At 37.4% G+C, this 72,089-nt stretch overlaps 1 protein-coding gene and 1 non-coding gene across 2 annotated transcripts; one reads left to right on the forward strand and one right to left on the reverse strand.

Annotated features, from left to right (window-relative positions):
* Positions 1–2,251: 2,251 nt before the first annotated feature.
* On the reverse strand, positions 2,252–3,026 carry LOC114256207 (3'-5' exonuclease-like). The gene is made up of 2 exons (XM_082889864.1): positions 2,945–3,026; positions 2,252–2,598 (listed from the first exon to the last, which is right to left on the reverse strand). The coding sequence occupies exons 1-2, from the start codon at positions 3,024–3,026 to the stop codon at positions 2,252–2,254; spliced, it is 429 nt and encodes a 142-aa protein (XP_082745990.1).
* An 11,196-nt stretch (positions 3,027–14,222) lies between these two features.
* On the forward strand, positions 14,223–27,447 carry LOC114300792 (uncharacterized). The gene is made up of 3 exons (XR_014341793.1): positions 14,223–14,347; positions 14,532–14,652; positions 27,055–27,447. It is a non-coding gene; the product is annotated as an uncharacterized LOC114300792 (transcript).
* Positions 27,448–72,089: the final 44,642 nt, after the last annotated feature.

Below are 72,089 nucleotides of genomic sequence, written 5' to 3' on the forward strand. Positions count from 1 at the left end.
TGCCTAATTCAAATATTCGACAATTTGATTAATAAACCTCATCCTATCATAAAAAATTATGACACCACAACACCAGTATTCTGCCACTAGTTCCACTACTTAATCACCATTACTGATGTCACACTCAATATTTTTAAAGGCTCAAGGCACACCAAGGCGCCAAAGGTCTCTTGGAGAGTAGGCGCAAAACGAGGTGCACGCTTCATTGAAGCAAGGCACCTTTTAAGTAAAAAAACAGATAAAAATTAATATAGCCTAATAATTAAAACTTCAACGTAAGCAAAAATAAAAGAATTCATCACCTGAGAAGTATGGACACTTCTAAGAAGGTGATGTATACGTGTCGTGTCCGTGTCAGATACCAACACTCTTTGGACACTTCCCCGACACATGTCCGACACTCTTTAAAACGTGTCTTATTTTTAATTTTTTTTTAAAGACCTGAACATTCTTTGGACACTTGAAGGACACATGTGTCTATTGCTTAAACACACGTGCCTATCGATTAGACATATGTGAAACTAATTAACAGTTTGAACAAAACAAAGATACAATAATAAAATAAAAATCATATAAATTTATACGAATTAGTGTCATATTATATTTTTTTTATTATCTTTGAATGTTATATTCATATATTTAATATATAATAAATATATAAAATTATATATTCAAGCGTGTCCCCTACGTGTTGTGTCCTCTATTTTTTGAAAATTGACATGTCGGCATGTCCGTATCGTATTCGTGTCGTGTCACATGTCTGTATCCATGCTTCTTTGGAATTCACAATTAATAACACTGAGACAAAGAAAAAAAAAAAGAAAAAATAAGGCATATTGTACAAGAATTTCCAAAGCCATAAAAGCCCATATCCTTGCAAATGCAAAATAATCAAGATTCACCAAAACACAAATTTCCCCCCCAAAAAAAAATCAGAAAAATAATCACACAGCAGCAAAGTTAGGAAAACTTCAGAAGAGAAGTAGACTAGAAGAAGCAACAAATTAGAAAGACGAATGAGAAGAAGAAGAAGATAAGAAAAATTAGAGCAAAGGAGATAAAAAAAAATAATAATAATAAAAGCAACAATGTGAAAAAGAAGTAGCCTAGCCACCAAAAAGAGAGAGAGAGAGAGAGAGAGAACCTAGAAGGTGTGGAAGAAGAAGAAGAAAAAAAGAAACATCCAAAAATAAGGGAGGAGAAAAAAAAAATAGATCCCAGATTTGTGAAGAAAAACAAGAAGAGTTTCAATCCTTTGTGGCAGCATATATAAGTCTAATATGTTTAAAAAAATAAAAATCAAAAGTTGATATTAAAAATGAAAAAGAAATGTAGAATCTTCAATGAAGCGTGCAACTAGTGTGCCTTGTTGCGGCTCATTGAATGGCCATTCGCCTCACCATGTATGAGCCATATGTGCAGCGCCTCATTGCGCCTTGAGCCTAGGCGTACCTTTTACAACACTGATCGCGCTCCACCACTATCTTCACATCCTCTCCCTCTGCTAGTCCCTCTCTTCACTCCCTCAAATTTGAGCCACCAATTCAATTATGCCTCTCATGACTATCATTTTGACAACATCCACTATGACCACCATAATGTTTCATACACATCACATGTCAAGAATTCATAACAAACACCTAACTAGGATCAGTGAGATACAAAAAACAAAGAAAAACAAATGTATAAGAATTGTAAATCACACGCATACACATGAACACAAGATTTACCCCAAAACTAGAGTTGCATCCACGGTCCTGCAGTTCTAATATGATATAGAGACAACCCCCACTGCTCTCAACTCTATATACATAAAATAAAAAATAAAAAATTGGGCAACAAGTGCAAAAATAGTAAAAATAATCGCTCCAAATTTGGGATCCACACTACCATCAATATATATTGTATGGCACGTGTTGCTATACAAATAATGTAGTAACTAAGCAAAACAATATATTCCCTAATTAAAGACATAAATAAGAAACCATTTATATGCTAGGGCAATGCAACTCAGGCATCAACAATCATGTATTTGCCCAACAAGATAGAAGTATAGAACATATCAATCAATCATCAAACATATCCAAATTGCAAATCATAATAAACTTCACCAACTAGTAAACAAAACCTACCATCCAAATCCATCAAACAGAGATCCCAATATAAACAAAACCATACCAAATCTCCATCAAACCCCAAAAAACAAGAAATTCCTAATTACAAATTCAAACCCATATTACTCCTAATAAATCTAAAACCCAGCTGCATTCAAACACCTTTCAATCTCAAAAGAAAGAAAAGCATCAATGCAAGCATACTGAACTTGTGCAGAGTAGAGCCACTCATTGTCCCATCTACTCATCGTAATCCTCTTGGGCTTCTCAATCTCCTTTCCCAGCACCTCTCTCACCAAGTTCTTCAACCCCGCATTGCGAAGCTCGATCATGCCGCACTCAGCCGCCAACGAACAAAGATCAACAGTGGTGGCCACAAACAACTCATAATCTTCAATCAACTTCTGGACATCGGTGTGAATATCCACACCCACAAAAGTGTAGATAGGGTTGTTGAGGAAGTCGAAGAGGGATACGACCGTGACTCTTTATTTGATCAAATTTGTCTTGAAAAAATTAAGGATGAATGTATTTTTAAAATAAACTAAATGCAATCAAATGAATAGGTTATATAAATTATCGGATCATCAAGACCAGTGGTGAGCTTACCAGCCAGGATAGGACTCTCCAATAATACATTGAAGACCAGCACAATCCAATAAATTTCTATTTTAAGTGGAAGGTTCTATTTAGAAAATAAAAATATTTTTTTATTAAAATTTTATCATTTTAAAATTATTAAAAAGTATCTAGAACTTAAAAAATTAAAAATTTTAACTTCTGTACTCTTAAAATTCTAATTTTTATAACTCCCACCCCTTCACCAGTACCTCTATCACCCACCACCATTATTGCCTCTTTCCACTGCCGTAACTGTTGGTGCCACTCTACAACCTTTCTCCGAGCCTCCATTATTTGGATCTAGGTATCCTGGGTCACTCTGTCAAGATGAACTCCCTGGCTTTTGTTTTTTACGGTCTTAATGGCCAACCAGCACCCTCCCTGCCATCCCCAACTCCTTCCTAACTCTTCTTAGCCACCAACAACTGTTTTTTTACCACTTCCTCACCATATCTCCCATTTACGTCACCACTTTCCTCCTTCTCATTTTTCTTCCTTAAACATTGTGCTTTATTGCTCTTTATTTTTTTCGCAATGGTAGGATTGGGAGAATAGGTCCTACTAGAGAGATTGTGGTGTCACAATAAGAAAAGTTGGAGAGAGGTTGTAATAGGAAAGGAAGTCGCTGATAGAAAAGAAGAGGCTAAGGTGGTAGTTGGAAGTAAAAGAGGAGGTGATAGTGATTGTGGAAAGCATCACATTGATGCAAGTGAGGACCTTCATTGTTGTAGTTATATTCCATTTTAGCATCCTTAAGCAACATTCTGAATATTAGATGATTTGTAATCATAGACCTTTGCCTCATCGAAAAAAATACCGCAAAGCTTAGATGGAGATTTCTCACAACCTCCAAGATCGGTCAACAATGCATCCAAATCTTAAGGAACAAATTCTTTTTCCCATTGCCTTTTACAATCTCCATCTTTTAATATTATTACATTAATTTTTAAGATGAAATTTTAATTATTTATTTAATGTCGGGCATAGCACGGGTGTAATGTTAGTGTATATATATATATATAAGAAATAAATAATAAGAAAAAAAATTAGTCGAATTGGGATTTTAGTAGAATCAAGATTGTAGTACAATTCCACTCGATTTTATAACTAGGATTGTAGTTACTTTAAGATTCTAGTGTAATCAAATTGTTTGGTCCAATTGAAATGAGAATCATAAAATTCTACTATCTAAATCAAGATTTTGATAATCATGATGAGAATTCTTAGTGATTGATTCAACTCCCTATCATCTTGATCACCATCCAGTATACCAAAAAGAAACTTTATGTGTATTTATATTTGGTAAATTCAAGAATCTAGTAAAATGGGTTGGGCTTTTAGCTCAAGGATCTAAAAATATATTGCAATAGATTTGTAAGAACTGTTTTACGTTGAGTTATTCAAATATGAAGTATGTTAATTTGAAAATCAAATTAAATTAATGGATGATGTTTAATGGAATAAAGTTTGTTGTGCTTAATTATGTTTGCAACCTCGTGAATGGACTCGTAGGTTAAATTGACTACCATTGAAAATTTGTACATCTCTCAAATGGAGAATCTGATGGAGATTTGGCTTGGGGAACTTCAAACTAAACTGAGAGAGATGGAAGTTCACAGGTGTTAAGGGCATGCAAAATCTTGAACTACTTGATGTACAATGGTGTCAATCTATTGGAGTAGCGTTTGACCTTAACTAGTCTTTAATGTCATCAATTCCAAAATTTGATTTCAGGTGATTTGCTAGATATGCTTTTCTTGATAAAGAAGTTGAAGAAATAGATGGCGGTCCAATTTATGCAGAAAGTAAGGTTACAGGGTGTCCTCATATGTATTATCTATGTGAAACTATTTAATTATTATGATTATGTTTTATCTGTTGTCCAAACTTGAATAAGCTGATAGCTCCTACAGTTTGTCCTGTAGGCTGTAGTGGTATTGCTCAATTTAAGTACTGTGTCTTCTCGTTGGATTGATTTATTTTATACATGTAGTGTGTTTTCTCGTGGGTTGAGTCGGTGGTCCTAGTATAGCCTTCTGTCTTGTAATATACAACTGGTCTGCCTTTACTATGAGCCATGTAATAAATTATGTGTGAATATAGAAACTGTACTTGTGAAATTGCTCCAATGTCATCATGAGTGATTGTCAATATTCTCAAGTAAATTTGTAGATTTTTTTTCTCTACATAGGTGGTTTGCCTATAAATAAGCTGGATTTAGATAAATGAGTGCTCTTTCAAATCTTGACGTGCGTTATTTTATTAGCACTCATAGCTGATATACTTTTCATTATTGTGTCTTTTTTATTTTTTCTTTAGAAAAGAGAAATATATTGATGAAAATTCTATGAGTACATCAATATATTAGATGTAAAAGAACAGTAGCAACATGCCCATCAAAAGAGGGTTAAAGAGCTTCGAGAAAAAGGCCAAGAATCAGAACCTTCAAAAGCAGAGCAAAATTAACTTCAATTAATCAGGCTTCAACAAGCTAATGACTTCAATATCTGTTAAAAATGAACAACTAGATAATGTTTTAGATCCCAATGTGCTTTTTGTCCAGAATCCCAGCCTAGCTTTAATTAGATCAATGAGGGTTTTTCCTCCCTCAAGTCCTGTTATTGAAATAAAATCATTCCGAGCTTTCCATACAAACCACAACACTGCCAAGAAGATTGGCTTTCAAATTGATTATTTTTCCAGACTATTGGATTGGTCCCTTTTTTAAATAAGTTAGACCTAACCACAAGCAATTAAAAATTTGATTGGTCACTTTTTTAAACATCTCGAGCTGACAGGCACAAGCAATCAAAAATTGGATTGATCACTTTTTTAAATAAATAGAGTCGATTGATTTAACACAAACAATCAAAAATTTGATTGGTCATTTTTTTAAATAACTCGTTGGATAGAGTAAACAAACCTAACCACAATCAATTAAAAATTTGATTGGTCACCTTTTTAAATAACTCGATGGATAGAATTCATAGATCTAATCACAAGACAAGATCAAGGCCTTTGCATGGTCATTTTTTTTTACCCTAGTTCTCCTTTGATCTGATTAGATATAAGACATTGAGGATGACATGTAATATAAGAAATGTTAAGAATTCATAATTTAAACTCCTAAATTTACTTGAGTTAAAAAAAAAAAAAAAAAAACTCCTAAATTTACTCATAACGACATGGCAATAAATAAAAAAAAAAACCTAATATGAGTCAAATTTTGAGAGCTTTTAAGAGTCTTAGAGCATCTCCAACGGTAGTAGGCATTTTACCTATCTAAATATTACTATAAAGTACATATTTTATTTTGCCTATTAATTGTTTTATGTTTTTACTCCAACCATGCTCTTTATTTTAGCTATTTATCCAAATACTATTAATTTTATAGAATGCCACGTCAACAACAAAGATGGAGGGAAATGGTCCTAATGATTGAATACATTTTGCCTAGCGTTGAAGGCTAGCTACATGTAGCTAGTGAATGTGAGCTGAGCCAAAATGCCTAATCATATGTCTAGTGCATTGGAGTTGAAAAATGTGAGTCACACTAGGCATTTTGACTAACAAGCATTATATGCCTAGTGGGTTAAAATGCATCTCCAACCCATTAGGCATATAATGCTTGTTAGTTAAAATGCCTAGTGTGATTCACTTTTTTTCAATTCCAATGCACTAGGCATATGATTAGACATTTTGGCTCAGCTCACATTCACTAGTTACATGTAGCTAGCCTTCAAGGTTAGGCAAAATGTATTTAATCATTAGGATTATTTCCCTCCATTTTTGTTGATGACGTGGCATTGTATAAAGTTAATAGTATTTGGATGAATAGCTAAAATATAGAGTATGGTTGGAGTAAAAACATGAAATAATTGATAGGCAAAATAAAATGTATACTTTATAGTAATGTTTAGATAGGTAAAATGCCTACTACCATTGGAGATGCTCTTAAACATTTGTTATATTGTATTTAGGGATATAAAATGTGATATAATATATTTATAGTAAGATATAGATTGTATATACAATGAGATTACATTTTCTATGTTTAATTAAAGTAGAATATACTATGAAATAAGAAGGCAGCGATTATTTTTGGTAGTTGAATGGAGCAAGAGACAAATTAAAATGTCAAAGAAATTTTTTTCTCTCTATGATGAGGGGCTCTATACTCTAGGGTGGATTTCTCTAGGTCAATCCCAGTCTCTGTTTAGCGTTGTAGCCTCCCTTCTTTCTCTTTTCTCTCTCCCATTATTCTAGAATATCATCTGAGCTTCCATTCTTTCTTTGAGTTGTGCTTTTCTTAGATGGCGACTGTCTCAGGCACTTCGTCAGATTTAGGTACCATCGAGTTGGAGGATGGGTTACTAGGCTCCAAAGAAATACCACACCGGTGCTTAGTGGGTATGATTCTGGCAAACAAGCAGCTCAATAAACAAGCGGTCTCGAACATCCTTCATTGTTCAGCAGTCTCGAACATCCTTCATTGTTCGTGGAAGGTTAGAAATTCTTGTACCATATCTTCTTGGAATGACAACTTTTCTTTTCAACTTCGAAAATGAGAAAGATCTCAAGTGGGTCCAACAGGTGGGCCCTTGGTCAATTATGTGGTATTTGCTTGTTCTCAACCCTCTTGTCTTGGGAGTCCCAGTCAACAACATGGATTTCTCTTGGTGCCCCTTTTGGGTCCAAGTGTAAGAATTTATTCTTAATTAGGCTGTCATTGACTATATTTTGTTTGGTTTGTGAAAAACGGATTGAACGTGATTCAGATAGATTGACTGGTATGAGCCCAAAATTATTATTGTGATCCATAAAGTTTGGGCCATGGTCATCTTAGTGTATATATTATTTTATATGTGGATATGTGATATGGAGGTGTAAGGCCTGTTTTAAGTTATTTGGGTTCCTTAATGGGAGGGCCCAGTAATTGTTTTATTTAGACCCAGTCCCCTCTCCTATCCTTATTAGGATTTACATATATCTATATATATGTAGATCAAAGGGTTGTCAGCCCCATTGAAAAGACAACAAAAAGATTAGGAGAAGGAGGGGAAGAGCTGGTGCTAAGGTTTTCCAATTGTGAATGCCATATTCTTTCAAGGAAGCAAAACTCAAGACAATAACGGAATCAAATGGTATGTATCTGAGTTTATATTTTAGTAGTTACTTATATTCATATTGTTTTGATTTCTAGTATATAGATCCTATAATCTTACATGTGGTATCAGAGCAAGTTTATACTAGAATCAAAATCATGGCAGATTATTTCAGTAAAATTATTTTATATAATGATAAGGAATAAATTAATATTTCTTTTACTAAATGATGTTTTTGCATCTCAAAATTGTGCTTTAGTAATTTCAAGCAAACTTTTTCAATGTAACGAGTACATACTGTTTGAGTATTGATAGTTTGCTTTCAATTGTATTATATAAAATAAAATTAAAAAAAAAGTAATTTAGATCTGGTAGTTTTACGAAAATTGTGAAGTATAGACATGTGTATATTGAATCTGTATTGATATATATATATATATATATATATATATTTCAAATCTTACCTAATCAAATATTTGCAAAACATATGAAACATATTCATTTTTATGACTTTTACATAAATATTAAGATTGTTTAAGAGTTCTATATCATGTATATCACTTTGGTGTATTTTTTGTAAATTCATATGCGAATTTTGGTTGGCTGTGAGCTATTATTTTTGAGTAACTGTTTAGTAGTGATTCGTAATATGATATTATATATGCTTTGATGGGTTATAGATTGCATTATTGTTAATAAATAAATAAAGTTTTAAAGGTGGACAAATATTTATTTTGTAGTCTCAGTTGGAAGATTTTTGAATCAATATGGGTGATACTGCCGAAGTGGTTAACTTATTGAGATTTAAAGTGATTTACCAATAAGGATTCTGGGAAGCTCTTCTAATATTATATCACTCAATTACCTACCCAAAAGGGGTTAATTGAGTGTATTAATTTTAGAGGTAGTGTGAGCCGCTAGTAAGGAAAATTTTATTGTTTTTGAAAGAACTTATCTACCCAAAGGAGATAATTTCTTGATAAATCATTCTTGCTAGTTGACTTGTTTATAGGTGTTAGAATGTGTCTTTTATATTTAGCCCAAAAGTATTTATATGATGATACATTCTGAAACATCTAACAAGATTGTTAAAGTGTATTTGCAGCCTATTGTTGTGAGATTATAATTATTGCCCATGTATAATTAATTAAGATTATATTAAAGTTTAAAGATGTTGATTGTATTCTATATATTCAACCCAAAGGTGTTTATATAGTGATACATTCTGGCACATCTGAGAATATTGCTAAAATTTATTCGCAGCATATTCTTGTGAGATTATACTAATTGCCTATGTATAATTGAAAGTTGGAGTTGTGAACATGCTTTCTATATATTCAGTTTAAGAGTGATATATTTTAAATATTTGAGAATATTAATTGTGATTATGAGATTATTATTGTCTATATATAATTGAATGATATTATATTGAATTGAAAGCAATGAAGAGAGATATTTTTATGAAAATTAAATTTACTCCATTAAAGTTTTGATTATGAATCGGTTAAAAGATATTGAGTTAGCTTTAAGACTAACTGATTTAGACATTGACATACTCGAGAATGTGTCTTCTTAACCATTTATATTAAGATCTCAATATAGTGTGAAAGATTGAAATTATATTCAATGTTAACTATTTAAGAAAGTCGAGTTTTAAAATATTCACTAGGTGATTCTTATAAGAAAATCTAAATTATACTCTACAATGCTCTATATAATACCTTCGACTTTTACAAATCGTTATCTCTCTTCAGTATTTTATGTTTTCCTTTTTAGAATATTCCGCAGATCTCTTTATATATTATTAACTCAAGTAAGAAAAATTCTTTAGAATTTTTTGTGAGCTATGACGCTCTTCCCACCTTCGGAATCTCCTTATTTATTTTTTAATCTGCTTTAAAAAAAAAAAAGCTTGTGTTAATCAAAATTTTATTTTATGGTCAAGTTATTTAAGTTATAGTTTAGTACTGATCTTATTTTAAAGAATGTTATTTTTATATTATCCATGAGATATAGTTCAATTTTAATGTCAACAAAATAAGCATTGTTATTATTTTTAATTTTGGTAATAAATAAAATAAAAATAATAATAATTGAAATAGATTTTCATTTATCATACGGTGTTTGGGAAAAATTATTTTATTAATTTCATAATTGAGTATTGATGTTATGCATTTGTCTAATCTCATTTATGTTGAAAAACACACTGATAAAGATTTTAAAATTATTAATTGAAGATCGATATTATAGTGAACATGATAATTTTGGTTAATATGCATAACCTCTTATTAATTTTTTTATAAAATTGTGGAATCAATTTAAACATATCATGCTTGTAACTTCGAAAGAAAGTTGAGTACTTGAGTGTCGTAATTGGACTCCAATAAAATGATGAGGTGTATGTTAACATGTTTAAATTATACAAGTTTTTGTGATAAAATATTTTTGATTGCTATGTATACTTATGTATACTTTATATATGGTACTAAGTTAAAAATATTTTTAAAACACTTTTGAATTACGAACTAATATAAAATTTAGTTAGAATAACTTTTGAGTTTGGGATTGTACAGAAGTAAAAAATTTTATGATATATTTTTTAAATCAAAATGGGACCTATAGCTATTTGTTGTTACTTTGTAAGTTGTCAATGGTTCTTTTATCTTGCTTCTGACATAAGAATCTTTTAAGCTTTTAAAATGTGAAGTTATTAGATTGGTGAACAATTTAAATATATAAATCCTCCTGTATACTTGTGCCTATTATAATAAATTGGTCCGTTCATTCTCACATAGAGAAAGTAAGAGTGCAAGTAGAATCTGAAGTGTCTATTCAGTCTATTGATAAAAGTTGAACATGTATAACATGGGCAACCTTCTAGACATTCTCATACAATTAAAAGATCCTTGCGATTATATTATTTTTCTAAATGAGCAATATCAAGATATTGAAGAGATGATTGTTACGTATGATGAAGATATTGGCAATTTGTAATATGGTAAATGAATTGGTACAAATTATTAATTAGATATGAGATCATGTTATACCTTTTTAAAAGTTTGAAATCTAATGAGTATTTTTTTTAAAAGATAAATAAATAAATACAATGCTATTGCAAGAGGTTGTGATTTGAAAAGAGTATTGTTCTTACCAATGTCATAAATATAGGTTTATAATTATTATAGTGGTATTGTGACATTTTTATCTTTTGCTTCGCCAAACAAAATAAATTTGATTTGTAAGTTAAACAAAATTATCTATGGTTTTAAACGAATTTCTGAGTAATGATATTTAAAGGCTCACCAAATATTATTACTTGGCTTTATAGATAATACTATTAATTTATGCATACATCTCAAGGTTAGTGGGAGCAATTTATTTTTCTTGATCCTTTATAGCGATGGAATTTTACTTATTAGTAATAATTTCGAATTAATACTTGATGTGAAGATATTGTTGTTAATAAATTTTTAGTATAAAATATCTTGATAAAGTATTTTATGTGTTTGGCATTGAGATACTTGAAAAATAACTTAGAGGATTATTTGTCTCATCTAAAAGAGCATACCTAGATCACATTTTTACTGAATTTAATATGCAAAATTGAAAGCTTTACGTTGCTCTTCTTAATGATCGAGATTAATTAAGTAACATTCAGTATTCATAAAATGATTTTGAGAAAAAGTTCATGAGGAATGTCTTGTATGCTAGTGTTGTGAGAGTTTAATGAATTATGAAGTTTGAATTAAACTTGGTGCATATGCAATTAGTTTGTTAGACAATTATTATTTTAATTTAAGCCTTGACCATTGGGTTGAAAGACATAAAGTGTCATGATATTTATAGAGAATTAAAGATTATACAATTAGCTATCGAAGAATTAATTATGTTAATATTATTGATTGTATAATGTCGACTTTGGAAGTTGCTCAAATGATATATAGTGTCTGTTACTGGTTACATTTTTTTATGTTTGCATGAGATGTTGTTTCATGAAAGAGTTTCATAAAATCTCTTATAATTTTTCACTATACAAACATGTTTTAGAGTTCGACTTGAGTTATGTAATTAAAGAATTTTATTTCAGAGTTTGGAATTGTTAATTTCATCTCCAAACCTATAAAGATGTATTATGATATATGGTTTTAATTTTCTCTATGAAGAATAACAAAAACTCTGATGGTGTTAAATACATAATTTTAAAGTATTTCAGAATTAGAGAGTTGTTAAAGATGATATTCTTTATGAGCACATGTTATAGAATACATACTAGTTGATCCTCTAAATATAGGGCTTAGGCCAAATTTTAGTTTGCTAAATATATTGAGCATATGGGTACTTTACAGTTTTTTATGTGCTTGGTTAAAGAAATTTTTTACCCATGAATATTATCTATGGTATATTTCAGTTAATAAAGTTTAATGTGTTTATTCACATTTTGTTTATAGTTATGTGTGTGTACGCATAAATGGTAATTGTCATATATGTATACCTCTTACATGAGCTCTTACAGTTATATTTTAATTTTGAGATATAAAGATTAACACTTTGGTTCAGAAGTATATATGGATCCATAAAGTATGATGCTTGGTTTAAAGCATGAAAGACCTCGATTTAGAGGAATAAAGGCTTCTTTTGGAAGTGTAAAATGGAATAAAATTCCTTGTAGGGTCTTGTCAAGACCATACAGAGGACTGAATGTGGAATTAGCATGTTATATAATTTTTGGATCAATTATGCTGAAATTCCACACTACACTTTATCACATATAGGAATCCATGTTGGTGAGATATTAGTGTTTGTAATTGTGGAAGGTGTTATATTGTTCAATAGCATAATTACCGCTACAGTTCGATATTAATATTTCTCATTGAACGGAATTCTGTACTGAGATATTTTTATTCTGAATCATGTTTATGTGGCCACTAAAGTTGTTTAACCCGAGAGTCATTTTTCTTAAATAAAATATTTCTTAAAGTAGTAGTCAATGTTGCCTAAGTGGGAGAATGTAAGAATTTATTCTTAATTAGACTGTCATTGACTATATTTTTTTTGGTTTGTGAAAAACGGGTTGAACGTGATTCAGATAGATTGACTGGTATGAGCCCAAAATTATTATTGTGATCCATAAAGTTTGGGCCATGGTCATCTTAGTGTATATATTATTTTATATGTGGATATGCGATATGGAGGTGTAAGGCCTGTTTTAAGTTATTTGGGTTCCTTAATGGGAGGGCCCAGTAATTGTTTTATTTAGGCCCAGTCCCCTATCCTATCCTTATTAGGGTTTACATATATCTATATATATGTAGATCAAAGGGTTGTTAGCCCCATTAAAAAGACAACAAAAAGATTAGGAGAAGGAGGGGAAGAGCTGGTGCTAAGGTTTTCCAATTGTAAATGCCATATTCTTTCAAGGAAGCAAAACTCAAGACAATAACGGAATCAAATGGTATGTATCTGAGTTTATATTTTAGTAGTTACTTATATTCATATTGTTTTGATTTCTACTATATAGATCCTATAATCTTACACCAAGTTCATGGTCTTCCTCTAGAAAAGCTAACCAAGAGGAATGGGGAGATTATCGGGGCTAAGATTGGTCGTCTTATCCATGTGGAAGCTCACTATGAGGGCCTTCTTCTTTATAATGGACAAGCACATATGTTGAGGGTGAAGTAGCCCCGTGGATCTCTTTCAGATACGAGAAGTTATCTGACTTTTGTTTCGATTGTGGGCGTTTTGGCCATGATAGAAATTCTTGTAAGTTTATGTCGAGAGAAGAAGAAAGTAAGTCAGGTTATGGGCCACATTTACGTATTGGGATAGCTCGTAAAACTGGTTTCCTAGTCGAGTATTATCGGAAGAAGGTGGATGAGTTGGAAAAAAAGTATGAGGCCTCTGTTGCGCCACTTCGGGCTACTGAAGTAGGGTTTGTTGGGAAAAATGGAGGACTCTAGGGATGCAAGTACGACTGAGACGCATGGGGCTTGTACTGAACCTGGGACAGTGGAGGCAACAACAAGTGCTTATGCACGTCCTAGTGTTTGTACTAAGAAGGTTTCAGCAGAGAGGGAAGGGACAACTAGGTCTGCAAGGTATAGCACAACAATCCAAAACCTTCACCTGGTGAGGTCGCATGCAGAAGTGGGGAACTGCCTGGTTAGGTGTGTAGGAGATCAATCTGATAGGCTATTGGTAGAGGAGATGGCCCATCAGGAGGTTTCAATTGGCCTAAAATTTGCAGGGGTGTCTCCTTCTAATGGGCCACGTTATTTTGTAACTGAACCATCTGATTACATCCAGGCCTTTTCTCATTCTAAGGCTTATGAAAATTAGTCAAATAGCCCACTGAATATTGAAGAGCTTAGTCCATCTACCAGCCCTGTTCGTTTGGATCTAAAAACCATAGTGATGGATGAGTGTATGTCCCAAGTTTTTCATGGTCTCTTCATCAAACATAAAGCTCAAGAGGAGGAGGAGGACAGACCTGTCACGAAACGCAAGGTACCTAAGTGTCTGGACAAGCCATTTGCCCCAATCAATGCTGTCTGTTCTGCTGGAGCTGCTTTTGCTCTGATTAACCTTCCTCCACGTCATATTTCTGCGAAATTATCAATGCTGCTTGTTCTACTATAGCTACTTTTGCTCTGATTAACCTTCATCCACGTCATGTTTTTGTGAAATTTAGGCCTTTACGTTGTGGGAGAGGGAAGAAGCAACTGGAGAGGGAAAATCAACATGAATTTCAAAATCTTTATGAAGTCTAGGTGGTTGCGAGCCAATCTTCGCCGCTGGAATCAACCTTTGAGGTTTGCCCCCTACGAATCCGCTTGATAATTGTTGTTCATAGGTCCGAAGCACATTTCCTATGGAGTTATCATATGCTGATGTTGATAGGGCTGTGATGGCTGGTCCCAAGCAGCCACAGCCCCTTTGCTGATTCTCAACTAGAACTGTCAGGGGCTGGGCCGACCCTTGACAGTCCGGATCCTCCGAGGGTTGGTGTCAACCCATCGGCCTATGGTGGTCTTCTTCATGGAGACAAAAAATTAAGCGGGTAGATTGGAGAGAATCAAAAGGAGTTTGCATTTTACAAATTTGAGTTATGTAGAACTAGTTGGCCTATCAAGAGGCCTGGCGCTTTGGTGTACAGATGATGTGCAAATTGATATTAGGTATAAATCTAAGAATTGGATTAGGGGTATCATTACTCCTCCAGATAAGTCTACTAGTTGGGCTGCTTCTTTTGTCTATGCCCCTCCTCAGTGAGTTCTTCGTAAGGCTTTCTGGTCTTTCTTTAAAAAGATGGTGAAAAATCTAGAAACCTCCTAAATGTTGATTTGTGATTATGTGTCAATTTTAAGCAGAATATAACAATCACAATCAAACAATCAAGATAAAGAGACACAACGATTTTACGTGAAAAAACCACAATTGGACACCTCCAACTGTGATTAAAAAACCACGGGCAACTGCTACAAGAACAATCCACTAAGAAGATTTAAAAGAATTACACAGGTATACTTTCAATTATCTAGCGAATCCACAACGCCTAATTGAACCAACCTCTATGTGCCTCTTCCAACCCCATATTCACCACAGAATTGTCTTTACGATGAGCCACTCCAGAATCCACCGAAGCTTCAGGCTCGAATTCTTCAGAGTCCACCGAAGAACAACTCTCTCTCTCTTGTGTATAACAAACAGACCTTTGATGTACTCTCTTTAAACCATGAGTTGAATACTCAATAAAACATCAAAGAAAACTAACAAAATATCCCTAGATATAAACCTTAAGAACCACAAAAAAAAATCTCGAGGAAAAATTAATGAATTACCTAGTTTTGGGAGAAAACCAACTTCTTAAAGAACTCCAAAGTAATCCTGGTTTTGGAAGAAAACCAACTTCTTAAAGAACTCCAAAGTAATCCTAGTTTGACCCAACATGTGAATTTAAAAAATTACAACCTTGGTTTTGATCCATGAAATTTGACAACAAATGATCCTAACAATCTCCCCCTTTGTCAAATCTCGGACAAAACCATGCTAAAACAGTTTTCCTAACAAAAACACTGAAAAATCTAGAAATCCCCTAGATGTTGATTTGTGATTATGTATCAATTTTAAGCAGAATATAACAATCCCAATCAAACAATCAAGACAAAGAGACACAACGATTTAACGTGGAAAAAATCACAATTGGACACCTCCAACTGTGATAAAAAAACCACGGGCAACAGCCACAAGAACAATCCACTAAGAAGATTTAAAGGAATTACACAGGTATACTCTCAATTACCTAGCGAATCCACAACGCCTAATTGAACCAACCTCTATGTGCCTCTTCCAACCCCATCTTCACCACGGAATTGTCTTTCTGATGAGCCACTCCGGATTCCACCAAAGCTTCAGGCTCGAATTCTTCAGAATACACAACTGAAGAACAACACTCTCTTTTGTATATATCAAACAAACCTTTGATGTACTCTCTTTAAATCATGAGTTGAAGACTCAATAAAAACATCAAAGAAAACAAACAAAATATCCCCAGATATAAACTTTAAGAACCAAAAAGAAGATCTGGAGGACTTCAATCAATAACCTAGTTTTGGGAGAAAACCAAGTATTTATAGAGAACTAAAAGTAATCCTAGATTTGGAAGAAAACAAACTTCTTGAGAAATCCGGATTCTGAGATTCGCTCGAGCGAAGCTTTTCTGGCTCGAGCGAGCAGTGTATTTTTCATGATTTCTACTAGTGCCTTGGCTCGAGCGACGGATCCTTGGCTCGAGCGAGGAATACACTCTTTCAGGTTTTTGTATGGACGCAATCCTTGGCTCGAGCGCGCATTCCTTGGCTCGAGCGAGCAAGCCCTAGCTCGAGCGAGAATTCCTTGGCTCGAGCGAGCAACGACGGACATGCAATTTTGAATGCAATTTTGCATTTTGCTTCGGCCGCGAGCTGACCGGGCAGCTCGACCCCTGTAATAATCAGCGAAGTGGCAATCTTGAAAGCATTAACATCACAAACTTCTCTGCATGGTTCGATTCGGGTTTGGATTCGCATCTAATAAACTCATAGCCTCACTGAAATAAAAAGTGCGAAAATAAATACATCTGAAAGGAGTTTTGTCAAACGGGGTTGCCAAGAATAAAAACCTAACAAACACTAAAACAATTTTCTAATCAAAACAAGAACAACACCACCAACTAGGAACCGGCACTTATAACCAAATCTCTTTACAAACTTATTTCTCAAGGTCATAATCTACAAAACAACTATTAGTGCCACAATCTCGAAAACAACTATTAGTCCCACAAGAGTATATGAAAAAGCAATAAACATATGACAAGATTATCTTGAAGTATGAGATGAAAAACATGAATAGATGCAACTTGGAGATTTTAAGAACATGTAGCCGGAAAACATGAACAACAAAAATAAGATCATAAACCACACAGCATGAAAACATGAACAACAAAAGCAAGATCATAAACCACACAAGTATGATATGATGATGTAAATATCAGGAGCATGCAAGAAGGAATAATAAGCAAACATAGCAATATGCAAAACAACGATAGACAATCTCCCTTACCAAACAAATCAAAGTGGTCATGCTTAAAAACACTTGTAATGATAAACCAAACTCCCCCTTACTGAAAAACAATGGACAAGAAGAAAAACAACAAAAAATAATATGGTGGAGCACGTAAGGAATTTCAGAGTTGTACCTTAAAACACACAAGATTATCCAAGAAGCACAATTACTTGAAAACACAATGTGCACAGCCTGTAGAAGATTTCTCATAAAAGAAAGTGATGCAATATGTGACAAGCATAGATCCCATGATAAAAGTGTGTGCGTGACTCTTGGAGTTCGACAAACACTAGATTCAAATCCTAGTAGTGATATGAAAGCTGGACCTCTAACAAGAGAATCTGAGCACAACTAAGGAAAGTCAAACCACTAGGAATCAAAGGGTATTTAGTGAGTTAAGGCGGAGGCTCCCCCTCAATCAATGAATCCTTTATTTTTCCTCTATTTTTTTTTCACATCTTTTTCTTTTCATTCTTTTGCACATTTTTTTCTTTCTTTTGCACTTTTTTCTTTTGCACATTTTTTCTTTCTTTTGCACATTCATTGGTGGCTGACACGCTTAAGAGTATGGAAACCGAACCAGAGAAGCATGGATATAATAAGGATGGCTTGGTTGGTAACTCTGAGGTAGCCTTTTCCTCATGCCTGGACTACAAAGAATAGAGGGGAAAGCCATGGAGATGCAAAAAGATGGAAGGTGGTTAAGAGACTCAACATCACCTATAATATGCTAGTATAGGTCAATTCCTCTAGAAAGACAAAAGATCAATGACAGAAGTCCATAGAGAAAAAATAATCACTAAGACGGAAGACTCCAATATTTGCTAATCCAAGAGTGTGTACAGAATGAGACATACTAATCAAAGAACACACACTCCAAAATGAGTAATGACCATAGAAAGCACACACATATTAACATGTAATGATTATTCTCATCAATTCCAATATGCACCAAGGACTACTCAAAAATTTTAAGCTTGCAAAATCATACTAAGAAAATCTTTTTAGATTTATTTATTTTTTCTTAACCAAAGCAAGACAAAAAAAAAACAAACAAGAACACATTTTTTTTTCATTAAAAAAACACACAGAAACCCAAAACTAAAACAAATAAACAAATTAACACAAGTCAACCTTTCTCACCCAAACCGCTTTAATATGAACAAAGTTGTGAGCATTGCGGTTCTTGGGTAGTGTCTTGACGTTGTGGCTCCCTTTGCTTTCAATGAGAACCCGTCTTGACATGGTTTCTAACTTTTTATTCCTAGGTCTAGGAAAACACAGCCTCTGTTCATGTTTGGTCTCAAGTAAATCAAAATAGCAAGGTTTATTATGACCCTTAACCTTCTTATGACCAATGAAGTGTCTCATACCCCATGAGATGTTAGAATTTCTTCCATCTCTATGAGACACTCTCCCCATGCAACTTATAACAAAAAGGGCGAATATGACCATGCATACCACAATGATGACAAATAAAAACAGGGTGTACCTTCTTTCCTTTTACCTTACCAACTCTAGGGAGTTTGAGAAGTCTTTCCTCATGTTGAATTTTTTGTTCTCCCTTTCCTTGAGTTCTTGTATCGTGAGATGTGGAAGCACTCTGTTTTGGCTCTCTCTTATCTCCAAAGCCAATGCCACTCTTGTCTGAACAAATTTGTTGAGAACCAATGATATTGTCCAAAGTCTTTGATCCTTTGTTCCAAAGACTAATGGTAGCCATAGCACACTTGAGTTCTTCCTCTTTCTTGATGATTAGCTCCTCCAAGGCAACTTGAGACATCTCGAGACTTTCAATCTTTCCTTCATATGTTGCAAAGATTTGTTGTAGCTCATCCTTCTCTGTCTCACAAGTCAAGAGTTTCGCACAAAGGACTTGTCGATCATTAGATATCTTAATGGCATCAATCCTAGCCTCAGAAATCTCCTCCTTTAGTTTGACATTCTCACTTTCACATGCTTTGAGTTTCGTTGTGAGTTTGTTATTTAATTTCAATAACTTAAGAGATTCCTTATACAACTTTTCATAAACTTGCTCAAGCTCTTCATCCTCACGAATTGAATCCATTATCACAAATCAAACAAGATCTCGTTCTAAAAGAATTTTTTTTTTTTTTTTAAATAGAGCGTTCTAAAAGAATTTTTTTTAAAAAAAAAAAAATAGAACGACCCGCTCTGATACCAATTGAAAAATCTAGAAACCTCCTAGATGTTGATTTGTGATTATGTGTCAATTTTAAGCAGAATATAACAATCCCAATCAAACAATCAAGACAAAGAGACACAACGATTTTACGTGGAAAAACCACAATTGGACACCTCCAACTGTGATTAAAAAACCACGGACAACTGCCACAAGAACAATCCACTAAGAAGATTTAAAGGAATTACACAGGTATACTCTCAATTATCTAGCGAATCCATAACGCCTAATTGAACCAATCTCTATGTGCCTCTTCCAACCCCATCTTCACCACAGAATTGTCTTTACGATGAGCCACTCCAGAATCCACCGAAGCTTCAGGCTCGAATTCTTCAGAGTCCACCGAAGAACAACTCTCTCTCTCTTGTGTATAACAAACAAACCTTTGATGTATTCTCTTTAAACCATGAGTCGAATACTCAATAAAACATCAAAGAAAACTAACAAAATATCCCCAGATATAAACCTTAAGAACCACAAAAAAAAAAATCTGGAGGAAAAATTAATGAATTACCTAGTTTTGGGAGAAAACCAACTATTTATAGAGACCCAAAGTAATCCTGTTTTTGGAAGAAAACCAACTTCTTAAAGAACTCCAAAGTAATCCTGGTTTTGGAAGAAAACCAACTTCTTAAAGAACTCCAAAGTAATCCTAGTTTGACCCAACATGCGAATTTAAAAAATTACAACCTTGGTTTTGATTCATGGAATTTGACAACAAATGGTCCTAACAGATGGCCTCTAAATCTCATTATCCTTGGTTATGCATTGGAGATCTCAATGAGATTGGGGCCATGTTAGAGAAACAAGGCAGTGTGGATTGTCGTGTGAGTCAACTACAATCCTTTCAAGAGCTTCTATCTGATTGTGGTCTTATGGATCTAGAGTTTAAGGGTCCACCTTATACATGGTCCAATAATTAGGAGGGTACAGGTAATATCTGTGAAAGATTGGATTGAGCTTTAGCCACGGTGGGTTGGAGATCCTTGTATCCCTGTGCCCAAGTCTTTCATGAAGTTCAGTTTGGCTCTGATCATTGTCCCCTTCTTCTCAATTGTAGTGTTATGCTCAAGAAGGTTCCTAGAATTTTCAAATTTGAAAATATGTGGACAACAAATCCGGCTTGTGAGGATGTTATTCGGTCAAAATGGGATTGTCAACACTATGGCTCTCCAATGTTTCAGCTAGTCTCTAAGTTGAAATCTTGCAAGGAGGGACTCAAGGTGTGGAGTAAAGAGGCTTTTGGAAATAATCAGCTCCAAGTTTTGAATCTAAAATCCCAACTAGGATCTCTTCAATCGCATCCCTTTTTGGAGGATAATGCACTCTTGCAATGCCACTTGAAGGTGGATTTAGAGGATGCTTTAACCCACGAGGAGATGTATTTCCATCAACAGTCATGGATTAGATGGTTGAGTTATGTTGACAGGAATTCCCACTTCTTCCATGCCTTGATGATTCAATGTCGTCAACGAAATCGGATTTTGAGACTTCAGAATGAGGCGGGAGTTTGGCTCTAAACAGAACAGGACATCAATAATCATCTCTCGGGCTATTTCTTAAATATGTTTCAAAGTGTTGGGCCAAGGAATGTGGAGGATGTTTTATTTATTGTGACTCCAGTTATTTCTAAGCCAATGAATCAACTGCTGATGAGACCCATTAGCGACCGGGAAGTAGAGTCTGCAGTGTTTCAATTGGGTGCAGTTAAGTCCCGATGGTTTTCTAGGGTGTTTCTATCAAAAGTACTTGGCTGAGGTTGGGCCTCAAGGATGTACCGCAGTTTGAAGTTTCTTTCTAGGCGGTTATCTACTCAAAGAACTAAACCACACAAATTTGGTGCTTATCCCAAAAGTGAGTCACCTTGGGAAGTTATCCCAGTTCAGGCCTATTAGCTCGTGTAATTTCACTTTGAAGATCATCACTAAGGTCCTTGCAAGCTGGTTGAAACGAATTTTGAAACCTCTAATCTCTCCCAATTAATTGGCTTTTGTGTTGGGAAGAATGATTCAAGACAACTCTATTGTAGCACATGAGGCTTTTCACTTTTTAAAGCATAAGAGAAAGGGGAGTGATGGGTTTATGGCCATTAAACTTGATTTCAACAAAGCTTACGATCGGGTTGAATGGGATTTTTTATTGGAGCTTATGCAAAGAATGGGTTTTGATCCGAAGTGGATTCAGTGGGTTTCTGAGTGTGTCACTACGGTCAACTTTTCTGTTTTTTTCAATGGTGAAAAGAGGGCTGCCTTCACTCCATCTAGAGGGTTACGGCAAGGAGACCCTCTCTCTTCATATCTCTTTATTCTAGTTGCGGATGTTCTATCCAAGTTGATCACTCACAATCCTCACATGGGACACATTTCGGGTTTCAAAATCAATAGACACTGTCCTACTCTTTCTCAATTGCTCTTTGCGGATGACGTTTTATTATTCCTCAAAGAAAATCAGTCTGAATGTTTGAAGATCTTGGATATCTTGGGTTCCTATTGTGAGGCAACGGTCAATTGGTAAACTTTGAGAAGTCTAGTGTTCAATTCTCGTTAAATGTCCCTTTCCCTCTTTGAAGTAGCATTAGAAATCTCTCAAGGCTTCGAGAAACTCTGGTTGATACAAAGTATCTAGGCCTTCCAAGTTTTTGGGGGAGGTCAAATGAGAAGGCTTGTCGTTTCATTATTGAGCGAGTACCAGCCAAATTGCAGGGTTGGAAACTCAAACTGTTATCTCATGCGGGGCGTGCAACTTTAATTAAATCAATGGTGCAAGCTATTCCAGCTTACGCCATGATGTGTTTTATCTTCCCCAAGAAATTTTGTGCAAAGCTAAATTCTCTCATAAGCAAATTCTGGTGGAGTGGAGACCCGGAGAGTAAGGGCATTCATTGGGTGAATTGGGCTCAGTTGGCTCTAGCAAAGTTTGAAGGGGGGTTGGGCTTTAGGAATTTGCATGATTTCAATCTAGCCTTGGTAGCCAAGCAAGGGTGGTGACTGGTAAAGTATCCTAATTCTTTTTGTGCTAGAATGCTTAAGGGGATCTACTTTCCTCATTCAAATTTCATGGAAGCCTCTCGAGGTCAGTGTGCCTCATGGGCTTGGGAAAGTTTGACTCAAAGTAGGAAAATCCTGCGCAACGGTGTCTGTTGGCAAGTGTATAATGGAGCTTCCATCAAATTTTGGAATGATATATGGATTCCTTCTCTCCCAGGTTTTAAAATTTCCTCCCCAAAACCAACCATCTGCCTTGTTAATACGGTGGTGGACACGATTAATGCTGCTCATAGGCGTGGGAAAGTTGAAGATTTGAGGGGTCTTGTCTCGGTTAATGAAGTTAAAGCAACCTGTTCAATTCTCATCTCTTTGGCTCACCAAGAGGATACACAGATTTGGCATTATGAGAGAAAGGGAGATTACACAGTCAAATCGGGTTATCACATTGTGGGTAAGATGGAGGATAATCCAAAAGCACAGCTTCCCTCTACCTCTTTTCAGCTTCCAAGGGATTTTTGGAACTTTGTATGGTCTCTCAAGGTTCCTGATAAGATTCTCCATTTTTGGTGGCGAGTGTGCAAGAACGCTTTGGCAACAAATGAGAATTTATTTCAAAGGAAATGCAGCCCATCTAATATGTGTCCTATTTGCCTGAAGGCAGTGGAATCTACGAAGCATTTGCTGTTTGGCTGTGGATGGGTCAGGGCTGTTTGGTTTGGGTGTGACCTGAATTACAAAGTGGACTGGAATTCTATCTCATCGGTTCTTCATTGGGTATGTGTAGTAAGAGTCTTTCAACAAGGAGGTTTGTAACAATTTTTTTAGCTCAGTTGCTTGGATTGGCTGGTTTGTTTGGAAGGAGCGCAATTCTTGTGTTTAATTCCTTACTAGCAGATCCTTTATACACCATTCAGCGAGCTCAATGGGCTAGGGATGAGTTTTTGCAGGTTACAGCGGGCTCTAACCTCATGCAGCACCAGTCATTAAACCATAGCTCCCTAAGTTCTGAGTGGAATCACCCTCCTAGTGGGAGATTTAAGATTAACTGTGATGTGGCTCCTCTCAAGGGATCTAATCAAGCTTCCATTGCAGCTGTTTTATGTGATTCACAGGGGAAAATTCTTGATGAATTAACTCAGAAGGTTTCTATAGTTTCTGTGCTTCAAGGCGCTTAGCTTGTTAGATTGCCTACTCCCGAAACCTCTCAGGAGTTGAGATTGCCGGCGACAACAAATCCTTAATTCAACTCAGTGTCTCAGAATTTGTCCCTCTGTGGGAATGTGCAGCTGTGGTTGCTGATATAAAACTGATGGCACAATTAGGTGATTTCTCCTTTTGTGGTGACCACGGACAGCCAACAAAGTGGCACATTGGGTGGCTCATCACCATCTTCAGAACAACCTCCCTCTTGATTGGGTTACGAACCCACCTCCTGGGCTTGTGGCATGTCTTGCTTCTGTTTGGTTTGTTCTGCTGTATTGTTTTTGTATTGTCCTCTGTTCAAAAAGAAAAAAAAAAAAAAAGAAAAAAGAAAGAAAGAAGAAGAATGGAGCAAGAGACAAGCACCCCCATCAAAAGCAAAGTAGTACCAACACCTTCTGCTTTTTTCCTTTTTTTTTTTCAAAATCGGAGAAAAAAAATCAAAAAGTCGTGCTCATATTTGGTTGTGGAAATAAACACAGCAAACAATATCGTGGATTGGCAGAGTGGATGATGAACTTCTTGGAAAATGGAAAAGCATATATATTTTATTTTCCCTCAATGGTTGAATGGCTTCTCTAGGTGCTTTCTACGCACATGACTGAGATTCCTAGAAGTCAAACCATCATGGTTTGGTCATTCACAACATCATCTATACATATGATAGAATTATATATTTTTTTTAAAGAAGAGAGAAAAAATTCTTCTGTGTGATGATGTTGGTAGTGTTACCTTGGCATTGCAAGTGCCTTTCCAATCAACACCAGAATTTCATTTTTTTTTTTTTTTCTGCTTTGATGGAATATGACAAATATAATATTAATAAAATAGCCTTTAAACCAAGTAATTCTAATTACTGTGCATAAATTGTAGTTATTTCAAAGGATGTTTTTCTTTTATTGTAATGATGGTGATGCTTATTAGGGAAATTGGTGGTGGTGCTTAGAATCTTGTGTTCTGCTGGTAGGGACTGGTGGCGATGGCGATGGTGGTGGTGGCAGTTTTAGTCAGCAATTATTGTTTGGTTTTAAAATATATGAATTTCATTGTTTTGTATAATAGTGGCCTTTTATTTTATTTTTTTGTTTTTTATAAATCTTGGAATAAATAAATTTTATTTTATTTTTTCATTTTTGCACACTTGATTAAAAAATTGAAGACATAAAAATTAGATACCCTATTTTTAAAAGTTCAACCTCAATTTTAGAATAAAGAAATTTCTTTCATATTATTTTGGAGTACTCAATTTAATAGTTATAATCCTCAATTTTAAAAGGGTAAGTTATACTTATACCCTCTTAGATTTGAATTTAATACATATCACCCTTGATGTTTAGGAAATTATACTAACCCCCTATCGTTATAATTATTTAGACGGAATGGAAACATTGAATTTATACTCTCTCTTCTCTTGCTTTGCTTTACTTCCTTTGTTCCCCCCTCTCTATGCTTTACTTTTTTTTAAATGTAATTTCCTCTATTTTTCTATTAGAAGTTGTTGCCTTTTATATAAGTAAGGGGTTTGTGAAATGAGATTATTAATCACAGGAGTAGAAATGTAATTTCCAGAACGTCAGGGGATAGGATGTAATTGGATCAAATCTCAAGGGTGTTAGTGTAACTTACCCATTTTAAAATAGGTACCTAATTTTTGCAGTTGACCTTCATTTTCAATTAAGGGATATTTTGCAATTTTTTATCTCTTAATTGAGAATTTCAAACCATAATATATATTTAAAACAAACAATTTAAATTTATATGATTCTTTTGTGAAGAATTACACGAGATGAGCATTGCGAAGAATAATAATTACAAGTTACAACACATAGATCAAATGCTGTAGCATCTCTAATATTTTAATCCCTGTTGTTGGCCTCATCTCTAATATTTTAGTGTCATGGAAATAAACTAATCAATAATCATCACCAAGGATGGATCTAGAGACTAGAAAGGGCAAGAGGGTCGATCGCCCCCTTATAATTTCAAAAATCTATTATTATAGTTGTATTAGTTAATGATCATCTTTAAATTGTATAGACTCGCTCCTCTGATTTTTTTCTTAAAACTTTAAGTGGTCATTCCTTCTAAGGTTTTAAGTGGCCACTTCAATATATCTATAGAACATGAGTATCCAAATATGAAATTAAACGCTTTGGACAATTAACCAAAAAAAAAAAAAAAAGTTTCTCATATCTAATATCAACTATAAGTATTAATTTGCAATAAGAGAAGATGATGGACGAAGATTCAACAAGTGATTTGTTAAAATTTATTGAGAAACACATAATTTGGATTTTTAATTCAATCTTATCATAGATGCCATAAAAAAAAAAATGAATAATCGTTAAGCATAACTCAAGATCTCTCACTTTAATAAATAAATTATTTTGCAACTATGTTTTATAACTCAATATGAATACTAGAAAACATGCTTATATTCTGTTCTGACTGTCACCTCTGTTCTGATTGTCACTTCTGTAACCTCTATTCTGTTCGGTTCTGTACCGTGATTATGGTTATTTATTTACATAATTTCTGTATTTCAGTTTTTGCCACTTAAATGGTTTATTTACCAAATTGAGTTATGTAAATGTTTTGGCTTAACTAACTATCCATAGTTATTTTGTATTCCCTATACTCTTGGCATAATATTTCTCACTCTGCTGTGTGTTTATAGTTGTTACCCTTTCAGGTGACGATATGTAGGGAAAACCATAACTTCACGAAATGGAACCCGCACGTGGATTGATGTTGAACCACTATTTTGTCTTTCTTTTCTTTTCTTTTTCTTTTTTTATAATATTTTTGCTCCCTTTGCTTCTACTCGGGGTTGGTCACTGAATAATAAAATAATAAAATCCCTATAGATGTATTTTCTCTTATTAAAATAGTAAAACGAAGTAATTTCTTGTTTAATTTTTTCTATTTCCGCTTGCGCAGTTTAATTTGCTATGAATAGAATAAGTTAGTAAGTTGCGATTTCAACCCTAAGCCCCTAGGGTTGGGTCGTGACAATTTATTCATAGGGTCTATGAAATAGAAATTGCACATAAATGTAATAGGAAATTTCTCACAAATTTTTAGGTTGTAATTATTGCTTGTAAGATATATAATTCATATTTTCCTTCACGTTCCTTAGAATTATGTGTGACAATGATATGGCATTGAAATGGAATTGTGTGGTTGTATGATTGCTTATATGTTTCTACACCTTGTGATAGGTTGGGGGTGAGAAGATGTATGAAAAAGCAAGAAGAGGAGAAAGCATTGAACTTTCACCAAGGCAGATTTCAATTTTCCAGTTTGATATCAAGTGCAGTTTAGATGATAGGTTGTCTGTGTTAAAATTAATGCCATATTTACATTAGATACATTGGATACATTGCATGCATTGGATACATTGAGTTCATACATTCTTTATATTCATGTATTTTATATTTATTAAGTACATTGTCTAGATTATATTCATGTACCTAGTTAATTGCAAGGTTGTTTAGGTTCATGGATCTTATTCATTGAACTTATGTATAACATTCTCTATATAAAAGGATGTAAGCCTATGGGCAAAAGATATGAATAATAAGTAAGAAAAATTCAATACAAAATAATAGTTCATTATAGAAAGAGTTTTATCAAAAGCTAACAGAAGTGGTATCAGAGCTTTGGTTGGGTCAAGAACAAGCTGGGCGTAGAGATCAGATACGGGAAAACAAGCCCCGAACAAGAACAAACCGATGTCCATGGTGAATCCCAACAACCAAAATGTATCTATTCCTATATTTAATGGTGAAAATTTGATTTTTGGTATGCGAGACTGAGAACTATTTTTGTCTATACGGATCTTTGGGATCTTGTTGAAAATGGGTTCGAGGAACCTGAAGATGAATGAGCTTTGACAAATCCCCAAAAGAACCAATTAAAAGAGCAAAGGAAGAAGGATTCAAAGGCTCTCTCTTTTATTCAACAAGGAGTTTCAGAAGCAATCTTTCCAAGAATTATCAATGCAACAAAAGTGAAGGAGGCATAGGATATTCTTCAAAAAGAGTATAGAGGCAACTTGAAGGTAAGAACCATCAAACTTCAATCATTGAAAAGAGATTTTGAAAATTTAAAGATGAAAGATATGGAATTGTTGAAGGATTATTTTTCTAGGGTTATGGAACTTGTAAACCAAATGAAAATTTATGGGGATAATATTACTAATCAAAGAGTTGTTGAAATATTTTTGATAAGTTTGTCGGAGAAATACAATCCTATTGTTGCTGTCATTGAAGAAACTAAAGATCTTACTGATTTGAGTATTGAAGATTTGATGGGTTCAATTAAAACATTTGAGTAAAGGTTAAGTAGGCAATCTGAAAAGTCAATTGAAAGTGCCTTTCAATCCAAGCTTAATGTTAGTACCTCTAATTCCCAAGGAAGAGAAAGAGGAAGAAATGCAACCGAAAGAGCAAGAAATGAAAGAGGAAGAGGAAGGTCTAATTTTCAAAGAAAGGAAAATGAAGAGTCCACTCAACAAAAGTGCGGAATTTGCAACCGAAGCAATCATGTTGATAAAGATTGTTGGTTTCGAGGAAAGCCAAAATGTTACAATTGCAACAAATTTGGGTATGTCAAGAAGGATTGTCAAGTCAAGAGCACTCAACAAGCTAATTTTTTCGAGGAGCAAGAAAATGAAGGGCACATGTTCTATGCTTGTCACAAGGCATCAGATCAAAACAAGGATATATGGTTTCTAGATAACAGATGTAGCAATCACATGACAGGAGATGAGAGCATTTTTGTGAAAATGGATGCTTCCTTCAGTTCTGAAGTAAAAATGGGGAATGGTGCCTTAGTCCAAACAAAAGGAAAAGGTACTATTGCTATAGAAACCAAGATGTGTACAAGATTCATTTCCGATGTTCTCCTAGTTCCAGACTTGGAGCAAAATTTGCTAAGTGTTGGACAACTTATTGAGCATGGATATCTTGTTCACTTTGAAGACGATTTTTGCAAAATTTTTGACAAAGAGGGGCAAAGCCAAGTTGTAGCAAAAATCAAGATGGAGAAGAATAGAAGTTTTCCTCTCATTTTCTGGTATAGCAAAAATGCGGCTTTGAAGATGGATGTGATTGATAATTCATGGCTTTGGCATAGAAGATTTGGGCACTTGAATTTTCAAAGCTTGAAACATCTACAACAAAAGAATATGGTTTTGGGGTTGCCAACCATTCATGAAGTGCAACATATTTGTGAATGTTGTGCACTTGGAAAGCATCACCGGGAGTCATTTCCAAAGGAGAAAGCATGGAGAGCTAAAGCAACATTGGAGCTTGTCCATACCGATGTGTGCGGACCCATGGATACGCCAACTCATGGAGGTAACAAGTACTTCATTATCTTTGTCGATGATTTTACTAGAATGACTTGGGTGTATTTCATGAGACAAAAGAGTGAAGTTTTCTCTATCGTCAAGAAATTTCAAAATCTTGTTGAAAGACAAATTGGTTGTTTGATGAAAGTATTGAGAAGTGATAGAGGCGGAGAATACAACTCAAATGAGTTTATGAAATTTTGTGAAGATATTGGAATGGAAAGGCAATCGACTGTTGGGTACACTCCACAACACAATGGTGTGGCGGAAAGGAAGAATCGAACCATAGAGGAGATGTCCAAGTCTATACTACATGAGAAGGGGCTACCTAAAACTTTTTGGGGTGAGGCAATTCATTTTGCGGTTGCAAAAAGAGTGTTGAGATACATTCAAGGTACACTTGATTATGGAATTTTTTATGAGAAATTTGTTGATGCAAAGTTACTTGGATTTTGTGATAGTGATTGGGTCGGATGTGTTGATGATATGAGAAGCACTTATGGGTATGCATTTTCTCTTGGATCGGGCGTACTTTCATAGTCATCCAAGAAACAACAAACTGTGGCACAATCATCTGCTAAAGCCGAATATATTTCAGCATCATTGGTAACTACACAAGCAATTTGGCTAAGAAGAATTTTGGATGATTTTGGTGAGAAGCAAGGTGAAGCTACTCCAATCATGTGTGATAACAAGTCTGCTATTGCTACGGCAAAGAATCCCGTCTACCATTCTCGTACCAAACACATTGCTATCAAACATCATTTCATTAGAGAAGCTGTGGAAGATGATGAGATTCAAATCAACTATTGCAAGACTGAAGATCAAGTTGCAGACATCTTCACCAAAGCTCTACCAAGGGACAAGTTTGAATTTTTTAGAGAAATGTTTGGTGTCACACAATATGGCATTAAGGGGAAGTGTTAAAATTAATGCCATATTTACATTAGATACATTGGAAACATTGCATGCATTGGAAATATTGAGTTCATACATTCTTTGTATTCATGTATTTTTATATTCATGTATTTTATATTTTTTTAAGTACATTGTCTAGATTATATTCATGTACCTAGTTAATTGCAAGGTTGTTTAGGTTTATGGATCTTATTTATTGAACTTATATATAACCTTCTCTATATAAAAGGATGTAAGCCTATGGGCAAAAGATATGAATAATAAGTTGTAGACATCCCCGATTGCCCCGGGAGGGTGAACCCCCGTTCTGTTCGTTTTGTGGGTCTACTATAGTTCGGACTCAAATTGTCACGGTTCTTAATCTGAACCAAAGAGTCCAAATTCGGAAAATTGTTTTGAAAACAGATTTTTTAGAAAGAAGTGCCAAACATGGACTGCTTTGCCAAATACAGAGTCGCCACCTAAATATTTTTTAATGGGGGAATTTAGGAAACCCTGACTCGGCGCCAAAGGCCACGTGTCCGTCATCACCAAAGTTGCCTCGGCTCGGGAACTTGGGTACGATTGGGGAAGGTCAGCTATGAGCACCCCCTTTCGCCTGATCCGAAGATCGGCCTCTACTAACCGTGATATTTTGTTTTGAAAACATTATATGTTCTTATTCCGGTTATTAGCCCAGAATTACTATGTTATGCGTACAACAAACAAGTATAGACCAAATCGCCTAGATTTGAACAAAACATTGCATGTTTGTTTTGAAAATGGTTTGCTACTTGCAAGTAGGCTAAAATGCAGGTTTTTCCACCCTCAAGTGGGCTTTAGAAAAAATGGTTTTGCCATTATCTAGTGGGCTTAAAGCCCACAGCTTTAATGCATTATTCCAATTTAGGTAATTCAACCTCCATCCACAGGCATTCAAGCAGTTATATCACATAAGCAACTAGCCTCATGGTAATCATGTTGTCATGGCAACACTCACACACATGCAAGGATGCTAAAGCAAAAGGACTTACAGAGTACTCCAAGCCAAAACAGAAACTAGTTAGTAATCATATGCATGATCCTAGTTCATGTTCAGATGGCTAATGCAACACATGCAAGATGCAACTAGAAGTAGGCTCGGCTTTTCTAAACATGGCATGTGAAATGCAACAGATAACACGTATTCAATTTAGAATTGAAATACAATGCAGTTAGCATGATGCGCCGAGCCCGGTGCATGCAAGATAAATGTATGATACACGCATGCATAGCATAAGGTATGCTAAAGTAAACATGTCCTAATACTAACCATCAAAGCAGATAAGTAAAAGGGAGAAAGAAGTGGGGAGTTTGGAAGACATGCACACACGCACGCACACTTATTACAAATTCGCCCTCGCTCGGAGGGACCAAAATAATAATACAATTTAACTAACTTACGAGCTAATTAAATATTACAGACAACTAAATTAATTAAGCAAATTAATTAATCTAATTTATGAAATAAACAGCCTTGGGAAGAGGGTCCGATGCGACGCGCGCTCGATCTCCGCTTGGAAGTCCACTGCCATGCACAAGATGCCTCTGTTTTCCCTGCTCTTTTCCTCTGAAGACTGCACCAGTCTCAGGGTTGCTTCTATGGATGCTGTGGAACACCACCGGCTAAGGGGAATGATCATCGGCCACAAGAAATACTCATCGGCCACTGATGAAGCTATCGGCCACCAATGGATGGCCGGTCGGCACTGTATGTGGCCGGTCGGCCAAAACTTCCTGCAGAAACTGGTTTGACAGCAGCAGAGGGCAATACTTGGCATGGCAAGGTATTTTAAGCAAATGTGTGCACCACCACATCCCTTATCATGTTTATGACTCAAAGGGACATGGTTCTTGATTCTCGGACCACCAATCGCGCATTTCAATGCGTGATGGCCCAAGAAACCAAGCATGCAATTTCAATTTCAAATGAAATGCAAGCCAAATAGACACACTAGGAAGCCCAACCTTTATCATACTCACTTCAAGAGGTCAAGCATGCACGCTTATGCAATGCAATCCTAATCATGCGAGCCTAAGTGTGCAACATGGGCATACAAGTAAGCATATAAGGCATACAACAATCATGTTGATGACAAATGTGCAAGGCATGAAGTAATACAAACCAACAAACATGCAATATGAATGCCCAAGCATACAAACAAAAAGCTTGTGACTTCATTCATTCATGCAACGACACACAAATATGCAACAACATACAAGGTGAGCATGCAACAACATGCAAAGGGGTGGACTTAAACTAAGTTAGGCAGCTCTAAACCAACCTAAAACAGTGGCCAAAAGCTAAGGAAATGGGACCAAACACACATACAAGCATGCATGTAAGTTGGACCAACACTTAGACATATAGGAAGCATCTTTTAAGCACACTTAAAAAGGGGTACCATGGATATATGGCATGCATAGAAAGCTCTGAAAATCATGTTTATAAAGGTGTCAAGCCAAGCAAACAAGATAAGCTAGACATGCAACCAAAGCCAAAATACAAGGCTCACCAAATGGGGTATTGAACTACCCTCAATGCAACCACACATGGCATGAATTAGATGACTAAAAACAAAGTTCTAGCATGCTAAGACAAAGCCAAAAGACTACTTAGATGGCATCTAAGAGGCTTAAACATGCAAGCACACCAAAGAGGTTAAATATGGAGCATACAACACAAGCTTCTAAAGCATCAAAGATGCCATGAAATGCAAGCATACAAGCATGCTAAGTGGACTGAAATAGCATGGCAAGTGGTTCCAAACCACTGAAAATGATGCAAGTAAAGCATGCTACACACTCATACACCTAAGGCTAACAAGCCAAAATACAAGGTGGCTATGCAATGCATGCCATAGTCGACAAAAACAACCAAGGCCAGACCTCTGACATGCCAAAACAAGTATAAAAGCTTCACAAAGCTAGGCCTAAACATGCTTGAATGAGGGCTCAAAGCATAAGACATGTTAAGGCTAAAACAAGGCATTACAAGGCATGTATGCAAAGCATGCAAGGTGTGCCAAAACCAACATACAACAATGCTATATTATGACATAATAAGCATGAAAAACAGCCAAAGCATGGTTAGCATACACTTAAACATGGTGCTCCCTCAAGAGGCAAAAAAAAGGGCCCTTTTTAAGGACAACAAGGAGAGGGGGTAGCCCTCTCCTTCTTGGGACCTTAAGGCACCATCCTCACCACTGAAATCCCTCAAGATTTCAGTGGTGAGGAGGCCCAAACACAATGGTCTCAGAGCTCACACAAAATGGCACAAAATGGAGGCTAAACAAGTCTTAAGAGGGGCCAAACCACCTCAAAGCTTGAAGCAACCTTAAACAACTATTTAAAGCAAGTAAAAACATAACTTTTATATGTTATACACTAAGCTCGAAAACAGGTGTAAGGCAGGTAAATGAGCTATGCAAAAATGGGGAATAAAGGGGGTAGTTTCTTACCCTTGTAGACCCTCTTCACAAATGGTGGACCAGCTGATTCTTCAAACTCAAACCAGCTCCAAAACTCCAAAAACAAGCCTCAAGGGCCTCAGCTCCAAGGGAAGGTGTGTTGGTGGGTGTTCGTGTGCAAAACTAAGGTAAAACACACACAAGATACAAGAGAGAGAGAGATACAGAGATAGAGGATGTATAAGCCCTAACCCTAAAACTCAAAACCCTCTGAAAATGTTGTCTAACTTGTCTAACCTCTGAAAGAGGGAGAGAAGACCTCCTCTTATAGAGGAGTCAATCTCGTAAAGCTTACAAGGTAAAATGCATGCCAGTGGCATAAAAAATATCTACAAAAGCAGATGCACAGTAGTCAGCTGGCAAAAAGTGCAACTTGGCAAAAATAGATGGCCGGCTGGCCATCTGTAGTGCTGGTCGGCCAAATATATGGCCGATGGGCACAAAACACAGCCGGTGGCCTCAAGCCATGGCCGGTGGAGTGTGGGAGACCTTAAAAGGCATCCCCTGCCCTTCCAAGGCAAAACACAAGTGTTTGGTGCAAAACCAAACACCGACCAGTCGAGTCAGGAGATCCTGAGGCAAGGCGCGCTGCTGAGACCTCCGGGAACTCAAGACGAACACAAACATGGATAATCACCGAGTGCTCAAGCGGTGACGTCCAAGTCTTGAGGACGGTCAAAAATGGGGTGTCTACATAAGTAAGAAAAATTCAATACAAAATAATAGTTCATTATAGAAAGAGTTTTATCAAAAGCTAACAGTCTGAAGCTCAGCTTGTTGCTTTTGTATAACCTATTTATCACATTAATGTTGTCATGTACTAATTGTGGGTTTTTTATATGGTGGTTGTGCTCAAATAATTTCACATTGGTGATTACCCTTTGAAAATTAGATCAAATGCAATTTGAAAGTGAACATAAATTTATATTCAGGAACTTTTGAGAACCTTTCCCTCATTAGTGGGAAACAGAGATATAATTTGTGTATGGTTTATGCATATTAGAAAAAGTGTCTATATGAACTGACAATGGACATTGACTGATGAAGTTGATATGCTACATACTATCATGTAGCAATAATCTTGTTGTTTTTGTAAGTTTGTCTTATTTATCATAGGCAAAATTTGATTTTGTGGGTGACATGCTCAAAGGGGTCATATATTTGATCTCTTTGTGCAGATCTTGGGAAGGCTCTAAACAGGTAGTGTAAATAGTCAATTCTCTTTGCTAGCACCCCCAAGTTGGTGAGAGACCAACGAAAAGAGAAAAGACCAAAGTAATGATAGGATGAGCTTTGTGGTGCCAACCTAGTTGGGATCATTTAGCTCATTGTGATGCTTTTGCACTTCCTTTTTCTTTATTAATGTAATTTGTCTTGTACCTTGTACTTGTTTATTCCATCAATAAAGTTCTTTTTTTTGCCGATAAAAAAAAAGAAAAGAAAAGTCAATTCTTATTTTTTTTCCTGTATGATTTCTTTGGTCATTGTTCTAGCGTCTCTCTCTCTCTCTCTCTCTCTCTCTCTCTCTCTCTCTCTCGGCTTATTGTGGTCGTTCCACTGAAAGAGCGGACTGTTTCTTTGACTTCTGTCCATCTTAATTGCTTTTCAAACAAAAGCTGGAATGATGTGTCGTATTGAGATTTAGTCGTTGAGAAAGTAATTATCCAAAACATTGTATAAACATGAGAGCTGCTTCTTTAGAGTTTTTATTACTCTTTAGCCTGATATGTATAGAATCTGTTTTCCTTTGTTTACAGATACAAATTCCTCTCAAGATAGAGAATGTCATATTGATTAAAATCTCTGTATTGAATTTATGTAGCTATTTTCTCCAATCTTCACTTCAGTAGAAATAACCATGACTGAATGTTTTTTTCGCAGTTGTGCTCATTTAATAGCTTTGAGAAGAGATTCAATTGGTAAGGTCATTTCCTTACACTTGAGTTTCTAGTGTAGTTCCAATCTTTTGCATTGCTTGTTTGCCTTCGTTATATTATCTAAATAGGAGTTATATAATTTCAAAATCACTGCAATGCAGCCAGGTTTGGATGCCCATATTTGAATCAGAAAAAGTAGACATCCATTTATACTTTTAAACACACACCCATAGAGAGAATGAGTGTGGACCCCACATTCTCTCGCTTGCACACACATAATGGGCTGTTGAAAACTTGAAATATTTTATGGAAACAAGCATATAGTGTGTATGGTGGATCCAAAACACACTTGAACTAACTTTAGGATTGAATAGCTGCACTCAAATGTAGCCCCTGTTAGAAAAGTGTCTGATGGGAAAATTGAGATTTGAGGGTTTGTTAAACTCTATAAAACCATCCCTTTCAAAGAATTAAGGGGTCAAAATGAAGATGTTTCTATTGGATCAGTAGTGAAAAAAAAGAAAAAAAAAAAGAAAAAAAAAGAGATATGGTATGAAAACGAATGTACTTTGCAGCATGATTATCAATGAAAAATAATTTTATTTGATATATTTCATTATACTTTTTAATTTTTTTGTTTTGATGACTTTTTTTACTAGTGGCTGCAGCTTGAGATTGTTTTCATGATTCTCTTATCAGTTCTGTTAATATAAATTTTATTGGTGGCTAATTAACTAATTAACAATTGCAGACGCAAATAAAAGAGCTTGGAGCGCAATCCAATGACATTTTATTCATGTTGTTTGTTCTTATCAAATGCAGGTCCACATATCAAAGAAAGAAAAGAAGAAGAAGAAGATATGACAAACTCAATGAAAGAAGGCCGCTGGAGTCTACTGAATTCAAGGTTAGAACTGTTCCTACACTACAAAAAAATTGACTTTTTGTGACGGTAAAATATCGTCGCTAATACTCCTAATGCCGTCGCTAATACTTTTTGCGACGGCAAGAGGGGGTCGCAAATACAGGGGTTGCAAAAGAGTTTTTGCGACGGCACTAATGTTTTGTGACGGCATTTTTGCCTTTTTGCGCCGGCACTGTGCAGTCGCTAATAATGTTTGAAATTTCTTGACTTTTTTGTGACGACATTATTTTACCGTCGCTAAAAATGTTATTTGAGACGGCAAAAAATACCGTCAATAATAGTCTTTTTTTGCAACGGCAAAAACATTGCTTTTGCGATGGTGGGGTGCCGTCGCAAAAAGTATTAAAAATATGAAAATTTCTATTTTTTGCGACAGTGTAATGCCGTCTCAAAAAGTATTAAAAAATAATAAAATTTCTATTTTAAATAATAAAATTTCTATTTTTTGCGACAGTATAATGCCGTCGCAAAAAGTAAAACCTGTAACAAAATTAACAAAAATATTAAAATTTTCTATTTTTTGTGACAGTGTAATGCCGTCGCAAAAAAGAAAAAAACATCCTACGATAAAAATATTAAAAATATTAAAATTTCTCCATAATAATATAAAAATAACAATTTCTTCATAGTAAAATATTTTTCCATTCATATAATTACACATCAACAAAATTATCCTGCTACATAATGTTCCATAATACATATATAATGTTTAAATACATGATTTTGTTCATAATTCAAAATAACATAAACCAAATTTCATTACTAAAATAATAAAACAAATTGCATTTAAATTCTCACTTTCATAAATAAAATTGAGGTCTAGATAGGATGAGCCATTTACTTTGGGACCCATATTTTACATGCTGAGTATTCAAGTCATTGTGAAGGCATTATGACACACAAACCCTCCTTGCTTGACTGTCACCCCCTGTCCGGCCATTGCACTGCAAAATTGTGGGTCTCCATGCCAAAAAACACTTCAAGGACACCTAGAATATAAAAGGCAATTTGATCAGCTGCAGCTAGAATATGAAACGCAGATATTGTTTATATGCTAGTGACCTAGCAATTTACATTTTGAAAAAGTTTCCGCTCCAAATGGTGGAAATAGCTTTCCAAAGTGGCCCCTAATTTTTTCATATTTTTTTCCTTAGAAATTATCCTTAAGAAGTATATTAAACAAAAACCAAGAGAGAGTGTGGTTTTGGAAAGAATGTGGAAGCATAGCCATAATGCTCTTAGAAATGTGTTTCTACATGATTAACTTGAATAAGAATACACTATTTTATTGGATGTCTAATTGTTGAAAGGCAGTTACTTTCTGCATTCAGAACCACCTTAAGTTCCAATAGTCTAATGTAATCTATACAAGCCCACCCTATCACCCTATCGTACCACATTCCCATTCCTGCTTCTCATGTAGAAATGATCCATGTTCTAGATGACATAGGTTCATATGAATAATATACCAACTAAAGACACAAAACTTTGATGAATGTGAATGACACATAAACAACACCCATAAGTACATTAATCATAGCACATAAGCATGAAACATATACATGAGAGTTGGCAGACAGCATTCAGTGTACAATATACCAGTGTGCATGTCCAGGGAGCTCAAGGATAGGAACCTTCAGCATTCTAAGATCCCATATATGTATCCCAGATTCATCCTCAGCAGTTACCTGTAGTATTGGCAACAATATTGTTATGCATGTTAATTTAACAATATTGTTATGCATGTTAATTTAACACAATTGGATAATCAAAGAAAATTATTCCAAAAAAAATCTAGAGATTTTGAAGGATAGTCATTTATAAATAAAACGATAGAATCTCATTCCTTTGTGGCATGGTGAGAATGTAAGGGGCATCGGGATATCAATATTTTAAAATGTTTTGCATTGTCTGATTTCTCTCAATCATTATCATCCAAACAATTATATCAAAGTTTATTAATTCATAAATTTCCAGTGTGTGCTACGCTACATTGTCATTTGTCACACATGCAAAAGCTAAATCAGCTTGTTAAAGAAGCTGACAGCACCATCTTAACCTTTTTTTCAGAGGCTCACAAAGATTATGCAAACTCATGTCATCTATAAACTATTTTTAAAAGGGTAAAAAAAAAAAAAATTTACTTCATTGTCCGTAGATCCCAAAATTGTATTGATGATTCACATGTTGATGCAACGGAATTCACATCATGTGGATCCCATGCTCCACCAGATAAGTAATGAAGCATTCCTGTTGACTCCTGTGATTGTACCTGGATTTCACCACAAATCCTGATTAAGAATCAGTCCAAGAATTTAAAAGTAACATCAATATCACTTTGACAATAGGATCTCGTAGCAACTGCTATAGATCAAATGTAATTGATCTCTTCCGATTGCAGTAACTTACATGTCTTCTATCAGAAGACAAAAGAAACAAAAATGAAATATGTATCATCACTAACTCTCAGTCTATCATTCATATTTTCTATTTGAGAGAAACGAACGATGTTTTCATTTGAACAAAGTAATATATATTATGTAGAAGGGTAGAGAATTAAGACAAAAATTACCATCTTGTTGCGCTGAATTCGAGCAGCCCGAGCACCTTTGACAACATTGCGTTCAGATCTATTCTTGCTATTATCTAAGTCACCCAATACAGATTACATAAAAGGAATAAATCAGGAACAACAGGAGGGTAGTAATTAAAAGCAAAAAGAAAACAATAACAATATTTGAAGAGCAAAATCATAATGTAAAAGGACTGGAGGTACAACAAAATCTTGTCTAACCTTTGAGAGAGGTTTTGTGGATGTTACGAGATGATTTCGAAGCAAACCAAGTCTACATCACATGGAAAACAAATTAAGGAACAATCTGTCATGATTAGTTTTTTTTTATCCTTAACTATGAGATTTGGTTTCTTCATCACATGGAATGAATCAAGAAAACTAGTCAATCATTGCTCCGATGTTTCCATTGAATAAAAAAAAAAAAATTCTACATTTATCGCCCCAAAACACATGAGTTTATTATATATAAATCAATACAATTCAATTGTGTAGCAACTACCATTACTAAATTAACCCCAAACGTGTAAGAAAAACAAACAAAAAACAAAAGCATAAACGATCATTCAAACTCCAAATGATCACGCATCCAGTTCAAATAAGAAACAAAATCTCTGAGAATTTACAACTTTCAAGTCAATAATCGAAGAGCAACCAAAACTGTAAATCATAACGCCTCTAATGCTCACTGACTGGGAGAGAGTTTCGCTCGTAGCTTCGTCTCTCACCTTTTTGCCGCCAAAACTTGAGACGAAGAGAAACATAGAACCAGAGAAAAAGAGAAGAGATGGCTAAACTTTACCCTAATTTAGCAGCTGGGCATTGGCCGGTCCAGGCCGAATCAAAAATTTACCAGGCTTTGTGTCTGGCTTCCTTCATTCACTGGTGCCCGTGGCTCGACGCTGTCGTCGCCCATGCTCACAGTCGCGAGAGAGAGAGAGAGAGAGAGAGAGAGAGAAAGAGATATATATATATATATATATTTGGTAGAAATTAGGGATTTTGTTCTAAGAGATTGGGGATTTTGGGGGGCGCGGGAATGGAAAAAATGGGGGGGAACCGAGCGGGCGGGATTGAGAAAAATAAAATAAAATAAATAATTTTCATCATAAATGAATATTTAAATAATAAAAATAAATAAATAATAATTTTCATTTTCTTTTCGTTACTAAAGTTGAGAATTTATTTATTTCATTTTTATTTTAATGAATAAAAAATTATTATTATTATTTTTTATTTGGTAGAAGTAAGGATAATATTTTAATAAAAAATATTTTTTATTAAGAGTGATAAGTGAGAGAGAGAGACGGAGAGAGAGAGAGAAAGAGATAGAGAGAGACAGAAAAAAGAGAGAGAAATAAGAGATGTGCGATGCAAAAAGAGAGAGAAAGAGAGTGAAAAAAGATAAACAAGAGAGAGAATAGAAAAATAGAGAGATAGAGAGAAGAGAGATGAGCGAGAGAGACAGAGAGAGAAAAAGAGAGATGAACGAGAGAGACAGAGAGAGAGAAAAGAGATGAGAGAGATAAAGAGAAGAGGGATGAGCGAGAGAGACAGAGAGAGAAGACAAATGAGAGAGATAGAGAGAAGAAAGATGAATGAAAGACACACAGACAGACAGACAAACAGACAGATAGACAAACAGACAGAAAAAGAAGAGTGATGAGTGAAAGAGAGAAAGAGAAGAGCGGTGGTAGTTGAATGGCATTTGCAGTAGTGGTAAATGTAGTAGAGAAGATGGGTGGTGAGAGAAAGAGAGATGGGTGAGAGACGAATAGAGAAAAGAGATAGAGAGATAGAGAAAGAGACAGAGTGATGAGCGAGAAAGAGACAAAGTGGTCGCTAAAAGTGCATTTTCTTGTAGTGGATCGATAAATCGAAAGGGAGCTCAATAAATAAAGAAGAGGTGAGGAAGAGAGTGAGCAAGGCGAACACAGTGGGGGAGAGAGAGAGAGAGACAGACAGACAAACAGAGAGAGAGAGAGAGAGAAGAGTGATGAGTGAGAGAGAGAGACGGAGAGAGAAAAAGATAACAGAAAAAGAGAGAAACAAGAGATGAGCAAGAGATAAACAAAAAAAGAGAGAAAGAAAGTGAAAAGAGATTAACGAGAGAGACATAGAAAAAAAAAAGAGACAGAGAGAGTGGTAATGGTAGTGGTCATAGTTCCATCCATTGATTTAAGTATGGTATTTGTTTTGAGCTTTCAAATCATAATTCTACATCCATTTTTCAAAACACAATTCAAAATATAATCATTACTTTTCGAAACTCATAACCAAATACATAATTCAAAACTCTTTTCAAAACTTAATTTAAATCAATTTTTTAAATATTTTAAATATTTAAATATTTAAATATTTTAAAAATATTTTAATTTTGTGAGAGACAAATAAAGAAGAGAGACAGAGATAGAGTAATAAGCGAGAGAGAGAGAGAGACAAAGTGGTTGCTAAAAGTGTATTTTCTTATAGTGGATCGATAAATCGAGAAGGAGCTCGATAAATAGAGAAGATGGGAGTAAGAGAGTGAGCAAGGCGAACATAGTGATGGAGAAATAGACAAATACACAAGTAGACAGAGAGAGAGAGAGAAATGTGATGAGTAAGAGAGAGATAGACAGAAAAAAGATAGAGAGAAAAAGAGAGAGAGATATAGAGGGAGAGATAGAAAAAGAGAGAGAAACAAGAGATGAGCGAGAGATAGACAAAAAGAGAGAAAATAGAGCGAAAAGAGATGAGCGAGAGAGAGACACAGAAAAAGAGAGAGACAGAGAGAGAAGAGAAATTGGCGAGAGAGATAGAGAGAGATAGAAAGATAAGAGAGAGAGAGAAAAGAAATGAGAGAGATAGAGAGAAGAGAGATGAGCGAGAGAGACAGAGAAAAAACAGATGAGAGAGATAGACAGAAGAGAGATAGGCGAGAGACACAGAGAGAAAATGAGAGAGAAAAACAGACAGAGAAAGAAGAGTGATGAATGAAAGAGATAAAGAGAAGAGAGAGAGAGAGAGAGATAGAGACAAAGAGTCAAGAAGATGAAAAAATGAATGAAAAGAGAAATGTTATATCAAAAGAGTAAGACGACATTATTTTTTTTAATTTTTTTTGCGACAGAAAAATACTGTTGAATTTATTGAAACCATTTTGTGACTGTGTATATATGAAGTTATCTCAAAACCACAATCACTATGCTAGGTTAGAGTTTTCCAAAAACTCTTTTGAGAAAATTATACTTTCTTGTTTTCCGTGTTATATTGTTTTTACTGAATTTTTTTAATATTTTAAGTATTTTTTTTTTAATTTTTAGACACACCTAACATAAATACACCTAAAAAATTAAAAAACTATAAAAAAAATCTTTTAAAAATTCACTAAATACCAAAAATACAACAATTCAATACATTTTTTTTTGTATTTTTATGTATTTATTAATTTTTAAAAATATTTTTTCATAATTTTTTATTTTTTAGATACATCTAAGTAAGGTGCATCTAAAAAAAATATTTAAAATTTTAAAAATATTCACTAAAAATAAAAAAAAAAAACACGAAAGTCACTTTTTGCGACGGCAGAAAATGCCGTCTCAAAAAAACAGAGTATTTGCGACGGCACCATTTGCCGTCTCAAAAATGCTCTGCCGTCGCAAACACTCTCATTTTTTGAAACGGCAAATTGTGCCGTCACAAATGCTCTGCTTTTTTGAGACGGCAAATGGTGTCGTCACAAATACTCTGAATAAAATCCTAGTTTATTAGTTTGGTTTGCCTATATATTGCTTTGGATGAACTATATATATATATACACATTTTGGAGATAAAAAAAAGATTAGGCACTCTACGATGTAGTATTAATTTACTCAAAGATTTGACTGCTGCAATTATTGTAGTACTATGTTGTCATAGCATTTGATGTTTTTCTTTTTAATTTTAATTTTTTTTTAAAATTGCGTTTAGTGTTTTGGAAATAATATATCATGGATCTCAAATTCTAGTACTCAGTGTCTTCAATTGCCTTGGTGGACCAAGAATCCTCTGCTTGTGTCATTTTAGATGTCAGTGAGGTCTCATGAGCTTTATTATTGGAAGGCTTGTCTGAATCTATTATTTCATAAAAAGATACAAATATTTTGGTCAAAATACCTATGAATGGTGTAGGAGGTAAGAGGGAAAACCTTGTGTTGTTTTTGGATCATGGATTTGGATAGGATTTTCAAAAATTTGCAAAAAGAAAGGGAAATAGAAAAAAGAAAAAGAAAAAAAGAGAGGTTATGTTTAATTCACATTGTCCTTTCCTTTTCTTTTCCCTTTTCAAAGTTTTACCCAAATCCATTGTGAATGATCTTTCCTTAAATTAAGTTCATTATGTAGCAGTAGCTATCACTAGGTGACATTACTTGCATTTTTTAAAGTTATTCAAAACCCTCATGTAGATATTATGCATCCTAATAAACGAGTTAACTTATGAGCTACATCATTACATTAGTTAAACAACATTTATACTTTCTTATTTTCAGAGGTAGGGAACAAGAAAAACATACAATCCTACCATCTACCATCATTGTTTCTTTTATTTTTCCTTCCATAGCCTTCCAATCATCTGCATCCATATATGACTGTATTTTTTGGCTGCTTTTGATGATAACTTCTTGTTTTTTGCTTCTTTCTCAGTTTTCAACTTTGCGCTTTCCTTGGCTTTGTTGAGAGCTTCAATCAGTTCCTTTAAGCAAGTCTCTTTTGAAGCAATCTTTGGTATCAAGTTCTCTTCAACATCACAAGGACTCATATCGGTTTTGTGTAATAAGTTGTCTTTTGTAGATAATTACAGTTGTAGTTTGTCATTCAAGAAAGGCTTTTTAATATCTCTATTATGTGATATACTTTGGAAGATCAATGTGATATATTTTGTGTAGTAAAAATCTCATGAAATGTGCAATTAGTTAAATTCTTTGGTTTATACTCTATTTCCAAAGTTGTAGTATGAACCTTGTAGTGCACAATAACATTTATTTTACAACAACTATATATAGTCACAGAGATTGCCAACTTTGGTATTTTATTTCATATTCTTGCAGTGGCAATAGCACACACAAAAAAAAAACAAAAAAAAACAAAAAAAAAACAAAAAACAAAAACAAAAAGTGGCGTTTTTTGAAATAAATGACGTTCATATTCTTGTAGCAGCAGCAGCAACAACATAGAGAAAAAAAAAAAGCTGGTGTTTTTTCAAAAACGCCACTAAATAACGTCATCGTGACGTCACACGTTAGTTTGTGAAAGAAGGGACGGACGTCAAAGATTTTGCGGCGTTTTAAAAAACGCCATCTAATATTTTTAGCGAGTTTTTCAAACATTGGAAAGTTATTGCGGCAGCCGTATCAGGGACAAAAATATTAAACGTCGCAGTAAGCTTTTACGGCATTTTCAGGCTTTTAGCGGCATTTTAAAAACGTCGCTAAAACTCAAATTTCTTGTAGTGAGTGGCTTTTTATTTTTATTTATTTTTGTTTTTCATAAATCTTGGAATAAATATATTTTAATCCTTTTTTTTTTCAATTTTGCACACTTGATTAAAAAATTGAAGACATAAATTTTAAATTAGATACCCTAATTTTAAAAGTTCAACCTCAATTTTAGAATAAAGAAATTTCTATTATATTATTTTGGAGTACTAAATTTAATAGTTATAATCCTCAATTTTGAAAGGGTAAATTATACTTACACCCTTTGAGATTTGATGTGATGACCGGTGTGTATTTTGTCTTACTCTTTTGAAATCACGTTATGTTAGACTTATTTATTTTGATGATTTATTTAATTATATTTTAATTTATTTGGAAGAGAAAAATTGAATCAAAATTTATTTTAATGATTTATTTGAAAGAGAAAAATATAATCAAAATTTATTTTGATGATTTATTTGAAAGAGAAAAATAGAATCCAAAATTTATTTTGATGATTTATTTAATTATATTTTAATCAAAATTTATTTTGATGATTTATTTGAAAGAGAAAAATAGAATCAAAATTTACTTTGATTATTTATTTGAAATAGAAAAATAGAATCAAAATTTATTTTGTCCCATTATTTCTCACATAAAACCTTTATCCTAAATGTTGTTAGAATGTATTTAATATTTGATTAAATCAGGAGTTCAAACAGTCCAAAACAAAGGTTCAAACAGCCTAGCACAGCAGCAGGCCAAAAGGTTCAAAAGGTTCAAGTGAAAGATATTCAAATTAGTAATGATGGAAGTACAACGGCTACAAACGGCCATAAAGGTTCAAAAGGCCAAAAGGTTCAAAAGGTTAAAATGGAAGATATTCAAATTTGTAATGATGGAGTGGAACATATTCAAATTGGTAATGATGGAAGTACAACGGCTATAAACGACTATAAATTCAAATGACTACAACGGCTATAATTTTCATTATATATACCAAAGCCTCTAATATAAACAAGTTACAAAAAACCTGAAAATATTCTTTGATCAATAATCACTCACATCTATTCTCAGAAATTATACACTGAGCCTTATAGCATTAAGCTCATCTTTCCTGTGTGAGATTTACAGAAAAATCAAAGCTTCATTTTATCTTTGAGAGATATTTATTGTAAGCTTTCTTTGAAAGCAAAAATACTAGTTCATCTTGTAAAAGTGTTGCAAACACTGTATTCTTGAAATCTTGAGAGTGATTGTGAATCACCTAAGATTTGCAAGGGTTTGGACTTGTGAAGTCTGTGTAAAATCCATGGAGGATTGTTCCATCTGTAAAGAGGTTGCTAGCACCCCTGTGAAGCTAGAAGATAGTGGAAAATCTCAAGTGAAACTTGAGGAGTGGACGTAGGCCGAGTTGAAGCCGAACCACTATAAATTTGTTTGCTCTCTCTCCCTTATCTCTTTATTTTATTTTAAATTGCCATAGCTATATTTCACATTTTTATTGTGCTAAAATCATTAACTGACATAGTTGTTAAGACACTTGTTTTAATTATTTTTATTTCATTAATTATATTTATCTATTGTGCTAGTCATAATTTTATTAAGGTATTATTCATTTTAATTGTAAAAACCTAATTCACCCCCCTTTTAGGTTGTCTTTTGGGTGACACGTTAGAATTATCATTGTTAGGATGTCGGGTAAGTTTTCGTTGGAAATTTCTTTCTTATTTCTTTTTTGATTGTAGTTGTTTCAATTTTGAGTGTTTGCTCGTTTCAAAAGGTGCGAGATCGGCTCCGGGGTGTCAGGAGCGAAGTTGAAGTTTTTTCGGGCTGGAAGGCCAGAGCCGCACGTGCGGGGCCTTGGGCCACACTTGCGGGAAGGGCCGTACGTGCAGGAGATCAAGCCGCAAGTGCGGGAATGAGGGGGGTTCGAGCTGGGTGCACACTGTCTAAAAGGCAGGTTCGCGAAAGAGGTACGGGGAAGGACCGCACGTGCGGGGGTGAGAGCCACACGTGCGGGGAGGTGCGCCGCATGTGCGGCTGAGCGCGTTTCTGCTCCATTTTTCGTGCAAAACAGCTATATTTTTGCATTTTGCTCATTTTTCTTCCCATTTCAGAATATATCTCTCTCTATAATATATCCTCCCTTTTTCTCTCATCTTTCTCTACCCAAACCCTTAAACATTTGCATCTTCTTTGATCCCAAGAAATCTATAGAGATTTTGGCATAGGTCCCTTATACCAAAATAATGAGCGTGTTGGGGGCTTCCTCTTGACCGGTGGAGATCGTATTCCAGCGAGGTCTGTTTTTGGGCTCTTTCTCCTCTTCTCTCTTGAGGTAGGGATCTCCATGGTTTCTTCTCAATACTTCCGTTATAAATAGTCACGTGGCATTTTCTATTGCATCAAAATCGTATTGTTATGGATCTTTGTTGAAAATCATGATAGAGGGTGTAAGATGTGGGAGTAGGGATTGGATTTCATAAGATGGGTGATGTTGAGTCAAGTTTGGGGTGATTTAATATATATATTGATTGATTAAAAAGGGAAAGCCCTAATTTTTGTAGAAAGGACTAGTAGATAAAAAGGGGTTGAAATTGTGAATGGATTGTGTTATGAAATTAAGAAATGTGGATTTGGAAATTAAATTAAGAATAAATTGGTTTTTTTTGAGTTGAACATTAACTTCTGTTGGATTGATTATATTTAAACATGATGAATTGTTGAGTTATTAGAGATTAGTTGATGTCTCATAAATTCTAACTTTGATTTAATAATGTGTTATTCAACGTGGATTGTAGTAAATTGATAATGTATGTATATTGAAGCGAATGAAAATAAATCATGAGATTAGGATGTTAATGAATTGCGCCACCATTAAATAGAAATGATGTAAATTATAGTTTACCGCCATGATAGAGATCCCTTACTTGAAATGAAGGGAATTGAATCGGTCGTATTATTGTGAAGTGAAATAAATGAAGTGAGGCAAAGGGTGGAAGAGATTAATGTAGAAGGAAAAGACAATTGATGTTGAAATGGAAGAATGAAATGTTAACATAGTGGGAGTTTTGGAATTGGACTTGGGATTGAATCTTGAATATTTAATTTCATTGATGTGTAATTGGACCTAAAGTCCCATGGGGAGTTATTGTTGTGAATGTGTAAGTTGAATACATTTTGCTTAGAGGTTTTGTCCTTGGTCATCGGTGGAGGATAACATTGTTGTGTTGAATGGTCTATGTATATGCATTACGCTTGTTGATTGTGTGATGATTGGTGATGTGGGTTGCGTTGATAATCGGGGGTACCATTTCCTTCCAGCTAACGCTTGGTAAAGTGGCTGTGTGTGTTGCGCTGATAATCAGAGGTACCATTTCCTTCCAGCTAGCGCCTGGTAAAGTGGCAGAGGTACCATTTCCTTCCAGCTGGTGTCTGGTGAAGTGGCAGTGCATGATGGAGAGATGTATCATTGGCTTATCATGTTTTGGACATGTGGAGCAGGGATTGTTTGTTATTGTTGTTTCAGTTGACTGTATGTGTCATGGATTATGGTGATTTATGATACTGTAAGATTAAATTGTCTCATGTGTTGAGTAGATATTTTATGTATTTTTGGACGTGTTGAAAGAGGTTGACGAAGTTTCCTACCAATAATGAATGATTGATATTATCTTTTTAACTTGAAACTTAAGATTAAAAATGTGATGCATGTGTGGAGTCGGACTTGGATTATACATTGGTTTATATATGGTGAGAGGGAAATTGGAATTGGTGAATTAGGATTACAAGAAAAAGTAATTAAAGCAGGTATTGTGCGTTATTCTGTTATAAATGGAAAATAAGGTAATGGGTAGGAGTTGCTCATATGGGAAGTGGGTAGTAAAAGTGGAACTTGGTGTTGTTAAATAACAGAATGATTTTTGAGAAAAGTATGTATGCACGTATACTTTGGTTATAAAACGTCACATTATGTATATGGTATGAGATTAGCATTCATGATCATAGCTATTTGTAAGTCGTTATCGTTGAGGATCATGTTGAGACCCCAACTGGACTTTATGTTCATCCCACGTTGTTAAATCTTTTTCAGGTGATTATCAGGAAGTGCTACAAGATTTCGGATCTTTCTTATTTGTTGGCCACAGGGCCTCTTCATGTGTAGGCAGAATGTCATTGATGTAAAGGGTTAAACCCTTCCTTTTGATTTAAATGATGTAAGCCTTTGGGCATTTTATTTAGTTATGTGCATGTTGCATTCGCTTTATATCCGCCTGAGAGAACTCTCCCTTATATAATTGATTTTAATTATAATGAGCTTCTGTATGCTATCTCTGAAATGGAATCTTTAATAATGGTTTTGGTAATGGAAATCCGAATAATAAAAAGTGGGGCGTGACATTTGAATTTAATACATATCACCTTGATGTTTAGGAAATTACACTAACCCCCTGTCATTGTGATTATTTAGACAGAATGAAGACATTGAATTCATACACTCTCTTCTCTTGCTTTGCTTTGGTTTTTTTTTTTCAATGTAATTTCCTCTATTTTTCTATTAGAAGTTGTTGCCTTTTATATAAGCAGGTGGTTTGTGAAATGAGAATATTAATCACAGGGGTGGAAATGTAATTTCCAAAACGTTAGGAGGTAAGATGTAATTGGATCAAACCTCAGGGGTGTCAGTGTAACTTACCCATTTTAAAATAGGTACCTAATTTTTGCAGTTGACCTTCATTTTCAATTAAGGGATATTTTACAATTTTTTATCTCTTAATTGAGAATTTCAAACCATAATATATATTAAAAACAAACAATTTAAATTATATGATTCTTTTGTGAAGAATTACACGAGATGAGCATTGCGAAGAATAATAATTACAAGTTACAACATGAAGATCAAATGCTACAACGTCTCTAATATTTTAATCCCTGTCGTTGGCCTCATCTCTAATATTTTAGTGTCATGGAAATAAACTAATCAATAATCATCACCAAGGATGGATCTAGAGACTAGAAGGGGCAAGGGTCGATCGCCCCATTATAATTTCAAAAATCTATTATTATAGTTGTATTAGTTAATGCCCATCTTTAAATTGTATAGACTCGCCCCTCTTATTTTTTCTTAAAACTTTTAAGTGGTCATTCCTTCTAAGGTTTTAAGTGGCCACTTCATTATATCTATAGAACATGAGTATCCAAGTATGAAATTAAACGTTTTGGACAATTTAACAAACAAAAACAAACAAAAAAAAAAGTTTCTCATATCTAATTTCAACTATAAGTTTTAAGTTGCAATAAGAGAAGATGATGGAGGAAGGTTAAACAAGTGATTTGATAAAATTTATTGAGAAACACATAATTTGCATTTTTAATTCAATCTTATCATAGATGCCATTAAAAAAAAATGAATAATCGTTTAGCATAACTCAAGATATCTCACTTTAATAAATAAATTATTTTACAACTATGTTTTATAACTCAATATGAATACTAGAAAACATACTTATATATATATGTTATCTTTTATTTTTTATATTGATAGAAATTATTATAGTAGTTTATATATGTATATATGCTCTCTTCTACATCAAAATTTCCGTCTCTGATCACCACTGTCACAACATGTCATTATTTTTATAACCCAGCTTGTCCTTGGTGTTAGACTTTTTGAAGGGAAAATCTCAAATCAATTTGATATTGAATAAATAAATTATTTTTATGGAGTGCAAAGTTATTTTTTATGTGGGATGTAAATATTTTCTGTGTATGTGAAAGATATTTTGTATAATGCAACTCTTTTTAGATTGTCCCACAAAATAAATAAATTACGCTAATTTTTTTTTGGTGACTTTACCTTTTTTGACTTTTTAAACCCTAAAACCAACTTTCCAAAAAATCCTATTCTTAGGCCTCGTTTGGCAAGTAATTTTTTTAGTCAAAGAGTCAAAAAGTTACTAAAAAAAATTAAAAAGCCAACAATTCATACCAAAAAGTTAAATATTCTCTTGTCTCTCTAATTTTTGCACATCTTTTTATAAAAATTCAAAAAGTCATTCCAAACATACTAGTTTTTTTTAGGTCATATTTTAGCCAAATAGCAAGCTTGTTCCCAAACGAGGCCTTAGGCTTCATTTGGAAAATTAGATTTGTAGTTTAAAAATAAAAAAGTTACTATAAATATTATATTGCTTTCTCTATTTTCTGTATGTATTTTTATTTTAAAAAATAAATTAAAATAATTAATTCCTAAATTGGTTAATATCCTGACCACAATTAGGGATTCAGAATAGTAGCACAGGGGATCTGAAGCCCACAAGGATTATTATTAGTTCGTGACTATACAAACAGCAACAATTTTGACACACTAGTTAACACCTCTATTGCATTTGGGTTTCTTCCCCTAACTGACATCTCTCTCTCTTCTAACATATGATACTAAAATCTTTCATAGCATCTCCACTAAAGGTGCCCATACCACATGGTCTCATAAATCTATATATATAAAAAATAAAAAAAAAATTATTATTATACTTAAGTCAATAAAAAATGAGAAGGAAAAATAACTAAAGAAAAAAATCACCACATCTTATATTTTTTAAGTTATAATTAAAAAAATATAAAAAAATTATAACAAAACACTACATGCGACATAATTAAAGATTTCAATAATTATAATTAAAATATTATTATAATTAAAAAAAAATTAATAATAACTAAAAAAAAAGACATAACAAAGAAAATATACATCCCATGCAAAGGGTATGTAGAATTTCCCTAAATTGATAACATTGTTGTGACAATTACATTCATTAAAAGATAAAATTTATTCTAGAGTCAATACATAAATAAATTATTTTAGAACAGTCAACAAAATTAGGTAAAAGGTCAGTTTTGACCATTCACATGACCTCCTCCCATATTCCAACAAGGTACACAATTGGTGTACCCATCCCTCTTTCCACTTGGCAGATTCGTACCCCACACAAACAAAGAACACAATTGTCTTTTGATGAAGAGCACTGAGCATCACTTGTCTTTTTCGATCTTATAGTCTGTTTTGGGGGATATGCTCTTTTTCAATTCCTAACCGTCTTTTTTGGTAACATTTACGTTTTTAGTTTATATTTATAAAAATTTTATAAATTAATTTTTATTTATTTTTAGAAAAATATAAACTACAAACGTATTTGGTAATTAATAAAATATTTTTAAAAAATTAAAAATATAAAAAAGAGTGAGAAATGACAAGTAGTGATAAGTGGCGGCGGAAGACGGTAGTAGAAAGTGGTGGTGGTGGTGGTGGTGGGTGGGTGGGTGGGTGACGGTGGCGGGTGGTGGGTGGTGGGTGGTAGCGAGTGGGTGGTGCGTGGTAGTGGCAGGTGGGTGGCAGATGGCAGATGGCGGGTGGTGGCGGGTGGGTGGTGGTGGGTGACAGTGGCGGGTGGTGGGTGGTAGCGGGTGGGTGGTGGTGGGGCGACAGCTGGTGAGTGGTAGCGAATGGGTGGTGATGGGTGGTTGTGGCGGCAGGCGGATGGCAGGTGGTGGTGGGTGGTGGCGGGTAGGTGGTGGGTGGTGATGGTGGGTGACGGTGGTGGGTGGCGAGTGGATGGTGGTGGTGGCGGTGGCGGGTGGTGGGGGGTGGGGTGGTGAGTGGTGGTGGCGGAAGACGGTGGTGGAAAATGGTGGAAGGTGGTGGCTAGTGTTGGGTGGTAAAAAAAAAAAACTAAAAACTCAAAACAGAAACACATTTACCATTGATTTATAAATCAAAAATTTTATCAAACAAGTTTTTATTGGAGTTTTTTAAATTTTTGTAAATATAAACAGAAAACTGAAAACGTCCGTTTGGTAACACTTACGTTTTCAGTTTTCACTTTATATTTACAAAAATTTTAAAAACTCAAATAAAAACTTGTTTGGTAAAATTTTTGATTTATAAATCAGTGGTCTCAGTTTATAAATTTGCCCAAAAAACGAAAATACAAAAAATGTATTTCCATTTTGAGTTTTCAAATTTTTTTTTTTACCACCCAACACTAGCCACCATCCGCCACCATTTTCCACCGCCGTCTTCCGCCACCACCACCCACCACCACCCACTCTCCACCACCACTCACCACCCACCTGCCACCACCACCACCTGCCACCACCCACTCGCCACTACCACCCACCCCTCGCCGCCACCACCACCACCACCACCACCACCACCACTCGCCACCACCCACCACCCGCCACTATCATCCACCGCCCGCCACCTACTTCCCACCACTACTCACCACCCAACTGCCACCACCATCCACCACCTGCCACCACCAGCCACCCATCACCACCAGCCACCTGTCACCCACCCACCACCACCACTATTACCCACCACCCACCCGCCACCCACCTGTCACCACCACCCACTCGCTACCACCTACCACCCGCCACCGTCACCTACCCACCCACCACCACCACCACCCGCCATCCGCCAGCCACCTGCCACCACCACCCGCCACCACCACTACCACCACCACCACCCACTCGCTACCACCCACCACCCGCCACCGTTACCCACCCACCCACCATCACCACTCACCACTCACCACCCATCCGCCACCACTTACCACCACCCGCCATCCGCCACCCACCTGCCACCACCACCCACCACCTACCACCACCACCACCACCACCCACTCGCTACCACCCACCACTCGCCACTGTTACCCACCCACCCACCACCACCACCACCACCCATCACCTACCCGCCACCACCCGCCATCCACCGCCCACTTGCCACCACCACCCGCCACCGCCACCACCACCACCACCCGCCACCGCCACCACCACCACCACCCACTCGCTACCACCCACCACCCGCCACCGTCACCCACCCACCCACCACCACCCACCACCACCAGCTACCCACCACCCACCGTCACCACTTTCCACTACCGTCTTCCACCGCCACTTGCCACCACTTGCTATTTCTCACTCTTGTTTATATTTTTAAAATTTTTTAAACATTTTGTCAATTACCAAACGCGTTTGTAGTTTATGTTTTTTTAAAAATAAACAAAAACCAGTTTATAAAAATTTTGTAAATATAAACTGAAAACGTAAACGTTACCAAACACACCAGTGTTACCTGACGTGGTTAAGCCCATAAAGGCCATAGCCCACTATGAACAACCCAAGCCCATCACTTGGTGCCCAATACATAACCCAGCTGGTGAAGTCCAGAACAGTTGGAATCCAACATGGCACAAGGAGCCAATGACATTCAAACATATGGCAGGTAAAGGACAAGCCACATCAGCAGACAAAGATCTGCAAAGTTATTGCCACTACATATCACCATTAATGTAGCCCATCACAGCATTTATTATGACAATACTTCTTCGTCGGAACAGCACCCCCTTACCCTGAACAAGGTAAGCTACAACATAGACTTTCGGCCAAGATGGCAGGCCGGAAGGGACAGCGAAATGATTACCAAAGGATATAAGCAAACGTTGAAGATAAGAAATAGGTTAAGCTTTTCTATCTCCAATCTCTCTCTTTACACTCTACTTCCCTTTCTAACTTGCTCGTTGGAGGGTTCACTGGAGGACTACCCCGTTCCCCGTTGAACTTGTTTGCAGGTTACTCAATGGGCTCGATCATTCAGACGTGGGCCTGAGGAGCTTGGAATAGTCTGACCTGTTCACTGGAACAAACTGTATTATCAGTTGGCGCCATCTGTGGGAAACAACTTTTATCTGTGCGCCAGTTGTGCTCATTGTCGCTAGAGACCTTGTCCCAACAACCTTCTCCTTCTACCCATCAAAGTGTATGGTCACGACTAGATCTATGGCTTCTCACCATAATGCTGCCGACCATCAAACCGACCCTCTCAATCCAAACAACCCACCACAGTATTTTATTGAGCTTACCAACAGCATTAACCGCATGGTCGAGCAAAACCAGGCCCTGATAAATGCTTTACTCCAAAGAAACCTTCCCATGTTGCTTCCTCTACCACTTCCAGATATTCCACCCAACCAAGAATGAGCTCAGAGCCATACTGTCTCGCAACCCTATCTATCAAACTTGGAGGGTCTGCAACCTCCTCCCCCATATATAAATCCACCACCTCCACCCCCACACCCATCGGTCGTGGCACCAGCCCCTGAAGGGGAAGCCAGCAACGTCCAGCCGCCGTTCCCCTCCGGTGGTGACAACATTCCCCTCTGGGACGCTGAACTCCGAGCCATGAAACTCCAACTCCAAGGGGTTATGCAGAACATCCAGCATAAACCCTCCACCACAGCAAACCCACCATTTGTTGCCTCCATCCGGGACAAACCTCTGCTCGCCAAGTTCAAAATGCCCACCATCGACTCTTTTGACGGTACGACGGACCCAGTCGACCATCTGGAGACCTACCGCACCCTCATAATCCTCTACGCCTTCCCTGACGAGATCATGCGTTGAGCTTTCCCCGTGACACTAAAGGGGTCGGCTCGGCTGTGGTTCAGCCAGTTACCAGCAGACTCCGTCTCCATTTTCCAGCACCTCAGTGACTCCTTTCTTAGCCATTTTATTGAAGCCTAGCGCCAACGCCGCCCGACAACTCAACTCCTCAACATCCGCCAGACCGAGGGGGAGTCGCTGTGCAGTTTCGTTACTCACTTCAACACTGAAACCCTGCAAGTAGCAGAAAACGATGACAAGGTCATCCTCACAGCTTTCATGGCCGGACTGCAGTCGTCCAATTTCCTCTTCTCTCTCTCCAAAAACCCCCCGACCTCCATGGCAGTCTTACTCTCCAAAGCCCAAAAGTACATGAATGCTGAAGATTTACTAGCCGCTCGGCAGGATCCAATAAACAAAAACCCGACCCCCAGAGACAAGAGAAAAGACTCAGAGCCCAGAAACACCCAGTATAATAGCCAAACACCCCCTATACTGACCGACCCCTCCAAGCTGACCGGTCGGCAGCAGCCCGAACGCCCGGTCAGTTTGAGCGGTACACACCCCTTAGTTCCCCCATGGAACAAGTCCTCAGCCAGATCCAACGAGACTACCCCCTCAAATGACCTCTACCTTCACGAGCCCCTTCCAGTCGAAAAGACCAGTCAAAATATTGTCGTTTTCACCAGGACCATGGCCATAACACTGATGACTACATTGACCTCAAGGATCAGGTCGAGATCCTAATACGACAGGGATGTCTCAGCCGGTTCACAGACACCTGCCCTCAGCAGAGGCAAAGAACCGAGCCCCTCAAAAACAATCGCCGGCGCACCCCACCCCGACAGCCAGCCCAACTTAACCAAGGCCATGATCGTCCTCCGCAACAACCTCAGCCGCTAGGTAACCCCCCTCCACCAGTTGGAGAAATCCAAGTTATTTTAGGTGGCCTTGCTTATGGGAGACCATCCCGCTCGGCTCAGAAGGTAGAACTTAGAAAGATAAGGCAGGGCTCAGACAAAACAGTTGCCACGGTAGACCGACCCTCAAAACAGCCCAAGTAGTGGACAGAGCCCATCACCTTCACGGACGCCGACTATACAGGCATCTGTTACCCTTATGATGACCCTCTCATCATTTCGGCCCTCCTCTCCAACTACAAGGTCAGACGAGTTCTCATCGACAACGGGAGTTCTTCAGATATCATATTCCTCAACTGTTTCTGCCAGCTCAAGATTGGGGAGGAAAGTCTGTCTCCCCTCCAAACCCCTTTGGTCGGTTTCACTGGCGATCGGGTGACCTCCATCGGCTCCATCGATCTCCACATCACCATCGGCGAGTACCCACAGCAGACCACAAAGTTGCTCACCTTCCTTGTTGTCGACTGTCCCTCTGCCTACAACATCATCCTTGGTCGCACTGCCCTCAATGCTTTCCAAGCTATCACATCAACCTACCACCTCGCCATAAAGTTCCCCACCGCCTTGGGCGTTGGGACAGTAAGGGGAGAGCAGACCATAGCCATGGAGTGTTATGTCACCTCACTCAAAGAAGTCAAGCTGAAGGAGGCCATGATCATTGAAGGACTTGACGTCCGAGATGAGGACGAGCTGGTCAAAGGAGAACCTGTGAAGGAGCTCGTTGAGGTTCCCATCGACCCCACCAACCCCATGAAAACTGCCAAGATCGGTAGCCAACTATCCCCTCAAGCAAAGGCCGATCTTACCGTCCTCTTTACCGAGCACAATGATGTATTTGCCTGGACTCATTCAGACATGTCGGGTATTGACCCCTCCTTCATAACTTACCGCCTCAGCATTGAGCCCCATTTTCGGCCTTACAGCCAGAAGCAGCGCATCTTTCATCCGGAGCATAATACTCTTATTGCCGCAGAGGTCGACAAACTCCTTGAAGCTCAATTCATCAAAAACGTGGACTACCCTAGGTGGTTGTCAAACGTGGTCCTAGTCCGTAGGAACAATGGCAAATGGTGACTCTATGTCGACTACTCTGACCTCAACTGAGCTTACCCCAAAGATAGTTATCCTCTTCCCCGCATAGATCTGCTGGTCGACGCCACGGCCGGTCATCAAATGCTCAGCTTAATGGATGCTTTCTCTGGGTACAATCAAATCCTGATGCACCCGTCTGATCGGGAACACACCTCCTTCATTACCGACCGAGGTACCTATCACTACCGTGTGATGTCGTTCGGACTGAAGAATGCTGGGGCCACCTACCAACGGTTGGTCAATGCCATTTTCCATCATCAGATAGGTCGGAATATGGAAGTATATGTCGACGACATACTAGTCAAGATCAAACTCTCCACTGATCATCTGACTGACCTGCGAGAGACCTTCGCCACCTTACGCAAGTACCAAATGAAGCTCAACCCAGAGAAGTGCGCCTTCGGAGTAGGATCAGGGAAGTTCTTGGGTTTCATGGTCAGTCAACGGGGCATTGAAGCTAACCTTGAAAAAATCAAGGCCTTGATTGAGATGCAGTCACCGAAGACGGTTAAGGAGGTTCAAAGACTTACTAGCCGAGTTGCCGCCCTCAACCACTTTATCTCCCGCGCAACAGATAAGTGTCTTCCCTTCTTCAAAGTTCTTCGACAAACTTTTGAATGGACAACCGAATTCGAAGAGGCCTTTCAGCAGTTGAAACAGTGCATGGCCAACCCCCCCTCATTTTACAGGCAATCACAGGCAAGCCCCTCTTCCTCTATCTAGCCGTGTCAAACACGGCAGTAAGTGTAGCTCTTATCAAGGAAGACGGCCCTGTCCAACGGCCGGTCTACTATATCAGTCGGGCTCTCAGGGGAGTGGAGCAGAATTACCCGTTGTTAGAAAAATTGTCTTTGGCCTTGGTTATTGCCTCCAGACGACTCCGGCCTTACTTCCAAGCCCATTCCATAGTGGTCCTCACCGACTAACCTTTGAAGAAGGTTATGCAGCAACCAGAACTTTCTAGCAGACTCATGCAGTGGTCAGTGGAACTCATCCAGTTTGATATCTCCTACCGACCTCGAACAGCAATTAAGGGGCAGACTGTCGCCGATTTCATCCTAGAATTCACTAATCCTACCACAACCACGACCACTCCTCCCCTACCAACCCCTACCGAGCCAGAAGACCCTCATTCTTGGACTCTCAACGTCGACGGATCATCTCGCAAGGAGGGTAGCGGGGCTGGTCTCATCCTCACCGCCCCTGAGGGTGGTTACTTCAAATGTGCTCTCCGTTTCTTGTTTGATGCCAGCAACAACGAGGCTGAATATGAGGCATTGATAGCAGGCCTCCACCTAGCAAGGGACATTGGCGTCATCCATATCCGGGTTTTCAGCGACTCCCAGTTCATTGTTAGACAGATCACGGGGAAATTTGATGCCAAATAGGACACAATGCGGACTTACAGGGATATTGCACTCCCTCTTATTTGCCTCTTTAATACCTTCCACATCAAGCACATCTCTAGGGCAGAAAACTCTAAAGCAGATGAGATGGCTCAGTTGGCTTCTGCAAACCAATCCGACCTCAGCCATGGTGTCCGCCTCGAATACCTATCCCACCTAGCCATTTCCCCCGCCCAGCAAGAAGTGCAGTTCCTCCAAAACGAGCCCATCCCTTGGGCGTCCGACATCTTCCTATTTTTGACAACGAGAGAACTTCCAGATGACCAACAGCAGGCCGCCAAAGTCAGGGCCCGGTCATCCAATTACATTCTTATCAGTGGCGTCTTGTACAAGCGTGGTTTTTCACGACCATATCTGCGATGCCTCAATTCGGCTCAAGCAACCTATGTGATGCAGGAAATCCACGAGGGCATTTGTGGTAATCATTCGGGCGGCAGGTCCTTGGCCCACAAAATACTCCGTAGTGGTTATTTCTAGCCAACTCTCAGTCAAGATGCGACCAATTTCGTGCTCAAATATGATAAGTGTCAACGTTTTGCCAATATCCCCCATGCTCCTCCTATGGAGTTGATCACACTTTGCAACCCTTATCTGTTTGCCAAATAGAGGATTCACTTAGTCGGTCCACTTCCCACCGGTCGAGGCCAGACCAAGTTCGCGATTGTCACCGTTGATTACTTCACCAAGTGGGTCGAGGCAGAACCCTTTGCCACCATTACCGAGCGGAACTGTCACGACCCAAACCCGGCCCTATGGGTTTAGCACCGTAACCGGCCAGTAATCCGAGATTACCGAAGGCCTGCTGAACAGTAATGCAGTAAAACAGAGTACAGGGCCTGGCGGAAGCCAATACAGTAAATAAATAGTGTCCATTGAGCTGTGACAGTCTGTATGCAAAAAGGCTTTTCATACATTCACACATAAACAGTACAGAACAGTATGTACAATATTCACATCCATTCAACTAGGGACTCAACCCTACAGAACAGTACAGAAAACATTCCGTCTGTACAAAACAGTACGGTCTATACAAAACAGTAAAACAGTACAGAAGGGGGAAAAACAAACAAAACACCCCCAAGCCATAGCATGGCAACTCGGAACCTCGCAGTGAGGCACAAAGGCTGGCTTGACAAAACTGGAGTAACCCTGACGCCTCTAGCTGCGGTCTGGTGCCTGTACACCTACATATATATATTTATGAGCAGTGAGCTAAAGCCCAGTGAATAACATAAAGCGTAAAGGGGTTTAGAATGAATGTCCTTACAGTAATGAAAACAGTTCAATTCAATCAGTATTTCAGTCGTTCAGTACAGTAAACAGTCATATGTGGTACATCCATTAGCATAACAGTAACAGTAGGTCTTGAAAGACCGAACAGTAATGATGGCCATCAGTCAGTAAACAGTAGTGGTTCCACAAGGGAACCGACAGAGATCTCTGTAACAGTAACAGTAACAGTAACAGTAAACAGTAGGTACTAAGGATGCCACAGTACAGTTTAGAAATAAAGGACATACATTCATTCAGTTAACAGTAATCAGTTCAGAAAACAGTTCAGAAAACAGTACAGTTCAGTTGTTCAGAAAATAATCATTTGTGAACATATCTTTACACAATCGTTACTCACAGAGTTCTGGGCTACAGTATGCTAGAGCGTGTCCCCCAGTCGCCAACCCTACACAGTTAACAGATTGAACACACACTAAGCTACACAGTTGGGAAATATCATAACTTAGTCCCTAATTTGCCTTGGTGTGTTCTACAACGATATCCTCATCTAAATGTCTTAAACTAGGCCTAAGAATGCCTAGGATGGGATGAGGATGCAAAAATACACTTAGAAAACATTTCGCAAACTTTGCTGAAAATAGGGGCTTCGCTCGAGCGAGACTTTCTCCGCTCGAGCGTAAGTCCAAAATCAAAGGCTTCGCTCGAGCGAGGAATCCTTCGCTCGAGCGGTCTGCAAAACAGTAAAAGTACTGGTTGCAGAGATTTTACGCGCGATGGTCGCTCGATGGTCGCTCGAGCGGAGCCCTGGACAAGGTGCTCGCTCGAGCGGGGAACCCTTCGCTCGAGCGAGGAAGCCAAATCTGGAATTTCCAGATTTTCCTCCCAAGCTCGAACCAAGCATTCAACCACTCCAAACTCGACCTCTTGGGCCCAAATTCTGGAAAACATAACTAAATTCAATGTATAACAAGTTTCAAAGCTCAATTTATGAATTCAAGCCCCAAAGGTGAGTCAATTAAAACCACATTCAAACCCATTTTCAAGAACAACATTCAAACATGCATGAATGAGTTTTAAACCAAATTGAAGCTCCAAAGCTTGCTCAAATGAGCTCATTTCTTTTCAAAACCAGATGAAAACATGGTCTATAACAACAATATGAGCATGCATGTAACATTTTTGCCATGAAAACAACTCAACACTCAACCAAGAACACATGCAAGCATGGGATGAGCTTCAATTCAACATGTATGCACCAAAACATGGCCTAACTCTACAATTAAAGCATGAATTGTGCAAGAATGGATTCTATGACAACAACAAGAAGATGGATGTCCTACCTTAGTCTTGTAGAATTAAGAGTGAGGGAGCTCAAATATGCAAATACACTTCAATTTCCAAGCAATTTTCAAGGTAGAACTCAATTTCTCTCCCTCTCCCTCTCTTGGTCGGTTAAGCACAAGAAAAAAATGGCTGAGCAAAATGTTCTTCAAGTGTGTACATAAGGCTCAAGTGTGCGTATTGAGTGGGCCACTCATGTGGCAAAATGGTAAATATGGCAAACTCTTTAATTAGCTTAATTTAATCTAATTTAATCATACCTAATCAGTTTTCAGATAAATATACCTTAAAATCACATTAATTATGAGGGTCATGGAACATCAATCGGTTTCTAATTCGATCGCCGATAAGGCCTTCAATTAGCAGTTTAAACATATAAGCATGAACAGATAATCATACAGGCAAATAGATAGAATGCAATTTAACTAACATATACTCAATCAATTCGGTTTCCAATTTCAGTCAGTTAGTTCAGTACTTTAATCAGTTCAATTATCAGTCAGTTATCAGTCATTATCAGTTCCGTTTAGCAGTAATCGGTGATTATCGGTAATCAATCAGTCCCTAATCAGTAAACAATATGAGGGTTGTTACAGTCTCCCCTCCTTATAAAGAGTTTAGTCCTCTAAACTCGAGTTACCTTCATTCTGGAAGAAAACAGGATTCAGTGGAAACAGTTCAGGATATCTTTTGGCCATGTCATCTTCCCTTTCCCAAGTGGCATACACGCCACCATGGTTTTGCCAGTCAACTTTCACTAACGGGATCTCCTTGTTCCTCAGTTTCTTGATTCGTCAGTTTACAATCTGTATGGGCCGTTCCTCGTAAGTGTAGTCATCACTCAACACTATCCGAGTAGGCTCAATCACATGGAAGGGATCCCGGAGGTAATCTCTTAACATAGAAATGTGGAAGACGTTATGCATATGCTCAATTCAGGAGGAAGTGCAACTTGATACGCCACCGGATTGATTTTCTCAATGATCTCATATGGTCCGACGTATCTCGGTGCTAACTTGCCTTTGACTCCAAAACGAGTCTGGCCTTTCATTGGTGTCACTTTCACAAAAACGTGATCACCCACTTCATACTCTCTGTCCCGTCTTCTGACATCTGCATAACTTTTCTGTCTACTCTGTACAGTTTTCAGTCTTTGCTGTATCAGTTTCACCTTTTCAGTTGTTTCATACACAATCTCGGGCCCAAGCAAAGGCCCATCTCCAACTTCTGCCCAGCAGATTGGAGATCTACATTTTCTGCCATACAATGCCTCAAAAGGCGCCATTCCAATACTCGAATGGTAGCTGTTGTTGTAGGCGAATTCAACTAATGGCAGATGACTTTCCCAGTCTCCCTGAAAATCAAGGACACACATTCTCAGTAAATCCTCCAGAGTTTGGATGGTCCTTTCTGATTGGCCATCTGTCTGAGGATGATAGGCACTACTCAGTCTCAGTTCAGTACCCAATGCAGTCTGTAGGGTTTGCCAAAACCTCGATGTAAATTTCGAATCCCTGTCAGAAACAATAGACACAGGCACTCCATGCAGTCTTACAATTTCATCAATATAGATAACAGCCAATTTGTCCGCATTATAAATTGTCTTGACAGGTAAGAAGTGAGCAGATTTGGTTAGTCTATCAACAATAACCCAAATTGAATCCATACCTTTTCTGGAGCGAGGTAATCCAACGATAAAATCCATCGTGATATGCTCCCATTTCCACTCTGGTATGGGTAGGGGTTGCAATAGTCCGGCAGGTTGTTGATGTTCAGCTTTGACCTGTTGGCAATGAAGACATTTGGATACAAAATCAGCAATTTCCTTCTTCATTCCCGGCCACCAGAAATTCTGTTTCAGATCTTGGTACATTTTCGTATTCCCCGGATGGATAGACAATTTCGAATTGTGGCCTTCTTGCAGAACTCTTCTTTTCAGTTCCGTATCATTTGGTACACACAGTCTTTCTTGAAATTTCAGTACATTGTTCTCAAATTTGAATCCCGGTCTCGGCTTAGATTCTCTTTCTTCGATGATCTTCTTCAAGAAGTCATCCAGTTGCTGTTTCTCTTTAATCTCCTCAATCAACGCCGGTTGAGCAGAAATAGCAGCTAAGATTCCACCTTGTTCTCGTAAAACAATTTCGATTTTAGATTTTTCAAGGTCACAAAGCAACTCTTTCTGTCCTGTAAGCAAACAGGCTAAGTTTCCAATCGATTTCCGGCTCAATGCATCGGCAACGGTATTGGCTTTTCCCGGATGGTACAGTATCTGTAGGTCATAATCTTTAATCAGTTCCAGCCATCTCCGCTGTCTCATATTCAGTTCTTTCTGTGTGAAGAAATACTTTAAGCTCTTGTGGTCGGTGTATACTTCACATGTCACCCCATACAGATAGTGACGCCAAATTTTCAGTGCAAACACCACTGCAGCAAGTTCCAGGTCGTGGGTCGGGTAGTTCTTTTCATGTGGTCTCAACTGTCGGGAAGCATAAGCAATAACTCTCCCATTCTGCATTAAAACACATCCCAAACCCTTATGAGAAGCATCACTAAATACAGTATAACCATCCGTACCTGAAGGTAGGGTAAGAACTGGTGCAGTCACTAATCGAGTTTTCAACTCCTGGAAGGCAGATTCCCTTTGGTCAGTCCAGTCAAATGATGTCCCCTTTTGTGTTAACTGTGTCAATGGTAGGGTAATTCTGGAGAAATCTTTGACAAATCTTCTGTAATATCCAGCCAGTCCCAAAAAGCTTCGGACTTCAGTCACATTTGTCGGTCTAGGCCAGTCCACTACAGCTTCAATTTTCTGCGGATCAACAGAAATTCCATTTTTGCTAACAACATGCCCCAGAAACATAACATGGTCAAGCCAAAATTCACATTTAGACAGTTTAGCATACAGTTTCTGTTCTCTTAAGGTTTGTAGGGCAAGTCTCAGATGTTGTTCATGCTGTTCTATACTCTTGGAGTAAATCAATATGTCATCGATAAATACAACAATAAAGTCATCAAGGTATGGTTTAAAAATTCTGTTCATGAGGTCCATAAAAGCAGCAGGGGCATTCGTGACTCCGAATGGCATAACTAAAAATTCATAATGTCCATACCTTGTTCTAAAAGCAGTTTTATCAATGTCTTCCGGTTTAACCTTCAGTTGATGGTATCCTGATCTGAGATCAATCTTGGAAAACACTTGTGCACCCTGTAACTGATCAAATAAGTCATCAATGCGCGGTAATGGGTATTTATTCTTCACAGTTACCTTGTTCAGTTCACGGTAGTCAATGCACAGTCTCAGTGAGCCATCTTTCTTCTTGACAAACAAAACAGGAGCACCCCATGGCGAAGTGCTAGGTCTGATGAACTTTTTGTCTAACAATTCTTGCAGTTGCACTTTCAGTTCTTTCAGTTCAGTTGGAGCCATTCGGTAAGGAGCTTTAGAAACTGGTTGTGTTCCGGGAATCACATCAACGGTAAATTCAATCTCCCTGTCAGTCAAATCTCCTGGAAGATTATCTGGAAAAACATCTGGAAATTCTCTGACTATAGGAATACAATTCACATCAGTTTTAACACTATCATCAGTAGACGCAGTCAGTACAGAACACAGATATCCTTTACACCCCTTTCTAATTAATTTAACAGCTTTCACTGACGAAATCAAATATGGAGGAGGTACTACTCCACTCCCATTAAACACAAATTCAGGCAGACCAGGTGGACGAAAAACAACTTGCTTGGTCACACAATCAATAGTGGCATGATATTTTTGTAACCAATCCATCCCCAATATTACATCAAAATGATCAATGTTCAATGGCAGTAAATCAATAAACAGATGCATATCCCCAACAATAATTTCACATGAGGGGTACATATAAGCACATGTCATAGATCCCCCTATGGGTGATGATACGGCTAGCAGATAGTTCATGGGTTCTAAGGGTCTATTCAATTTCCGTGAGAAAACATGCGATACATAAGAATGTGTAGACCCTGAATCAATCAGTACATATGCATTTTGAGTACAGATAGAGAAAATACCTGACACAACGGTCTCGGTATTCTGCACATCTCCCGGTACTAGTGCGAACACTCGGCCTTGCCTCATAGGCTCTTTCCCGGTAGCTTTAGGATTTGGTTTTGGTGGAGCGTTTGATGCTGCTGCGCTTGGTGCAGCTTTACCACTGGCTTGTGGAGCAGAGGGGCAGTCTTTAACCATGTGGCCCACCTTGCCACACCTGTAACAGGCTCCAGATATTCTGTAACAGACTCCCTTGTGCTTCTTGCCACACTCAGGACAGGGTGGTATGAATCCACTCCCTTGACTGGGGCTAGTTGTCGTCCCCGTATTCTGTTTCTTATTGGCTGGGTTGTGCTTGCCTTTCTTGAATTTGAAACCCTGCCTTTTTCCATGCCATTCAGTTGTTGGTGTTTCAGATTGTTTCACTGCTGCAATGTTCGACTCGGCCATCAATGCCCGATCGAGAACACCCACAAAAGTCGGTAATTTCAAAACATTTATCCGGTCAAGTATTGCCACATTTAGGCCGCCTTCAAATTTTCTGGCCTTCTTATATTCAGTATCCACCATATGCGGTGCATAACGGGCAAGTTCAGTGAATTTTGTTTCATATTCTGCAACGGACATTGTGCCCTGCTTCAGTTGTTCAAACTCAGTTACTTTCCTATCCCTGACACACTGTGGGAAGTACTTTTCAAAGAAGGACTCCTTGAACTGAGCCCAAGTCATAACAATATTTGTATCGCGGATCAACATCCACCACCTTCTAGCTTCTTCTTGTAGGGTGAAGGTAGCTAACAATACCTTATTCGCTTCCGAGCACGGAAACACTTCAAACAATTTTTCTGTTTCAAGCACCCAAGCTTCAGCCTTTAACGGTTCGAGGCCTCCCTGAAAGGATGGCGGTTTCATCTTGCTGAATTTATGGGTGAGAGCAATAATATCCCCATCATCCACATTCACATTAGGTTCCGGCTGTACCGGAGGAGGAGGAGGTGGAGGCGGTTGGTTCTGTTGTTGTTCCAGTCTAGCAGTTATCAGTTCTATCATTCTTTCCATTCTTTCCATTCGTGCCTCGGTAGACGAGGATTCAGGTTCATTTGTATTGTCCATTTCACTATAAGCAGTTATAACAGTTTTAAACATGAGCAGTCATTTGTTTAACAGTTTAACACATTAGCATGTATTCAGTCATAACATAACCACACACCTATCATGCTCATGAGATGCCCTAATAACTTTTCTAGGACACCCTATAGCTCATTTGGACACGTGTGTGCGGTATAACTCGTGGTAAGTATCGCTCTGATACCACTCTGTCACGACCCAAACCCGGCCCTATGGGTTTGGCACCGTAACCGGCCAGTAATCCGAGATTACCGAAGGCCTGCTGAACAGTAATGCAGTAAAACAGAGTACAGGGCCTGGCGGAAGCCAATACAGTAAATAAATAGTGTCCATTGAGCTGTGACAGTCTGTATGCAAAAAGGCTTTTCATACATTCACACATAAACAGTACAGAACAGTATGTACAATATTCACATCCATTCAACTAGGGACTCAACCCTACAGAACAGTACAGAAAACATTCCGTCTGTACAAAACAGTACGGTCTATACAAAACAGTAAAACAGTACAGAAGGGGGAAAAACAAACAAAACACCCCCAAGCCATAGCATGGCAACTCGGAACCTCGCAGTGAGGCACAAAGGCTGGCTTGACAAAACTGGAGTAACCCTGACGCCTCTAGCTGCGGTCTGGTGCCTGTACACCTACATATATATATATATGAGCAGTGAGCTAAAGCCCAGTGAATAACATAAAGCGTAAAGGGGTTTAGAATGAATGTCCTTACAGTAATGAAAACAGTTCAATTCAATCAGTATTTCAGTCGTTCAGTACAGTAAACAGTCATATGTGGTACATCCATTAGCATAACAGTAACAGTAGGTCTTGAAAGACCGAACAATAATGATGGCCATCAGTCAGTAAACAGTAGTGGTTCCACAAGGGAACCGACAGAGATCTCTGTAACAGTAACAGTAACAGTAAACAGTAGGTACTAAGGATGCCACAGTACAGTTTAGAAATAAAGGACATACATTCATTCAGTTAACAGTAATCAGTTCAGAAAACAGTTCAGAAAACAGTACAGTTCAGTTGTTCAGAAAATAATCATTTGTGAACATATCTTTACACAATCGTTACTCACAGAGTTCTGGGCTACAGTATGCTAGAGCGTGTCCCCCAGTCGCCAACCCTACACAGTTAACAGATTGAACACACACTAAGCTACACAGTTGGGAAATATCATAACTTAGTCCCTAATTTGCCTTGGTGTGTTCTACAACGATATCCTCATCTAAATGTCTTAAACTAGGCCTAAGAATGCCTAGGATGGGATGAGGATGCAAAAATACACTTAGAAAACATTTCGCAAACTTTGCTGAAAATAGGGGCTTCGCTCGAGCGAGACTTTCTCCGCTCGAGCGTAAGTCCAAAATCAAAGGCTTCGCTCGAGCGAGGAATCCTCCGCTCGAGCGGTCTGCAAAATAGTAAAAGTACTGGATGCAGAGATTTTACGCGCGATGGTCGCTCGATGGTCGCTCGAGCGGAGCCCTGGACAAGGTGCTCGTTCGAGCGGGGAACCCTTCGCTCGAGCGAGGAAGCCAAATCTGGAATTTCCAGATTTGCCTCCCAAGCTCGAACCAAGCATTCAACCACTCCAAACTCGACCTCTTGGGCCCAAATTCTGGAAAACATAACTAAATTCAATGTATAACAAGTTTCAAAGCTCAATTTATGAATTCAAGCCCCAAAGGTGAGTCAATTAAAACCACATTCAAACCCATTTTCAAGAACAACATTCAAACATGCATGAATGAGTTTTAAACCAAATTGAAGCTCCAAAGCTTGCTCAAATGAGCTCATTTCTTTTCAAAACCAGATGAAAACATGGTCTATAACAACAATATGAGCATGCATGTAACATTTTTGCCATGAAAACAACTCAACACTCAACCAAGAACACATGCAAGCATGGGATGAGCTTCAATTCAACATGTATGCACCAAAACATGGCCTAACTCTACAATTAAAGCATGAATTGTGCAAGAATGGATTCTAAGACAACAACAAGAAGATGGATGTCCTACCTTAGTCTTGTAGAATTAAGAGTGAGGGAGCTCAAATATGCAAATACACTTCAATTTCCAAGCAATTTTCAAGGTAGAACTCAATTTCTCTCCCTCTCCCTCTCTTGGTCGGTTAAGCACAAGAAAAAAATGGCTGAGCAAAATGTTCTTCAAGTGTGTACATAAGGCTCAAGTGTGCGTATTGAGTGGGCCACTCATGTGGCAAAATGGTAAATATGGCAAACTCTTTAATTAGCTTAATTTAATCTAATTTAATCATACCTAATCAGTTTTCAGATAAATATACCTTAAAATCACATTAATTATGAGGGTCATGGAACATCAATCGGTTTCTAATTCGATCGCCGATAAGGCCTTCAATTAGCAGTTTAAACATATAAGCATGAACAGATAATCATACAGGCAAATAGATAGAATGCAATTTAACTAACATATACTCAATCAATTCGGTTTCCAATTTCAGTCAGTTAGTTCAGTACTTTAATCAGTTCAATTATCAGTCAGTTATCAGTCATTATCAGTTCCGTTTAGCAGTAATCGGTGATTATCGGTAATCAATCAGTCCCTAATCAGTAAACAATATGAGGGTTGTTACAGGAACATAACCAAATTCATCTGGTAGTCGATCGTTTGCAGGTTTGGCATCCCTCAGGCCATCGTCACCAACAACGGCAAACAATTTGACAACGCCAAATACAGGCAGTTCTGTGCAGATCTCCAGATTCAACCATGCTTCTCCTCCCCAGGTCATCCCCAAGCCAATGGCCAAGTCGAGGTTACCAACCGTTCTCTTCTGAAGATCATCAAGACTAAGCTAGAAGCTGTTAAGGGACTTTGGGCTGAGGAATTGCCAAACGTACCCTGGGCCTACTGTACTACCACTCGGACTCCCACCGGGGAGACCCCCTTTTAACTAACATACGGCGCTGAGGCGGTCATCCCAGTGGAAGTCGGTCTGCCTACTCCCAGGGTTTTACACCCAAATCCAGAACTGACTGAAGAGCTTCGCCGGGCAGACCTAGACCTAATCGAAGAACTTAGAGAAACCACTGTGGTCAGATGGACCTCATACCAATAGAAAATGAGAACACATTACAACCGCAAAGTCCGACCAAGGGAATTCGCTGTGGGGGACTTTGTTTTGCGCGAAGCCACTCTCGCCACTAAAAATCCCACTGAGGGCAAATTGGTAGCCAAATGGGAAGGACCTTACATTGTTAAAGCTAGACCTCGTCCGGCCACTTATCGACTTCAGGACATGGAAGGTCGAGACCTCCCCCACCCATGGAATGCTGAACACTTGAAGCGCTACTTTCAATAAGTTTCCACTTTTGTATTGCTCAATTATTGTATTTTCTTTTCGGCATAATTACACTCTTGAACATTCTTGTTCTCCCCTCGCACAATGTAAATTTCTGATCAACGGGGCTACATTTTGCATATCTCAACTATCTCTGTGTTGTCTCAATAACATTTTTATTTGCAGCACTTATTAAAAGCCTCAACTAGACTGAGCACTCACCAAAAAACCTCAGCCAGACTGAGCACTCAAAGCCTCAGCCAGACTGAGCACCAGAAGCCTCAGCCAGACCGACCGCCTAAAGCCTTAGCCAGACTAAGCACTCACCAAAAAGTCTCGCCCAGACGAGCACAAAAAGCCTCAGCTAGACTGAGCACCAAAAGCCTCAGCCCGATTGAGCACTTAAAGCCTCAGCCAGACTGAGCAACAAAAACCTCAACCAGACTGAGCACCAAAAGTCTCAGCCAGACTGAGCAACAAAAGCCTTAGGCAGACTGAGCACCAAAAGCCTCAGCCAAACTGAGCACAAAACGCCTCAGCCAGACTGAGCACCAAAAGTGTCACGACCCAAACCCACCCCTGTAGGTTTAGCATCGCAACCGGCCAGTAATCCTTGGATTACCGAAGGCCTCTGAACAAATTAACATATAATAAGGGGCTGCGGAAGCAATAGTACATAAATATATATGTCCAATGAGCTGCGTTGACTTATATGAGACAGAGTAATTAAAAACTTTATATACATAACCAGTAGTCAACCATATATTATACCGCACACATTACAAATTCTTAAGTACGGCCAACATAAACAAATTCGGTCTCATGCATATACAGAACTAATCAAAGCTTGAACCTAAGACACTTCGGGAACCTCCTCGTGAGGCACAGTGGTTGGCTGACAACAGAAACACAACTCCAGGCGAAAGCCTTTGGGCTCGAAAGCCCAACTCCAGAATGCTCACCTATATACATATATATACAAACAGTGAGCTAAAGCCCAGTGAATAACATTAAGGTAAAGGGGTTAGTGAACGAATTCCGAACATTTCATAAGTACAGAACAGATCATAGCATAATCATAGTCATCTCATATCAGAACATAATAATGGCATATCCTATAGAACATATCACATAACGTCTTCCGACTAGAGTAACCGGTCCCGGACACCGATTAAACACATATCACCACAATGAAGTGGCTAACGAGATCTCGTAACTGTCATGGACCCGCATTTTCATGCCGTCCCCCATGACTTGGAACTATCTATGGATGCCATAATAGATTTCAAACATGGATCTTCGTTCACAAAAACATATAGCATTTTAGAAATCATAGCTTGATATATCACATTTGGAACATAATTTCATATAAACGTATCTTTACGATAACGTTACTCACAGTGGTTCCGTAGGTGGTCAATCAATTCTCGAACGTTGACCTACAATCACAAAGGCACATAATACAAGCGCATCTTATCATTTCACATTCTCAAGGCCAACACAACTTACTTTCTTATTACACTGATTCTTGTTCTTACTTAACACATAGATTACACACACACTTGCAATCTCTTAATGTGGTTCATTCTTATTACAATGCTCAAGTCACACACACACTTGCCATTCTATATCTTAGTACATTCTTTCTTTAGTGTGTTTCTAACCCATAATCTCATTATCATAGCTTAATTAAGGCTTAGGAATGCCTAAGATGCAATGAGGATGTCAAAACATGCCTTGGAACACTTAGGCAAAATTTCTAAAAATTAGGTCCTCGCTCGAGCGGACATGCAGAAATAGAACTCCGCTCGAGCGTAGACTTACTCGCTCGAGCGTACATACAAAAATATGGATAGTCGCTCGAGCGCACATTTCCTCACTCGAGCGATCTGCAAAAACATGAAAACTTCTAGGAGCTTGCAATTCACGCTCGAGCGGACTTTTGGTCGCTCGAGCCCGCTCGAGCGGAGTGCACACTTGCAGAGTGGTCGCTCGAGCGAGAACTCCTTCGCTTGAGCGTGGATGCAATTTTCTGGAATTTTCAGATTGCATCACCAAGCTCAAAACTCGAATTTAACCAACCAAAACACCTCTCTTGGGCCCCAAAATTTGAGATAACCCAGAAAACTTGTAGAATATGAAAGTTTAAAGATCAATTTATAAAATCATGGCCCAAGGTTTGTCAAAAGTTCACAATCTTCAACTTGAAATGCAAAAAGTAAAACATGCATGCAAAATCTTCAAGCTATTTTCTTCAAACTCATGAAATTGGAAAATTGAGCTCAAAGGCCCTATGCATGAGGGAAATCATTTTCAAAACATGAATTTAAGCTTTAAAACATGATGATTCAAACATGTATGCACCAAATAACTCCCAAAACAAGTTAGATGCTCAAAACCAAACTCAATGGCAACCTTCTATGTAAATGTACACATGCATGTGAAATTATGATAAAATGCTACTAATCACCATGAAGTTCATTATATTCCCAAGATGAGGATGAAATCAACACATGCATGAAGGAAACCTTTGAAAATTAATCTCAAAACATGGGATTTCATGCATGCATGCATGGAGTGTAACTCAATTCAACACTTCCAACTTAAATCTTAACTTTAACCCTCAATATGTTATGAACCATGCATCACAATACTTAAATACATGAATGAGAAGCTAAAGGCTCTACCTTAAGTCTTGAATTAGAGATATGGAAGCTCAATTAAGCAAAACTCCTTCAATCTTCTAAATGCAAGCAAAATCCAAG

This window comes from Camellia sinensis, chromosome 10 (genome assembly GCF_055761805.1).
Source record: "Camellia sinensis isolate YWXY chromosome 10, ASM5576180v1, whole genome shotgun sequence".
NCBI lineage: Eukaryota > Viridiplantae > Streptophyta > Magnoliopsida > Ericales > Theaceae > Camellia > Camellia sinensis.

Bases quoted from the DNA above. Each gene is read 5' to 3' on its own strand.
- LOC114256207 (XM_082889864.1), bottom strand. From the start codon at position 3,026: ATGGAGGCTCGGAGAAAGGTTGTAGAGTGGCACCAACAGTTACGGCAG. The intron at 2,599-2,944 runs GTACTGGTGAAG...TCAAATAAAGAG, and splicing joins AATGGTGGTGGGTGATAGAG to TCACGGTCGTATCCCTCTTC.